Source organism: Leucoraja erinacea, chromosome 3 (assembly GCF_028641065.1).
Source record: "Leucoraja erinacea ecotype New England chromosome 3, Leri_hhj_1, whole genome shotgun sequence".
In the NCBI taxonomy this organism is placed as follows: Eukaryota; Metazoa; Chordata; class Chondrichthyes; order Rajiformes; family Rajidae; genus Leucoraja; species Leucoraja erinaceus.
Window position 1 is genome coordinate 38,730,412 of NC_073379.1, and position 60,948 is coordinate 38,791,359.

The following is a 60,948-nucleotide window of genomic DNA, read 5'->3' on the forward strand; positions in this document are numbered from 1 at the left end:
TTTAGTCCATCTGTCACACCCTGGCTTGTTGACTTAACCTGTCTATTCCTCTGATGCGTCATCCTCATAGACTGCATTGTCATTTTGCTTAGTTGTGGGAGTAGATGTGCATATGTTTCACTTGACCCCCTCATCCAAATCAGTGACCTCGAATGTGAATCGCTGGGACCCCCACCAGCAACCTCCAAAGTACCCATATGTCACATCCTATCCAACACAACAATGAACCATTTATTTCAAATGTTTCTGACCATTAACCAATCCAAATTTTGTTGCATTGTGTGACAGCTTATCAAAGGCCATATGAAATTCCAAAGTAACTGGCTCATTCCTAATCATTTGCAATCTGAAAGAAACAATAGGTTTCTCAACAACACAATTTCCTTTGCCAGTCATTGTTAGTTTTCAAATATTTTCTTATCACTTGCTTAATAATACATTCCAACAAATTTGCTGCCATTGATAACAGGCTATCTGGTTTAAAGTTCACTGTTCACTCTCTCCCTACAATGCAGACCAGTATAGATGTGTTATAATAATAATAATAATAAATTTTATTTATGGGCGCCTTTCAAAAGTCTCAAGGACACCTTACAGAATTTAACAAGAGTAAAAAACATATAATCGGAGTAAAATAAATAATAAAGACATCACCAATACACAAATTAAAGACAGAATTCGATCCAAAGACAAAAAAAATCAAAAACACAATGTGAAGAGAGAGCAGCGGCAGCTAAACCGCGCAAGCGTCCACTCTCCCTTCCGACAGCCATCTTGGACACAAACTAAAATAATCACTTACACACAAAAATCATCCCCCCACAATGGTTACCACTGTGGCCGAAGGCACAATGTCCAGTCCCCATCCCCAGTTCTCCCAGTCAGGCCTATTGAGGCCTCCGCTATAGCCTCTACGGAGGCCCAATGTTCCTGGCCGTTCTCGCCGGGTGCTGTTGTCCCGGTGTCGGGAGAGTCCTCTCAGTGGCTGGGCCACCTGGAACAGCCCATTCCTTACCGGAGACAGCGGCTTCCGAAGCCGACAAGTCCGCGCCGGTTTGGAGCTCCCAGGCTCCCGATGTTGAAGTCGGTGCCGCCCGCTCTGCTCCGCAGACCCGCAGCCTGGAGGTGTTGAACTCGGCAGTCACAGTTCACCGGAGCTCCAGCGCGTCGATCCAGCGCGGCGACCCAGACAATGCATCGCCTGCTCCGCTCCACAATAGCGCTCCAGCGCTGTGCCGCCACCGAAGCCAAGGTGCTGGGCGGTCCCCGCCAGCAAACGGCGCTCCACGTCCGCTGGTAGGCCACAAGGACGGGTCGACGGGGCAGCCGGGAGAAAAAGCTGCCTCACCGACCAGGTAGGGACCTAGAAATATAGTTACCCCCTTCCCCCCACATTAAAAATTCTATTTCTCCCACAAACAAAACACAGGACTCGCTAGAACTACAAAAAAAAAGTGAATTAAACGGACGGCTGCTGGTTAGCAGCCGTTCCCCAAGATGGCTCCTCCTCCTGAGTTGAAGGATGAAGGGCAGCATAAAGTTAGCTATCGGGACCAGAATCAATGGCTTGTCTTTACTGATATTTAACCTCTCCTAGGAATCCTGACACCACAGAGAGTAAAGGCTGAGAAGTAAACCAAACAATCATCGGGTAGATGTGGAACTATAAGCCCATGCCTTTCGATGGTGAAGTAGAGGTAGACAGGTTTAAAAAAATAAGGTAGTCTCGGGGTAATACTTCAGTGATACAGTATATCAAGCAGCCTTCTCTATGGCTTTGATCAGTGGAGAGGGTAAAATTAAGTGTAGGCTGACCCACAAGCACAAAGGCATTGGGCTGCATCCAACTGGAATGATGCATCATCTATCTTATCTTATCTATATTACTAAAAGTCTGTTCTTGACCGGTTTTGGCCATCTGTGCTGCGATTTCCGAGAGAACGCCGCCACCTACGGCTGTCATTTTTAGCCACCTTGCTCAGAGCCCCCCTCCGCCATATGTGTGCCGAGGATTTTTCCTGTCGATGAAAAATGACACAGATATTAATGTTTTTACAAAATTCCCAATTCTCTCTGCTGCCCCCGCTGGAGGCAGGGAAAGGGACTATAAAACCAGGAAGTGGTGTGCCTCAATTAGTCTCTGCAAGCTGGAGCTCTGTCAATTAGTCTCTGTCACTCTGAGCTCTGAATGACACTGAACAAATGTCTACAGCACTGTGAGTACCCTTAATTTGGTTTGAAAATGAAATTATAGTTAGTTTGAAGTAAAAAAAAAGCACTGCCTGCAAATGGTTGTTTGGGTTGAATTTAAAAGGCACTCTCTCTCTCTCTCTCTCTCTCTCTCTCTCTCTCTCTCTCTCCCTCTCCCTATCCCTCTCTCTCTCTCCCCCTCTTTCTCTTTGTTTCCCCTCTCTCCCCTCTCTACACTCTGCCAAACGCTCTCAATCCCCACTACCAGTTAACGCTGCTCTCTGTCTCTTCCCCCTACACCCCTCTCTTCTCCCCCCTCTCTCTCTCCCCTATTTCTCTCTTTCTCTCTCCCCTCTCCCTCCCCCCTCCCCCCTCTCCTCTCCCCCCCCCTCTCCTCTCTCCCCCCCCCCCCTCTCTCTCTCTCCCCTCCACCCCCCCCTCCCCACCCTCCCTCCGTCCCTCCCGTAAACCCCCTCCACATCCCCTACCCTCTTCCCTCCACCCTCCCTCCCCCTCACTGCTCCCCAACTCTCCCCCTCACCCCCCTCTCACCCTCTCTCTCTCTCCCCCTCCCCCCCCCTTTCCCCCCTCACCCAACCTCCCTCTTATCCTCCTCTCCACCCCCCTATCCCTCTTGCCCCTCGCTCTGTGTCTCTGTCTCTCTCTCTGTCTCTGCCCCTTCTCTCTCTGCCCTCACTCTCTACCCCCGCCCCCTCTAGACGTGACTGCAAGTTGGGGGCTATGCGTCAGTAGATAAGGTGGTTATGGGGTAAAAGGAGCAAATTAATAAAATTAATATATCAAGGGGGGTAATTAGCGCGAGTGTGGGGGCGGGGGGGATGGGGGATAATAAGAGTGTGACGCTGCATGCCGCCTCCCCCCCCCCCCCCCACACAACCGCACGTTGGGGGAACCGACCCAACGGGTCTGCACTTGGTCTAGTATTCATTAAAACTGAGTTCATATTGACTTGGGTTGTGCCATTTCAATGCAACAGAAGGTTTGCAGTGGATTGGAACAATTTCAAGGAGTGGCAGGGCAAATTCTGAGATGACGACACCCTAACCTCCGTGTTTCAATAGCACTTAATTTTCTCTGCGCTATGTTTTTAGGCTGTCCGCCCTCTTTCAATGAATGCAACCAACCTGGCATAGACAATCAAATCAGATCAAATAGAACAAGTTGTCCTACACGCCACACGCAAGAAGAAGAAGACTGGTGTGTCCATTTTCATGGTGTCCCGCCCACTTCCGGACAATGAATGCGCTGCTTTCCTAATCGGATGTTTGTTGACACATCAGTCAAAATTCCCTCTCCCTCGCTTCTTCACTCTAATGGATTTTAAATCTAAATAAATCAAAGCATTTGAACCTGTAAAAACTTTGTTTTCATATAAAAGTCCCTGCATTTATTATCTCCTAAGTTTGCCCTGAACATGACCTGGACGTTCGCCTTCGTTTCATGAGCACAGAGATCGGTCACTGCAGAGTGGAACACAGCCAAACATTTCACTGATGGTTATAAATCTTGCAATGCAATATAGTTGTACATCTTGCTTGTACGTCTTACTCGTGTTTTGGATTTTGCAGCTCGCTCTCCTTTCCTCTAAATCTAAATTCGTTCAATTCCACCGTGCCTCACCTTCGTAATAAAGGAAATTAATGCAGAATCATTCGGGTCTTGTTCCACTGCGCATATCTTGTTTGCATTACATGATCAGCGGCCAAGCCACATGCAGGTCAAATTCCAGTCATTGAAAGGGATCGGCAGAATAAATTAATTTGCCTGACAACCAAAGGTCAGTCTCTGAAACTACAGGCAAAACAGTGGCCAGTGCTTTTGAAGCATTAGAGCAAGCAGAAACTTGTTTAAGTGGTTAGCAACCGGACGATCCAGCAGATCTAGGGAAACTGAGTGCATCTTCAGGAAAAATGGCACCTATGCACCTGGTCTGGCCAAGATAAATGAGGCCACATCAGAAGCACCAAATGCAGTAGCTGAGTTTTGACAAGGTGAATGCGAATCTCAGTTTCACCTGGTGGGGCTGCTGGGGTCCCTGGATGGATTTGAGAAAGGGGGTGTAGGACAGGTGTTAAAGTAGCCGGGGAGCGGGTGGTTTGGGTGCAAAGGGATGAGTGAGACAAAGAGTTGTGGAACGAGTGGTCTCCAGGGAGAGTGGAAAGGAGTAAGAATGCGAAGATGTGACTGGTGGTGAGGTCATGTTGAAGGTGGTAGAAATGTTGGGGAATAGAGTGTTAGATACATAGTATAATGGTGTAAATGGTAAGGATCAGGGGACTATCCTTGTTCCTCATGGATGGAGGGGGAGCAACAGCAAAGCTACAGGACCTGGAGGAGTTCATGGGTGAGGGACCCATCTATACAGTGGGGGGAATCTATGTTTACTAAACTAAGAGGACATCTCAGTTGGCCTAAAGTGGAAAGCCTCATCTTAGGAGCAGATGCAGTGGAGACAGAGAAATTAGTAGGGGGTGGCATCTTTGCAAGATGCAGGGGTGGGAGGAGGTGTGAATTTGTAAATAACCTGTCCTTGTGAGGGAAACAGAGAGATCGAGAAAATAGAATAGAATAGTTTCTTTATTGTCATTGTAACATGAACCATGTACAACGAAATTTAAAATGTCAGCCAGTCAGTGCAGCATTCAAACATTTCTAAAAGCTAATGATACATACAAGGTAAAATATTAAAGATAAACAACTAAATAAATATCACGGACAAAGCACGCATACACACCCAACCCTCCATCCTTCTGTCGATTTCAGTTACCACAGTCCCTTAGTCTGTATCGCCCCTGCGTTCCTTGGCGGCTACATTTAGTGTTTTTATAGCAGTGGGGTAAAAACTGTTTTTTAGTCTATTTGTCCTTGTCCTCGTAGATCTGTACCGTCTGCCTGACGGCAACAGTTCAAACAGGGAGTGTCCGGGGTGGGAAATGTCCTTTATGATATTCTGGGATTTTTTGGTGCAGCGGGAACTGTGTAAGTCCTCCAAGGTAAGGAGAGGGCAGCCGACAATCCTCTGGGCGTTGTTAATGGCCCTCTGGAGCGCTTTCCTCTGAGCCGCTGTGCAGCTGGTGTACCACACGCATACACAGTATGTTAGTATGCTCTCAATGGAGCACCGATAAAAGGACAGCAGCAGTCTCTGAGTGATGTTACTCTTCCTGAGCACCCTCAGGAAGTGCAGTCTCTGCTGGACCTTTTTCAGCAGCGCAGTGGTGTTCACGCTCCACGTCAGGTCCTCCTCAATATGGATTCCCAGGAAGCGGAAATCCGCCACCCTCTCTACACAGTCCCCTCTGATAGTCAATGGTACCATGTCCGTTTTGTTCTTCCTGAAGTCTATTATTACTTCCTTTGTCTTTAAGGTGTTGAGGAGCAGGTTATTTTCTTCACACCACACTGTCAGCTGCTCCACCTCATCCCGGTAGGCGTACTCGTCCCCCCCGGAGATGAGTCCCACCACCGTAGTGTCATCTGCAAATTTGACAATGGTGTTGCTGTGGTGGGCGGGGGTGCAGTCATGTGTGTAGATGGTGTAGAGCAGGGGGCTCAGTACGCAGCCCTGTGGAGAGCCGGTACTGAGGCTGAGGGCCGTGGATGTATGATGGCCCACTCTGACTCTCTGGCTGCGACCCGACAGGAAGCTATTTATCCACATACAGGTGGAGTGTGGAAGTCCCAAGTCCCCCAGTTTGTCCACCAGTTTGTGGGGAAGGATGGTATTAAAAGCAGAGCTGTAGTCCACAAAGAGCATCCGCACGTAGCTCCCCCGCTGCTCCAGGTGAGACAGTGCAGCATGGAGAGCTGTGGCTACAGCGTCCTCTGTAGATCTATTTGCTCTGTACGCAAACTGGTGGGGGTCAAAGCTTCGGGGCAGAAGTGATGTGATATGACCCCGGACCAGTTTTTCAAAACACTTCATCACCACTGGTGTGAGTGCGACTGGCCGATAGTCGTTGAGGCTGGAGATGTTGGTTTTTTTGGGCAAGGGGACTATGGTGGAGGACTTCAGACAGGGTGGGACAGTGGACTGGGCCAGAGACTGGTTAAAGAGAGGAACACCGCTTTTTTAAGGTAAACAGTTGCCACAGTGTACAGTACAAAAGGAAGAGAGATGTCAGAGATAAGGAGCTGTCCCACTTGGGCGACCTAATCCGTGAGTCCAGAAGAGTGTCCTCGACCTTCAAGCTCAAGGGCACTCGCCTGGAAAGCCTCGAGCTGGATCGACCGGCCACGTTGAAACTACGAGCTGGATCGACCGAACCGCAAGCTGCATCGACCGACCACACACACACACACACACACGCACACGCACACGCACACGCACACGCACACGCACACGCACACGCACACGCACACGCACACGCACACGCAAACGCAAACGCAAACGCACACGCACACACACACACACACACACACAAACAGGCGGGGCCAGGGAAAGCGGAGGAACACTGCACGATGAAGAGGAAGGTAAACAGTTGCCACAGTGTACAGTACATAGGCTGTTCCACTTGGGTGACCTAATCTGCGAGTTTAGAAGAGTGTCTTCGACCTTCAAACTCGCAGCATGATCGACACGTGGTCCTAGGAGGTCCTATGAGGTTGCTGGAACTCTCCTTCATGCTCGAGGGAAGTTCCCGAATACTCGTGGCCTCAGCTAGGTCGCGGAAAATTTGGTCGGCATGGTTCTTTTTAACTCGTGGTGCAGTGGAGTGAAGTCGCTATTTACTCACAGGCAGTCAAGGGCAGCCGTAGCCAATCTCCTTCGCTGACCGGCTTGATTTTGGATGGCTCATTGGAGTTTCAGGACCCAGGAAAACCGACCGGTAGGTAAAATGCCCGCTAAATCTTTATTATACTTCTTAAAAGTGTCTCCACTCCTGTATAGAAATATAGAAATACCATCGTCAGATGCAATAAGAAGAGAATGGGAATAAGAATTATCTATAAAAATTTCTAAAGACAGATGGGATAAATACCTGCTATATGTACATAAATACTCGATTAATGGAAGACATATCTTAAATCAATTTAAAATTTTACATAGACTATATTACTCGAAAACCAAACTGAATAAAATGTTTCCAAATGTTTCCCCCATCTGTGATAAATGTTTATCTCAAGAAACAACTATAGCACACTCCTTCGTCTCTTGCATCTCGTGGTGCAATAAATAATCGTGGGGAAATAAATTTTTGAAATCTTTACAAAACTATTTAAAATAAAATTCTAACACAGAAATGATTATTTTCGGAACAATGGAAGCCTGCTCTGAGCTAACTTCATTTCAAAATTGTTTCCTTAACTATGGTTTGATAACAGCAAAAAAACTAACACTCAAATTTTGGAAAAATGCACCCACTCCAACGCTTAAAATGTGGACCACAAGCATGTCTGAAATGCTACATCTCGAAGATATGAGATTCGTCCTAGCAGGAAAATCAGAACAATCATTAAAGATATGGTCTCCTTTCATCGATTTATTACAAATATAATATGGTGCAACATAACTCTGGAAATTAACCGTTTCAGAACTGTGTGAGGGGTGTGGAAAGGTAGGAAGTAGGTATATTCCTTTATTTCTGTTCTTTTTTTTCCCTTTTAGTTTTTTTTTCTGTGTTTCCTTTCTTGTTTTCTTTTTCTTTTTACATCTTTATGGGTTATTTCTCTCTATCCTTCCACAAATTAGCAATTGTTAACTCCTGAGGCTCACACATCACTACTTACCTTACTCTTTTCTTTTCTCTTTTTCTTGCTTCTGTTATTTCTCTATTGTTAAATTTAAAACAAGAAGTTGTACACAAAATGTATTATATTATATGCCATGGTTTATACGACTGTACATAGCTTCTAATAAAAATATATATTTTTTTTAATTAAAAAAAGTGTCTCCACTCCTTCTCCCCCCCCCTTCTCTCACCCTCTCTCCCTTTCTCTCCCTTTCTCTCTCCCTCTCTGTCCTTCTCTGTCCGTCTCTCCCCTTCTCTCCCCCTTCTCTCCCCCTTCTCTCCCCCTTCTCTCCCCTTCTCTCCTACCAACTTCTCGCCCTCCTTTCTCCCCTTCTCTCGCGCTTCTCTTCCCCACTCACCGTACTCTGTGGCAGCCGTTTACCTTCCTCTTCATCACGCAGACAGCGCTCCTCCGCTGTCCCTGGCTTTCCCCTTCATTACGGGTGTGTGTGTGTGTGTGTGTGTGTGAGTGTGTGTGTGAGAGTGTGTGTGTGTGTGTTGTGTGTGTGTGTGTGTGTGTGTGTGTGCGCGCGCGCGTGTGTGTGTGCGGTCGGTCGATGCAGCTCGCAGTTTGATCGATCCAGCTTGTGGTTTCGAGATTGTCTACAGCTGCCCTTGACTGCCTGTAAATAAATAGCGACCCCACTCCATTGCACTACGAGTTAAAAAGAACCATACACACCATATTTTACTCGAGAAAATGTTTTCAACGTGCTGAAAATGTTCTGCAACCTAGCTGAGGCCATGAGCATCTGGGAACTTCCATCGAGCATGAAAGAGAGTTCCAACGACCTCATAGGACCTCCTAGGACCACGTGTCGACCATGCTGCGAGTTTGAAGGTCAAAGACACTCTTCTAAACTCGCAGATTAGGTCGCCCAAGTGGCTCAGCCCCTATAGTCCAAGTGAATTTGAGTACACGGCGGAGGTTGGTGGTGAAGTTGATTATTTCAACAAGTTCTGCTCAAATGCAGGAGGTGGTCCAGATTCAGGCATCAATGTAGTGGAGAATGAGACGAGGGTTGGTGCCAGTGTATATAAAGAACATGGACTACTGAATCACTGGTGAGCAAATAGGTGGTAAATGAAATGAGTGAGTGAACAGAATGGAAAATACTTTTAAAGATCTGCCATGCGCATAATTCATATAGGAATGAGACTACAGGTCATTGAAGCTGAAATTAAACTGGATTCATACAGCTTTATGTGTCAGCACCATCTTCCTGCAAACATTAATGGGTGTAATTAACATTGAAATCTATCAGTTTTTAAGAATGTTTGGGTTAAACGCAACTGTGTGAACTGGGTTAAACGTTGGCAGCTAACTGGGTTAAACGTTAACTGCCAACTGTGTGAGCAATTCGTGATATTTTCCGTTTCACATCGTGGCACTTCACTGCTGACGCATGAGAGATTTTTTTAATCTGAAAAATTACTTCCTGAAGTAAACCACGATTTTTACAGCAAACTTTGAGATTGAACTGTATGCCGAAGTTCAATTCATTTTATGTGACCTCGGAAAAAGGAAAGTCTCAAGCATGCTGGGTGACAGAGGGAATGGTGACCTGCCCACACGGACCTGGGATTATTTTCAGTTGCCCCAAAATAGCTGTAACCTTGGCAACAGACAAGATTGAAGCTTTAATTTTTACACATCAATAAATAGTAAACATGTAGAACATTGACTTCTCTAACTTCAAATAGCCCTTGCTTCCCCTCTCTATCCCCTCCCCTTCCCAGTTCTCCCACCAGTCTTACTGTCTCCGACTACATTCTATCTTTGTCCCGCCCACTCCCCGCTGAGTTACTCCAGCATTTTGTGTCCACCATCGAAGTGTACAGCACAGGAACACGCCCTTTGGTCCACAATGTCTGTGCTGGACTTGAATGCCATGACAAACTGTTGTCTTTCTGCACATAATTCATATCCCTCCATTCCCTGCATTTCCATAGGCTCTTAAATCCCACTATTGTACTTGCCTTCACCACCACCCCTGGCAGTGAGTTCTAGGCACCCACCACCCTCTATGTAACTTGCCCTGCACACCTCCGTTAAACCTTGCTTCTTTCACCTTAAAACTATGCCCTCTTCTGTAGAACATTTTCATCCTGGGTAAAATGTTCTGGCGGCCTAGTTTTACAAGACTTTGTGTGCAATGTTCAGGCTTGGTCGCAGTTTAGTTGTTTTTGTTTTAAACTAGTCCAGTGAAGTCTGAATGTCAGTTTCCTACAGTGTGCTATTGGACAAAACGATTTCATAACATCTCAATTGCATTTAGAAAGAGTGGTCTATCTTGCTCGCTATAGGATATTTGATCCTCATCACACTCATCGCGTTTCTTGCCAAGGAGTGAGGGCCTGTTCAGCAATGATAGCTTCAGCACCTATCTCAACACACTTAAGTAGAGTTATGAACATTTTAACATGTAAGATAGATCTTGCTAGCTATTACCAGTACTTCAGCAAGGAACTGCCAGTTTCAAACTTTTTAAAAAGCTGGAGGTCCAAGATGCATGTATTCCCTCCACGGAAATCCTAAACTCAATGACTGATTTGGAATGATGAATGTATAAACACGGAAAAAAGAACAAAGAGCTAGACAGGTCATCCTCAGCATTGTTTCACCCTAAGCAAACATCATCAAAAATTGATTAACTGTTCATCCATCTCATCTCTATGTGTAGTAAGGAACTGCAGATGCTGGTTTTAAATGAAGATAGACACAAAAAGCTGGAGTAACTCAGTGGGTCAGACAGCATCTCTGGAGAAAAGGAATAGGTGACGTTGCGGGTTGTGGCCCTTCTTTTTCTGTTGTAGCAATGCAATCTGTATCTCTTTCATGATGATCATGGAATAGTAGCCAGCAACCCCCTTTATATGCGTAAATGACGTCACGCGCTGTGTGACGCATGTAGATGCGTGAAGGTTGCGTGATGTTCGTGCGACCGCCACTTTCGGCCTGTCATGCCGATCGCACGCAACCGCACGCAAGTGGGACAGGCCCTTTACTAAAATCAACTGTTTGGAATATCATTAAGAAGAAAGAGAGAACTGGTGAGCTTACTTATCGCAAAGGGACTGGCAGGCCAAGGAAGACCTCCACCGCTGATGACAGAAGAATTCTCTCTATAATAAAGAAAAATACAAACACCTGCCTGACAGATCAGAAATACTCTTCAGGAGTCAGGTGTGGATTTGTCAATGACTACTGTCCGCAGAAGACTTCATGAACAGAAATACAGAGGCTAAACTGCAAGATGCAAACCACTAGTTAGCCGCAAAAATAGGATGGCCAGGTGACAATTTCCAAAGAAGAACTTAAAAGAGCAACCACAGTTCTGGAAAAAGGTCTTGTGGACAGATGAGACGAAGATTAACTGAATTTACTGAAGCCACAACTACAAACACACACGACTGGAATATAAAAGTGGAGCATTGGAGAAACTGGAGCTTCCAGAGAAACCCACGTCATCAAAGGGAGAACGTACAAACTCCATACAGACAACACCTGTAGTCAGGATTGAACCCGTGTCACTTGCGCTGTGAGGCAGCAATTATACCGCTGCACCACAATAGACAATAGACAATAGACGATAGACAATAGGTGCAGGAGTAGACCATTTGGCCCTTCAAGCCAGCACCGCCATTCAATGTGATCGTGGCTGATCATCCACAATCAGTACCCCGTTCCTGCCTTCTCCCCATATCCCCTGACTCCGCTATTTTTAAGAGCCCTATCTAGCTCTCTCTTGAAAGCATCCAGAGAACCTGCCTCCACCGCCCTCTGAGGCAGAGAATTCCACAGACTCACCACTCTCTGTGAGAAAAAGTGTTTCCTCGTCTCCGTTCTAAATGGCTTACTCCTTATTCTTAAACTGTGGCCCCTGGTTCTGGACTCCCCCAACATCGGGAACATGTTTCCTGCCTCTAGCGTGACCAAGCCCTTAACAATCTAATATGTCACAACATCTGGAGCCTGGATCGCCTCGGCACAGAGGGAGAACAAAGAGGGAAGAGACAGAGACTTTAAGATTTTGCCTTCCATCACAGTGAGGAGGTGTTTGGTGAACTCACTGTGGTGGATGTTAAATTTGTGTTGATTGTGTGTTTTTGTCATTTTTTATTATATGTATGACTGCAGGGAAACGAAATTTCGTTCAGACCGAAAGGTCTGAATAACAATAAAGGAATCTAATCTAATGTTTCAATGAGACCCCCACCATGCCATCCCTGTGATGGGCCAGGCAGTGCCCGGTCAGTCCTAATATGGAATATGTTGCCTGAGTAAGTGGTGGAGGTGGGCACAAGTACAATGTTTAAAATACAATTTGTTAGATACATGGATAGGAATGATTTAGAGGAATATGGGTCAAAAGCAGGCAAACGGGACTGGTGCAGACAGACAACTTGGTCAGCACGGTTATGTTGAGCTGAAAGGCATGTTTCCACGCTGTATAACTATGATTCTATGACCTTGCACAGCAGCACAAACTATTTTGTGAGACTTCTAAGGTTGACACAGGGAACTGAAAATGCTGGTTTAACACAACGGGGGAGATGCTGCCTGAAATTCTTATGTTGCTTTACCTCATCTCCAGTAGATGGCAGTGCGGAGCTTCAATCCGATCACAGATCAAGTGGAGAACTACGTGGGAAGACACAAAATGCTAGAGTAACTCAGATGTTCAGGCAGCATCACTGGTGAACATGGATAGACAATGTCTTGGCACAGGACCCTTCTTCTGGCTGATTTGCAGGGGCGGAATAAAAGAAGTTAGAAGAGTGGTTTTCATCTCACATCTGCAATCAGTCCGAAGAAGGGTCGCGACCCGAAACGATGCCTCTCCAAGTTCTCCAGAGATACTGTCGACCCACTGAGTTACTCCAGCACTTTGTATCTTTCCGTGGTAAACCAGCCTCTGCGGTTCCTTGTTTCTATTATGTATATTGGACCTGGATGTGTTTCAGAGCTCCTTCAGTATTGCTGGCTTATCCGCAGAGCAGCGGTAACTTCACGTTTTGGTGTTTAAGCCTCGTCGTGTAGGGTCAACAACAGAGGCACTGCATTGATACTTTTGCTGTGTTTGTGTAAAAGTTGACACGTGCTCCATTATCTGCTACCAGAGTGGTTGTCCTTGTTGGTGATAAATGAGCTCAGCCTCAGCACATAGCCGCAGCGGTTCCACAGGGCAGTGTCGCGGGACCTAACCATCCTCAGCTGCTTCATCCATGACCTTCCTTCATCACACAGTCGAAGTGGGAGATGTTCGCTGAGAGTTGCACTATGTTCAATTCCAATTACAAGCGGCTTCTTCTGCTTGACAATGAAGCATTAACCAAAGGAACAGTTAGATCTCAAGCCAGGTGTTGAGCAGCCAGGTTGTTATCTCTGCATCAATGTCTGCCAGGCTCCAATCTCCATTTGGTGGGTGGTAGAGCCTAGAGCGGAACTCGCTATCAAAACATGGAGGGGACGGGGGACACAATTTTTGGGCGGTCACGCGCGCATGCGTACGCTCACACACACGCGCGAGGCTTCGGAGGCCCAATCCAGCGCTAAAACGGCGATTTTAAAATCGGGATCACAAAGACTTGGGGGGATGTCCCCACCTCTCAAAACATGGGGGGGGACGTGTCCCCTCTGCCCCCTCCCCCCGGGTTTTCCGCCCCTGGGTAGAGCGGACACCCAGAGATGACATGGTTTGGATGTCTGTTGTTCTGCACCGCTTTCACAGGCTGGGCTCTGGCGGAGCCCCCATCTCCACATGCTGGCATTAAAACGCCCAACTCCAGTACCAAGTCTGTTGAGCTTCACCTCTCCAAGACCTGGACAGCTTTCAGGCAAGGAATATTCATTCCACACATGTGCCAGTTCATGACCATCTACCTCACCATCTCCCTATGCTTGGGATTCAGTTGTGTTACTATTGCCAAGTCCCCCAGCACCCACATCTAACAAGTTAACATTGAGAAGAAACTTACGTCAACCACCTATATAAGTTATGTGCTGACAAAGTTAAGTTAGAGGCAAGGTATGCTGTAGTGAGCAACTCACATGTTGATCCACCAAGGGGGGGGGAGGGGGGGGGGGGGGGCAGAAGATTAAAGAAAAGATGTGCAGTAGAAAGTAAAACTCAAGTGAGTAAAAAGTAGTATTAGTAACAAGATGGATAACAATACGAAGAGTAATATATGTTACTAGTTACGTGTCCATGTCACTTCAACTGCACCTCCCAAACCCACACCTCTACCACCAAGAAGGAAACCTTTAGCAGGTGCATGACAATAGCATGACTTAGAAGTTCTCTCCACATCACTCGGCTTCCTAACTTGGAAATATCTCCCTGTCCCTTTGTTTGCGCTGGGACTAAATCCTGGAGTGCTCCCATTTGAAGGGCGGCAGCGGTTGAATAATTCGGCTCACTGCCATTTTCTCCAGGGTAATGAAGGATAGGCAATAAACATTGGTTTTGCCATTAATGATTAGATCCCAATAACAAGTTGAAATATGATTAAGGGGAGGGGGGTCCTACTATCCTGCTCCTGAGAGGAGCTGTGATTTGGTATATTATTATCCAGCCCACGATGACTGTAGAAAATGGTTTGGAAGTCCAACCAAACTCTCCCAACATTTTCCCCAATCCACGTGGTTTTGGTGAGAAACCTGTATAGTCCAGTGAAGCCCGTATCTGCCATGATCTGTGCTTAGTGGACACCCATCTCCCCTCTCTGGCTGAATTTTAAACGAACTTCACATCTGATGAACCGCACACTAACAGACTTTGGGTTGCCTCTTCGAAGGAGAGTGTGGGAGAAATGGTTGGATCTCGTGATCCAAGTGCCGGGGTGCAGAGGAACTGAAAAGGCAATTATCGATTGATCTACAATGTTCCGTGGATCTACACTGGTCCATGGATCTACCATGGTACACTGCCTATCTCTCTATCTCTCTCTCTCTCTCGCCCCCTTCCCAATCTCTGTTCCCGACTTCGACGCATGCTCCTCCGAGCCGGGCTGAGCTGCATCGCACGGTCAAAGCAATCGCAGGTTTATATGTTGTTTTATTTTTAAATGCAAACTGTCCATCACCGATAACTGGATTCAAGTGGCTTTACACAGCGCTGCGGAGAGTTATGCCAGCATCGAAGTCGGATAGATTGTCTTATTTCGTTATTTCCTATCTGCTGGTAGGTATTCATTCATTAAAGCAAAATTCAACGTTATATGCCCTCTGCAGAATTCCAAGGCTCTGCATCAAAATATGTTTTTTTTTCAATAAATGAACCCAGTGTGTGTAAATTAAATGTACCCGTGTATATAGACTGCCATTAAAAAGTTAGGAAATACATGTATTTCGTTTGCAAAAGTAATCGAAATATCATACGATTATAAAACTTTCAGCTGAGCAACAACTAGAATAGATTTCAGACAGAGGTTAGTAAAGTACGGAGTTTAGTGCCGTTCCCTTTCGCCGGGGACTGCCATTGGAAGAAGAGACATTTATAACCAGATTGTTTCAGCTTCCCTTTTCTCTCTCTCTTTCGCGATCTCCCTCAAGGCCATCGGAACGACAAGTACCCGAGGATGGCATGATTTGGACAACACCGACTACGACTGCTGGCCTTTGGAAAACCCGCATGAGTACAACATGATAAATTGCCAGGGTGAGTTTCCATTTTATTTTCATCACTGTCGGCAATTCAACAGAATGGTACAGCGTTAAAAGAGGCCATTCGCCCCATTGCTCACCTGTTGGTTCTTCTGTTAAACCCGGCCCGTTTGCCCCCGCTGCCCACTCCCCAAAGCCCTTCAAAAGTTCCTCAATGAACCTGCTGCCGACTCTGCCGTTCAACTTGTAGCCTTCAAGGGCAATGTTTCCGGAACGGCCACTGATCGACGTTTCTTTTAATTCCCTCCTCATTATATTCAGAAAATGGCTTAAAAACGAGACCGGCCGAAAAATGATAATATTAGATGTATCTCTAGGATATGCATAGAAGGTCATTCGGCCCATCAGATCTCTGCTGGCTCCTGGTATGTATATATATATATATGTATACCAGGAGCCATATCTATATATAGATATAGATATATATAGATCTATATATAGATTATATATATATATATATATATATATATATATATACATGTATATAGATAGACCAACTATCTATATATATATATATATATATATATATATATATATATATAGATAGATATCCACATGCACACATACGTACACACAAAAATAGTTCAGAGCTTATTTGAGGTTGTAGTGTTTAATAGCCCGATGGCTGTAGGGAAGAAGCTGTTCCTAAACCTGAATGTTACAGTTTTCAGGCTCTTGTATTTTCTCGTTGGCAGTGGTGAAATGAGTGTGTGGCCAAGTTGGTGTGGGCCTCTGATGATGCTGGCTGCCTTTTTGAGGCAGCGACTCCTATAAATCCCTTAGACGGTGAGGAGGTCAGAGCCAGTGATGGACTGGGCAGTGTTCACAACCTTTTGCTATCGTCTTCGCTCCTTGGCATTCAAGCTGCCGAACCAAGCCATGATGTAACCAGTTAATATATTCACTACTGTACAACTGTAGCAGTTCAAGAGAATCCTCTCTGCCATACCAAATCCCCGTAATCTTCTCAGGAAGTAGAGGCGTTGATGTGCTTTCTTCATAATTGCATCAGCATGCTGGGTCCAGGAAAGATCTTCGGAAATTTGCATGCCCAGGAATTTGAAGTTTTTGACTCTCTCCACCTCGTTGATATAAACAGGATTGTGGGTCCTCATCCATCCTCTTCCAATGTCCACAATCAGTTCCTTGGTCTTACTGATATTGTGAGCCAGGTTATTGTGTTGGCACCATTTGGTCAGTCGATCGATCTCACTTCTATACTCTGACTCTGTAATTCGTCCAACAATGATGGTGTCATTGGCGAACTTCCATGTTCCCACTGCTCCTTTCTAAGTTTTTCTCTTTCCACCTCCCTGACAAGCAGATTGAAACTATTCTTCACATTAAAAGCATTTCTACTTATCCTCTGTGTATCACTTGTCCAACATTTTACAACCTGTCCCTGGCAGATGAATATGCGCTAATAGAGAAATATTTCATCTATTTACCCTGCCCGAACCCATCATGCTCTTGCACAACTCTCTCAAATCTCTCATTCTTTTCCCCTTTGGCGAAAACAGCCTCAACTCCCCCAGACTAACCTTGAAGTTGAAACCCCCCCATCATTCTTTGGAATATTTCCTGCATCCTTTCCAGGATGGTCACATCCTCCCTAAACCCCCTTTAGTGGAATTAGACAGAATATCCAAGTAGTGCCCTAACTGGAGTTTTATAAAGATTTTCAGCATAATCTCCCTGGTTTTGTTGCTCATCACCTTCCCCTTTGTCATGTACCTGTACACTGTGTATGGCTCGGTTGTAATCATGGACAGTCTTCCCACTGACTGATTAGAACATGACAAAAAGCATTCCACTGTACCTCGGTACACGTGACAATAATCTCAAACTAAACCAAAAAAAAATTGTGATTCCTAAGATTTGTTTGTTCAGTTTTACTCCCAACCACATAATGCCCCCTGCGCCTTTCAAGGTTCCTAAGCCCTACACTGTTGCCTGCTCTTTGTTTACTGCACTGTAACCTGTTGATTTATTATTCATTGGTGCATTGATAAGTGAAAAAATCAGGGATGTTTTGAATGTGGGTTGTTGCTACCTGACAAACAGTCTGTTGCAGGGAGCTTTTGTGTGCCTTCTGAATGCTCAGTATTTTAGCTTTAGTGCAATTTTTTAAATATTATTTACATGGAATGATTCTGCATTGGTGATAAAAATTGAGATTTTCAATTCAAATTAAACAATATATTTTACAAGTAAAATATTATAATAATTAGACAGAACATTAAATTACACCTTGATGTTGATTCTCTTGGTGAAAGGTTTATGTTATCCCTGGCATTGTTGATGCACATGAGTTAAATAATAGACTGTTTATGATGGTTTTACACATTAAGAGTCAGTGAGGCAATTACATATTTTTAGGAACAGTGCTAATTATTTAATATTCTGTCCATCGAATGATTCTGATGACGAATTTTGATGCAAATTTTAGCATTTCATTTCGAGGCAAATCAAATATTTTACCAAATGTAATATTCAGATTGTAATAACAATTAGGCTGTACAACTACTCACAATAAAAACACAAAATGAATTAATTGTAATTTAAACCCCAGATCTTGTTTCTTTTGGTTAAAGGTTGATGACTCTGATGAGTTATTCTTGGCATTGTTGTTACACATGGGTTAAATAATGGTCTGTGGAGAGTATACAAGATTGAGGGACAACAAACCAAAGACAAAGAGATGAGTGTAGATCAGTGACGCTTGTACTCACCTTCCACACCATCGGCTGCTTGTCTGTTAGCCTCTATATAGAACATGAGTTCCCAACCTGGGGTAGGTTTACCCCCAGGGGGTAAATGTCACCTACTCAGAGGATAAATTTGTTGATTCTGGACGTACATATTTTTTTTCATTGACTGACTGTGTTTGGTTCTGGTATACCGGTATCTGTTCATCATTAGTTGTTCATAAATGAGTGAAACAGCATTGTTATGTGCTATTAAAGTTGCCACGGGTAAACGGGACGAAAACGTTTGGGAACCCCTGATATAGAACATTGAAACTACAGCATAGGAGCAGGTCCTTCGACCCACAATGGTTGTGCCAAACATGATGCCAAGATAAACTCATCTCAAATGCCTGCACATGATCCATGTCCTGCCATTCCCTGCATATTCATGCATCTATTACACTTATTATTATTTATTCAAGTCATTTGCTATGTCGCTCTTCCAGGGAGATGCTAAATACATTTCGTTGTCTTTGTACTGTACACTGACAATGACAATTAAAATTGAATCTGAATCTGAATCTGATCTATCCATAGCCACTTAATTGCAACTATCGTATATGCCTCCACCAATACCCCTGGCAACACGTTCCAGGCACTCACTACCTTTTGTGTAAAAATAAATGGTCACACATATTTCCTTTAAACTTTGCTTCTCTGGAACAGTCTCTGGATTAAGCTTTGTGTCAAAATGTGGGCTGGAGGGGAGAGGGTTTAATGATCATTCTCTTTCTTGGTAATGCTCAAATAAATGTTGCAGTGTAAAATCTTTTGTTTCTCATCTATTCGTGGGCATTTTGTTTTTCTCCAGCAACTGTGGATTCTTCTTCTTGCATCTGTTTTCAAGGTAACATCTGCCTTGGTTGATAATACACTTGGCAATTCCTGTGTGTAGGTAATAATCAATGAGTTACAATCCCCAGGGGCTCAGACCCACAGGTAACGTACAAGGTGCTGCAATCCTTTGTGTAAAACCCAAGGATACCAATCCGAAGTTTGAATCCTCCTTTTGCCAGGGTTACAGATCTCATTTGGCAGTCTATTGGTTATAAACCACAGAAATTAAAAGTGGCACTTTTAATCAGCTACAGGGAAAGTGAAAGGGAAAAAAATGGGATGGAATGAGAAGTTTTGGTGGTGACGATGAGGGAAGAATAAACTGGTGGAAGAAATAAAATGAATAAGAGGAGAGAAAACGTTGCATTCGAATTAACTCCCAGAGTATAAACCCACTCCTCCTCACATGGCCAGGACAGAATGTACTAAATTTCCTCCAATTAATCTGTTCTCTTTGAGACTAGTCAACTGGGCTGTGAACAAGCTGAGATAGACACTAATCCAGAACAATTCAAAGAACAGATGCGGGACTGCCAAAACTGAAAATAATCTGGTGAAGAAAGAAACAAAAAGCTGGAGTAACTCTGCGGGACTAGCAGAAACACCACCCATTCCTTCTCTCCATTTGTTGATTCTGGACGTACATATTTTTTTTATTGACTGACTGACTGTGTTTGGTTCTGGTATACTGTTCATCATTGCAGTTCATAAATGAAAACAGCATTGTTATGTGCTATGAAAGTTGCCACTAAACGGGACTCACGATTTGGAACCCCTGATCTCAAACACTAATTTACATCAGAAGTAGGTCCTTCGACCCACAATGGTTGTGCCAAACATGATGCAAATAAATCTCATCTTCCCACGCCTGAGGCGTTCCACACCAGGCCATCCCTGCATATTCATGCCTATCCATAGCCACTTAATTGGAACGGGGGTATCTGCCTCCTCACCCATAAATGAGGCAACACCAGGCACTCTACCTTACCCGCAACAATGCTCTGTCACACATATTCCCTTTAAACTTCGCTCCTCTGGAACAGTCTCTGGATTAAGCTTTGTGTCAAAATGTGGGCTGGACAAAAAGTAATCCTCAGTTTCGCCACAAGAGGGTTTAATGATCATTCTCTTTCTTGGTAATGCTCAAATAAATGTTGCCTCCAAAATCTTTTGTTTCTCATCTATTTGTGGGCATTTTGTTTTTCTCCAGCAACTGTGGATTCTTCGCTCTTGCCTGTTTTCAAGGTAACATCTGCCTTGGTGATAATACACTTGGCCCTTCCCTCTGTGTAGGTACCCCTTCAATGGGCACTTTCCCTTGAGGCTCAGACCCACAGGCAACGTACTTGTGCTGCACCTCCTTTGTCGACTCCGTTCAAGGATACCCAATCCAAGTTTGAATCCTCCAGGTGCAACGGTTACAGATTTCATTTGGCAGTCTCTCTTTATAAACCTCATCTAAAATTGCACTTTTAATCAGCTCTAGATGTCAAAGGGAAAAAAATCGGTGAGACCAAGTTTTGGGGTGGGCGATGAGTTTCGAGAATAACCTCCGTGGAAGAAATAAAATGAATGAGAGGAGAGAAAACGTTGCATTCAAATTAACTCCCAGAGTATAAACCCACTCCTCCTCACATGGCCAGGACAGAATGTACTAAATTTCCTCCAATTAATCTGTTCTCTTTGAGACTAGTCAACTGGGCTGTGAACAAGCTGAGATAGACACTAATCCAGAACAATTCAAAGAACAGATGCGGGACTGCCAAAACTGAAAATAATCTGGTGAAGAAAGAAACAAAAAGCTGGAGTAACTCTGCGGGACTAGCAGAAACACCCCCCTGCTGTATTCTCTCCAGATTACCCCAGCTTTTTGCTCCTCCTCCTTTTTCCCTTTTTGTCCCAGCATCTGCACCCCCTCCCCCATCACAATAAAGAAGGTGTTTCGGCCACTATTATCTCACGATCTGCCTTCGCTCAATCACTAATTGCTGGATCAGAAGTGAGTTTCTCCAGCCTTTTTTGTGCAAAACATCAATCTTCCTGCTCAGCACAAAGTTCCCTGCATTGACTGCATCAACCTTGAATCTTGTAATAATGTCAAGAACGGGTTCCATATTTGAGAATTCCTAAAGTTCATTGACCAGAGTTTGAAGACATGTCTCGGTATCTCCATCCTAAATGGCCTTTCCCTCATTCTGTGACCCCCTGATCCTGAAGCCCTCAGGCACGGGGGATCTCCCTTCCTACACCCAACCTGTCATGGCTTTGAGAACTTTGGAAGTTTTGATAAAATCTCCTCTTATTCGTCTAACCTACAAACTTCAAAACGATCGGCTGAGAATTGATTTGGGCCATTCTGAAGAGCCCGTCCCACTTGGGCGTCATTAATGCGTCACGCAGATGGTGCGCAAAGATTTTGTACATCTCAAAATCCTGGGGCGCCGCACGCGACCACGCGTCACTGTCTACGTCACCACACACCATGCGCGCATCACGTGCACGTCACGACGTGAATTATGTCGCGTAAATGACACGCCAAGTGGGACAGGCCCTTAAGGCTTAAGACTTGAGACTTAATACTTCAGAGATACAGCCCGGAAACAGGCCCTTCAGCCAAGCCGAGTCCACGCCAACCTCACACTAACCTCCACAATAGGAACAATTTACAACTTTACCAAAGCCAATTTGCTTTGTATGTCAATGTACGTCTTTGGAGTGTGGGAGGAAACCTGAGCACCCGGAGAAAACCCATGTAGTCACAGGGAGAGTGTACATACAGGCATCACCCGTTGTCAGGATCAAACCCGGCTCTCTAGTGAAGAAGGCAGTAACTCTACCGTTGCACCACTGCACTGCCTAAATGCTCTGTAAGGCTTTTTCGAACTGCAGGATGTCCTTCAGTGAATTTTGAAGTTGTTTATTTAACATGTATCAACCCTTGACATCATTAGCTAGTTCTCGTCTTTCTGCCGTAGGTCTGGAGATGGCTTGGGTACAGAGACCTTCAGAGAGGGTGCTGAGTGGTGAAGAATTCAGCGTGACCTACGCGGTGACAGTGAATGATCGTTTTTACCGCTGGGCGGTGGAGAGTGGTATTCTCTCATACGGGTGGGTGACACATTCCTGACGCTTCTATGTGTGTCGACATTGATTGATGTGTTTGCGGGATCCCACAGCTCAAGTTGCGAGCCAGGCAGGAAAGAGAATGTGAATGGGCCGGACTATCAAACCAGCTGGCTTTCATCTGTTGCCCTCTGGGATTACAGGAGGAACAACTCACCACTTTCTGTCAAGCTGGTTGTGGCGCGCTAATGTCATGTCTGAGAGTCAGGGTGTACAGTGGTTCATGTATTGACTGCATGGGCTCTATGTTTGAGAGTCGGGTTGGTGGAGAAAAACCATTGCCTTAGGATAACCATTGCCTTCGCTGAGGTTGACAAACATAGAAAAATAGATGCAGGAGCAGACCATTCGGCCTTTCGAGCCAGCACCGCCATTCAATGTGATCATGGCAGATCATCTAAAATCAGTACCCCATTCCTGCTTTTTCCCCATATCTCTTGATTCCTTTAGCACTAAGAGCTAAATCTAACTCTCTCTTGAAAACATCCAGTGCCTTCTGTGGCAGAGAATTACACAGATTCACAACTCTCTGGGTGAAAAGATTTCCCCTCATCTCAATCCAAATGGCATACCCCTTATCCTTAAACTGTGACCTCTGGTTCTGAACTCTCACATCGGGAACATGTTTCCAGCATCTAACCTGTCTAATCCTTTAAGAATTTTCTATATTTCTTTAAGATTCCCTCTCATCCTACTAAATTTCAGTGAATACAAGCCCAGTTGACCCATTCTTTCATCATATGTCAGTCCCGCCATCCTGGAATTAACCAGGAGAACCTACGCTGCACTCCCTCAAAAGCAATAATGCCCTTCCTCAAATTAAGAGACCAAAATTGCACACAATACTCCAGGTGCTTTCTCACCAGGGCCCTGTACAATTGCAGTACGACCTCCTTGCTCCAAAATCAAATCCTCTCGCAATGAAGGCCAACATGCATTAGCTTTCTTCACTGCCTGCTGTACCTGCATGCTTACATTCAGTGACTAATGTACAAGCACACCCAGGTCTTATTGTACCTCTCCTTTTTCAAATCTGACACCTTTCAGATAATAATATGCCTTCCTGTTCTTGCCACCAAAGTGGATAACCTCACATTTATCCACATTATACTGCATCTGCCATGCATCTGCCCACTCTATCCAAGTCACCCTGCAGCCTCATAGCATCCTCCTCACAGCTCACATTGCCACCCAACTTTGTGTGATCCACAAACTTGCAGATGTTACAATTAATTCCCTCGTCTAAATTGTTAATGCATATTGTAAATAACTGGGGTCCCAGCACTGAGCCTTGCGGCACCCCACTAGTCACTGCCTGCCATTCTGAAAAGGACCCGTTAATTCCTACTCTTCGCATCCTGTCTAACAACCAGTTCTCAATCCATGTCAATACCTTACCCCCAATACCATGTGCTCTAATTTTGCACACTAATCTCTTGTGTGGGTGCTTGTCAAAGGCTTTTTGAAAGTCCAGATACACCATATCCACTGGGTTCTCCCTTATCCATTCTACTTGTTACATCCTCAGAAAATTCCAGAGATTAGTCAAGCATGATTTCCCCTTCATAAATCCATGCTGTGGGGAATGTGAGAGGAGCTGATTGTTTTAACATGGCATACGTGTCTATAAGTGCTTAACTGAGTATTTAAGAGTGTGAGGGGAGCTGATTGCATGCTTTACCATTGGATACACATCTATAAGTGCTTAACACAATATTAGAAAGTGTGTGGGAAGTTGACCGTATGCTTTACTGAGATACATGCCTGCGTGCTGGACACTGATCCTTGGAAACTTAGGACTTCCACAACTAGGCATTAAAACGCCTTACTAGAAATCATTTGAAAATGTGACTGTATGGGGCTAACAGCATTCAGTTGAAAGTCCACTTTTCCATATTGCAAGCTTTTAATCAAGATTTTAAATTTAATTGTCAAAATGAAATTTTGGAAAAATAACTTCCTGTCTTCTGTGATTAACTGGAGCTTTTCATTTTGCCTCACACAGAGATGCTGGCGAAGCAAAGATATTTTGTGAGGAGAAGGAGTGCCCACTGAATTGGAAGGATGCAAATGAAGACAACTGCTGTGTGCATCATGCTAACATACATTCCTGCCCTCTGGCATTCATGGTTAGTGCCTAGTTTCCCACCGAGTGTGAGATTCTTTGGGTGGGGATATACTGTGTGCATGTTATTAATCCTTGCCTTGCACTGAAAAGGTGCAATGTGCCATCAGTCGATTATTGATTAATCTGTTGCACCTCAGTAAATAACCGCCATTATATTATTATGATATTATTATATTATTATGCTGATGAAATGCACAGTAGTTAATCCTGTATCCCATTGTTCTGAGAGTCTAATGGCTCGGCATCAGACTCACCAAGGCACTCACATCCTGTGCTCCCTTTAAAAATATTGGGGACCTACGTTAAACACACTGGCTTCATAGAAAATTTGTTATTCTGCTATGTATAACAAATTCTGTTTACGTATTCTGATGTGTTGCGGCGAGTTTCTGGGACATAAGACAATAAAACAGTCTTGACTTTTGACTCTTGATGTAACATCTTAAAAAAAAGAAACTTAGAATTGGACCGTTGTATATTCACAATGATATTCAATAGTCTGAAAATTCTGCCAGGCCAGAACACCTACGTCCATTGTGCAAGAGTACCAGAGTTTTACTGTCATGTTTATTCATTGACTTGATGAGATCAGGAGAGTAGTCATTTTCCTCTTGTGGCCATTGGTGTGAATATAAACATCACTCAAAAGAACAAAGATTGGCATTTACTTAGTACCTTACACAATCTTGGGACATCCAAAAGTATCCTATCATCAATGGAATGTTTTCTCACCATTGTATGAATCATACACTATTGGTTATCTCATCGATATTTGTGAGAGCTCGCCAGGTATATTTGACCCCCTGGACCTGGCACTAAATGTTAGTAGACAAAAGTGCTGGAGAAACTCAGCGGGTGCGGCAGCATCTCTGGAGTGAAGGAAATAGGCAACGTTTCGGGCCGACACCCTTCTTCAGACTGTTTCTCCGGTACTTTTGTCTACCTTCGATTTTCCAGCATCTGCAGTTCCTTCTTGAACACTAATTGTTAGTAGCAGCTGATTGCTGTACACCACTTACAAAATACGGTTCTGTTGGGAACTTAAATTGAAGGGCCTTTTCCAAAAAAAAGACCAATTCGTAACAAGACCTTTGGCAAAATGAGTTTATATATTTGAAATATTTCTAAGTATCCCAAAGTACTGAAACAACTTATTATTCTTTTACTATCCATTCTCTTTTCATGACTGAAGGTGAAAGAGGGCATTTGTGGTCCTTGGATCCCAGATGATGGTCAGATAGTAACTCATACGGTGTCGACAGCAGGGAAAATGAGTCAAATTAACTGGACCGCCAAGGTAAGTTATGAGTGTTAAATAGAATGGGCACTGAAGTGAAGGGAAGGATCCCTCGGACCATGAGACCTTTTGCAGGAAGTTCTCAGAATGATATCAAGGCAGTGGCCCTTCAGTTAGAGAGGGTCTGAGTTTAAACTCCTTTGTAGAGGTGGGCAAGGGTAAAGGGTATGATTTAGAAGAATGTAGAGTCGTACAAGCCCTTCTGCCCAACTTGTCCTTGCCAACCAAAGTGGCATATTGGGCTAGTCTCATTTTCCTGCATTTGACCCATAGTCCTCTGAACCCTCCATATCCAAATGTCCTTTAGTTTAGTTTAGAGATATAGCCTGGAAACAGGCCCTTTGGCCCACTGAGTCCACAATGACCACTGATCACCCATTCAAATTAGTTCTATATTATCCCGCTTTCTCACTGACTCCCTACACAGTAGGGTCAATTTTACCAAGGCCACTTAACCTACAAATGTGCATGTGTCTTTGGAATGTTGGAGGATATCAGAGTACCCGGTGGAAATCCATGTGGTCATGGGGAGAACATGAAACATCAGCACAGCCAGAACCCAAGGTTAGGATCGAACCCGTGCCTCTGGCGCTTTGAGGTAGCACCACAACCAGCTGTGCTCTCAAAAGCATGAATTTTATTTGCTTCTGTAGCTTCTTCTGGCAACTCATTCCAGATGCAGACTATCCTCTGAGTGAAAATGTTGCTTCTGAGGTCATTCTTAAATCTCCCCTCTCACTTTAACCCTCCAGTTTTAGAATCTTCTGCAGTGGGAAAGACTGTGAGCATTCACTTTATCCATGCCCTTCATGTGCACCTCAATAAAGTCAATTCTCAGCTTCTTACGCTTCAAAGAAAGAAATCCCAATCAACCCAATCTCTCCCTATAACTCACGCCCACCAGCTCAGGGAGCATCCTGGTAAATCTCTTCTGCACCCTTTCCGACTTAATGACATCCTTCCTGCAGCCGGGCGACCAAGATCCAAGAACTATCCCCAGCATCCTGGATCCAAGATTTGGTCTTCGTTCAGCATTACTAAGACTGATTATCAAATAGCTGTTCACAGAAACCTGCTGCACAAATTGCAAATTAACTACTGAATTCCTTACTTTACAAGAGTGACAAGAATATAAAAAGAACATTTGTAACTGTGAGGTGTCTGGAATAATAAATTCATAAGTTCATAAGTCATAGGAGCAGAATTAGGCCATTCAGCCCATCAAGTCTATTCTGGCTGATCTATCTTTCCCTCTCAACCCCATTCTCTTGCCTTTTTTCCATAATCCTTGACATCCTTACTAAACAAGAATCTGTCAATTTCCACCTTAAAAATACCCAATGACTTGGCCTCCATAGCTGTATGTTGCAATGAATTTCACAGATTCACCACCCTAAATTTGTTTGGGGTAGAAATGTAGTAATCCAAATGTAGTGAGACAAAACATACACGTTGGAGATTAACTGTACACTACGAGCCAATAATTTATTTTATCAGTTTCTATTGTGAGTTTTAAAGGATTGTATTTTACAAAAGAGAGTTTTGTTTAGTATTTGCTTGCTAATTCGGAAGGAATTCATTTCCATTGGAATTAGAGAAAGAGAATGCACTGATTCTGGCTCCTTGTGTCCTCTGTACATAGGTGGTCCTTTTCCATCTTGGTGTAACCTCCCTAATAGCTCACATCAAGGTTGGACAAATGCAAGCAGCATTGGAGGCAAAGACCTTGGTGCTACCCGCAAAAGGTAACTCAGAGGGAAATGGACTGTGCAAAACCATCATCAGAGTTCAAATAAAGCAGGGCCCAATAAATTGGAAAAAGCATTAGAGGAATAATGTCATATTGACAGAACCATCTTCCCTGCAAATACAATGTGGCTGCAGGTGTAAGGTCACTTTAATCTGGTTTACACTGCCCAAGATCCCACCGACATTCACCGGCAGTGAAGCTTGAGGCCCACCTGCCTTCTCAGTGGCCGTACTCCTGCTTTAAGTGACAGTGTTTAACCCTCAGCTAATACCAGCAGCCTAATGCATAAGGCTAATACCTCGGCTAATACTATCTGATCATTCTCGCATTGGTATTTGTGGGGGCTTGCTTTGCACATATTGGCCTCCACCTTGGTATTTCTTTAAAAAATAACATGCAAGAATAACTCACGGTGTCAGGCAGCATCCCTGGAGAGAATAGATAGACAATGCTTAGCATCGGGACCCTTCTTCAGACTCTCCATCCTCCCATAGATGCCGCTTGACCCATTGAGTTAAAGCAACACTTTGTGTTCTGCTCAAGGTTCCAGCAACTGCCTCCACATTGGTATTGATATTGCTTTATTATTGTCACATGTACCAAGATATAGTGACAATCTATTTGTATAGTATCCTGGCAGATCATACCAAAGATGAACACAACATATCTTGCAACTTCAAAAGCACCATATGACTTCCTGAATTGATGATAAATGCTGTATCTTTGTGAATATAGCTCTTCAATGTGCCCTTTGAGACCAGACGTTTACAGTATAAACAAGGGAATCGCCATTAACAAATTGCTTTTCTCCTGTAAATCTATGCATAATTCTCATCCTCAGTTACTTTGATAGACATTTGATGAGCCTTGGTTGTTTCTGATAGGAATTATAAGAGAGCCGCTGAAAGATCCAGTGGGAAAACAAAACTACCCTGAGGCAGAGCGTGGTGGGAAAGTAGAGCTCACTCCCATGGGTATTGGTTGAAGCAGAAAGCAGAGATACTGTAGATTTCAAGGAGGAACATTTGTGAAAAAGAAAATAAAGATCCTGCCAGTGGGACGAGGTGAAGAAGGATGGGAGGAGACCATGGATCAGATGGTCTGAGTGTCCTGTTACTGCTGTAAATTCTATGTAATGCCTGATGCTATTGCCCAGGATTGAGCCGTGTATGAATAAGTTTCTCTTTCTGTGTTGAGTCTGCGGAGATGATAACTGCGATGAAGATGAAACGTGTTCCACCTGTCCTGCAGACTGCGGTGATTGCACTGCCACCATCAAAATTGCCATAGGTTTCCCCATCTCACTGGTCTGCACCGGCCTGCTCCTCACCATCGCGGTAGGTTTTACTCCGATGTTCCACACAACCTTCTGCTCGTTTTCATAAAGAAAAATGTGACATTGATGAATGCTCATCTGGTATCAGTCAATGAACTGGCTGGGAAATCATCAAGCAGCTGCTTCTTCAGGCCTGGGTGTTGAATACTGGCAGAGTGTAGGGGTGGGGATTGGTTTTAGGATGAGGAGTCAGACATAGAGGAGATTTGTTTTAATCAGCATGTTGTGGCCCTTTGGAATTCCTTCCCTTGTAGGTGGATGTTCAGTCATTGACTGTATTCAAGGCTGAGATCAGAAGATTTGGGGGGGGGAGGGGGGGGGGAGGGGGGGGGGGGGGGGGGGGGGGGGGGGAGGGGGGGGGGGGGGGGGGGGGGGCGGGGGGGGGGGGGGGGGGAGGGGGGGGAGGAGGGGGGGGGAGGGGGGGGACACCAAGGAAATGAAAGGATATGTGGACCAGGCAGAAAGGTGGGAGATAGCAGATCAGCATGTTCTAATTGAATGGCAAAGCAGGCATAAGAGGCTGAATGGCCCACTCCTGTTTGTATTTCTTGTGTTCTCTCATTGCAGTGGGTTCAGTACCAGAAGCAGAAGATGTTGTGGGATGAAAGCTGGATCATTGACTTCAATCAAGTTAAGCAAGGTCTGTAGCACGTCACAAAGCTGGAGGAGTAGAGCTGGTGTTATTGACTGGGTGTTTTGTCACCAGTGATAGTATATGCATGAAATAGTCCATGTAATTTGCATAGAATGCAAGCTGAGTATAAAAGATATAAAAATTGACAGACATTGTGTGCAGTGCGAGGTGACAGTCAATTGGTTGCCATGCAACCTTGCAATGATGGTCCAGAAAAAAGGCTGGTCTTGGTTTACAGGAACTAAATGTGCAAGCATGTGGGCCCTGACTTCCTGTTGAAAACACAGGGTTGAGCATGACTGCCGATTATTCAGCGCTGTCGATAACGTCAAAGTCTTTAGACTTTAGACTTTGCAGATACAGTGTGGAAACAGGCCCTTCGACTCACCTAGTCCACGACAACCAGTGATCACCACTAGCACTGTCCCACACACTCGGGACAATTTACAATTTACAGATCCCAATTAATCTACAAAGCTGTACATTTTTGGAGTGTGGGAGCACCCAAAAAAACTCCATGCACTCGCAGGAGAATGTACAAAATCTGTAGTCAAGATCGAACTGGGTCTCTGGCGCTGTAAGGCAATAATTCTACCAGTATGCCACTGTGCCACCCCAGTCATCCCCTTATATCTCTTCATTACAAGTCCAGTTCAGGTGGATCCTGAGTCTCCGCCTGTGAAGTCATCAATCAAGCATGCATTGGGCACATTCCCAACATAATGTCTGCAATGGAGTTTCTAAACCAAAACTGACAGTTACAGTTAATGTCAACGTTTTAGATTGATTCTCAGAGAATGGGCATCTCTGGGAGGGTTGGCCAAAGATGAATAGGTATGTATGGTAATTGGCTTCTGTAAATTGCCCAAAGTGTGCAGAACATAGAACCAGTATACTGGTGACCGATGAGGGGTGTAGACTCGATGGGCTGAAGCACCTGTTTCCATGCTGTATCTCTAAGCTCTAAGTTCCAATAAGTCAGCCCTTCATTATATCTCCATTATGCTGTCGTAACGTTCTTGACTTCAGTTAACGGTTTCAATCAGATTAATCTGTAGGTGCTTGTTGTGATTTGTTTTGTAGACCATGCCATGCTAGGCAGTGCCATTAGCATTCCTAATGGGGCGAGTGATTCCAACACCAGCTGCATCACCACTGCCAGCTCATGCACAGGAGCTCTCAATGCGTCAAGGAGACAGCACTTCACCCAGACAGGCATTTTGTAAGTGGAGCACAACTAGGAATTTATCCATGACAGTAAAGGTAGCCATGTTTGTCTTTGGTTTCCATCGTGACCCTTCATCCACTGACCAGTTGTTTTTGCCTCTCGTTTTATTTCAAGAAAATAGTAGGTGTTGTCTGTATTTGGAGTACTGGAAGTTAGAGATGACATCTTCAAGGTGAGATTTTAAACTAAAGCCCCACCTCTCCTCAGACTAATGTTAAAGGTCACTTGGCACAGTTTTAGGAAGTTGCCCACCGGCCAACCATTGGCAGTGCAGATACGTTGCTTATTAACATGCTGTTGTTTACAAATAGGCTGCTGTATCTCCCATCTTATAACTGTGACCACAGCTCAACAAGTCGCTTTAAGGTTTTGCACGAATTCTGCGATTATAACGGAAAAAATATTGCAAGTTGAATGTACTTATATTTCAAGTTGTTTTACAGCATCAATGCTGTTAGTTGACTTATTACTATCCCTCTGACTGATCCTGTTTCAATTAGTTAAAAGGTAAAGCACAGAAACAGGCTGTTCAGCCCATCTGGTTTGTACAGGTGTCTATGACATAAAGTTCTTTCCACTCAACTTAATTTTGCCCTCTCAGCAGATTTGTCCCTCACCTCATTGACCCTGAGGTACCTGGTTTAATTACAGCCCCATAAGTGGGTCCTTCTCCCCAGTTAATGCCTGGTACCAGTGATCAATGTTTTCCAGGTCTAACTGCCACATAGCGTCATCTCGGGGCTACTGAGGAGCAACCACCTCTTGTGTTTGTGGGGAAAAGCTGCTGAATGGCCAAAATCATAAGGATTGTCACCTAATAATGAAAACCAAACATGCCAGAAATATTCAGGAGATCAGGCAGCAGGTATGAAGGGAGACAAATACGCATCCACACACACACATACATATTGTATGCATAAGCATGCACACATGCACAGATACATGCATGGGTGCACAGACACACTTGCACGCAATAATTGTTGAAGGGAGGCACATACGCATGCACATACATGCATGTGCACAAGCATGCATACATGCACAGATACAAGCATGTATGCATAGACAGTGATACATGCACACAATTATTGTTTCAAGCCAATGACCTCTCATCAGAATTGATAAATGATTAATGATATCGGTTTTAACAGATAGAGAGGGAGAGAAAAGAGAACAGGGAGGAAAGAAGTTCTTTGCTAAGATGGAGAGATTAGTTGACAGAACCAATTGATTAAAAGATGGATGGAAGGCGAAGGGGCTGATAGTGGACAAGTAAAGCAACAAAGGATGGATCTGAGGAGCTGGAAATGGCAGAACCAGAATCACCATGGTCGGGACAGTGTGAACAAAACAATTGGGAACATGGTTTGATCTGAAATTGTTGTATACCTCATCTGGGGGGGCTGCATAGACTCGTAAGAGAAGTGTGTCGGAGTGAGGTGAGAGTGGACAACCTGTGGGACATCACGTAATCCACACGGAGACATGAACACTATACCTTGTTCATTTGGAAAGAATGAGTGCACTCACAGGAGCAGTTCTCCACTGAGACAAGTTTAGCCAGGTGTGGACAGTGCTGCTGGACCTGAACTGCATGAGGCTCAGTTCAGGGAGACCAGGCAGACCCTAGGATCAAGTTATGTAATTTCTCCCTGCACCAAGTTCATCGTAACTTTTCACTGTTTCAATATTCATTCACTGGTGGGTGATGCATGGATCATTTCTCTTAGACTAATTAATAAGCCTTAGTCTAAATATATAGGAAGGAAATGTAGATGCTGGTTAAAACTGAAGATAGACACAAAAAGCTGGAGTAACTCAGCGGGTCAGACAGTATCGCTGGACAAAAGAAAAAGGTGTCGTTTCGGGTCGAGCCCTTTCTTCAGTAAGAGTCATGGGACAGGGAAACGAGAGATATAAATAGTGATATAGAGAAACAGAATAAATGAATGAAAGATATGCAAAAAAGTAACAATGATAAAGAGGCCACTGTTAGCTGTGGACTTGGTGAAAACAGGTTACAGACAATGAGACTCAACAAGACGACTTTGATGCTAGTACAACTTGGGTGGGGGAGGGATGGAGAGGGAGGAGATGTAAGGGTTACTTGAAGTTAGAGAAATCAATATTCATACTGCTGGGAAGGGGGATTAAAGTGTCCAGCAACCGGGAGATCAGTAGGTTCAGGTAGCTGGGGAGGGGGTGGTTTGGATGAGAAGAGTTGATTTAACCCGGGACTGACAGCCTTAGTCTAATGTTTAGCTGAAGCAGGAGATGACCAACAAATACTAGCACTGTCGAAGACACCCAAGTGGAATAAATCAGTGAAATATCAGTTATTCCCCACCCCCTTCTTACTCTGAATTTGCAAATGCTTTGCCTTTCATCTGAAGTCTGTGACAAGCCTCACTGTCGGCCCCATTGATATGTACCAGTGACCTCACAAACTTAACAGTAATCTTCCATGAAGCAGCAGTCCATCACCGTTACTCTTTCTGTCTTTACAGTGATGGTCGAACCGTTGCCATCAAGAAGATAAAGAAGAGAACATTCACCCTTTCAAAGTCTATTCGCAAAGAGGTGAAGCATATCCGGTGGGTTGCAAACAATGCATTTCTGTTTCAATTGACAGGGATTGGTCACCTGGCAAATCCACACATTAAGGTGCTTTTGGGTAGTCTACACATTCCTGTCTATGCACTCACCAACCTACATTGGGTCCCATTTAATCCCCACATTCATTTACTCCACGATCAGCTGCTAAGCCTTCAGCTCGTCACCCTGAGCCTCTGGAATTCCCAGTCATTCCCAGTCATTATCTCCATTCCCCTAAAAAAAGGCACAAAATGCTGGAGTAACTCAGTGTTCCATGTTCCATTTTCCAGAACATGGAACACGCCTGCCCCATGTTCTCAGGCAGCAAACCTGGAGAACATGGATAGGTAATGTTATGGGTCGTAGAGTCATACAGCTAGAAACAGGCCATTCATCCCAACTTGCTGACCAATAATTTTCATCTACAGTAGTCCCACCTGCCTGTGTTTAGCCCATATCCTTCTAAACCTATCTTATCCATATCCTTCTAAACGTATCCAGTCCATGTACCTGTCCAAATGTTTTTAAATGTTATGATGGATAACTACCATCAACTACCTCCTCCACCAGCTCATTCCACATACCTACCACCTATTGTGTAAAAAGAAATGTCCTTCAGCTTCGTATTAAATCTATTCCCCCACACCTTAAGCCCCTATGTTGTCTGGTTCTTCATTCCCCTACTCTGGGTAAAATACTTTGTGCGTTTACCCTTTCTATTCTCCTCATTTTATTATACACCTCTATAAGTTCCTCCTGTGCTCCAAAGAATAAAGTCCTAGCCTGCTCAACCTCTCCCTATAGCTCAGGCCCTTGAGTCTTGGCAACATCCTCATAGGTAACTCTTCTCTGCATCCTTTCCAACTTAACATCTTTCCTATAACAGGGTGACCGAAACTGAACCCACTACTCTAAATGTGGCCCCACCTATGTCTTGTACAGGATAAAGGAAGCTCCCAACTTGAAACGGGACGCTGTTTGAGTTGAGTTACTACAGAACTTTGCGTCCTTTTTTTTGGTAAACCAGCTATTTTGTTGCTTGTTTCTACATCTCCATACCTCTTTTTAATTCTTTAAGACTCCTTGGCTCCTTCCTGGTTGACCAAGGTTTTGGTCAGCTGACCAAATATTTCCACATCTGCTTTGGTGGACAATGTTTGATGACACTCATCTTCTCGGCTTTGGGATTCTTCTCCAAATGAACGGTGCCTTATAACTGGAAGCAGCAGCAGTTTTTGCAGATGCTCTTGCCATTCTGCTCTACTGCTGGTGTTGAAAGAAGGCCACTTCACTTGCCCCCTTTATTCTGAGGTGTTTGGAAGAACCCAGGGCAGTGGCGGAAAGACCCTTGATGGATTTGAGTTCGCAAGAGCTTCAAAAGATGAATGGTTGCTATTCAATTAGTGGTTAAGACAAAGTTTTTAATGTGTCATGTGCATTCAAAAACAAGCTCCAATTGACAGCCGAAGGAAGTTGGAGATTGGGATATCTTCCTTGAACATCATTTTAACTGTGATGGTGGCTTCTTATTCACTCCAACAGCAGAGAATTCCAGTATCTAAGAAAATTGATGCAGTAGAAATATTTATATGAATTTTAGTAATGGGTTGACAAATTAAGCTAATCTATGTACTTAAAGCAAGTCATGTGGACAAACTGAGTACAAAACAAGCTTTGTGCTAGGAAGCATAGGGTAGCGGTGGATGATGTTTCTCAGACTAGAAGCATGAAACAAGTGGTGTACCGCTGCGATAGGTGCCGGGACCTTTGTTATTCAGAATATGCATAAAGGACCTGGAAGAGAATGCCAAGGATATGATTAGAATGTTTGAAGATGACACGATAACTGATAGAATTGTAGACAGCAAAGAAGATTGTTTAAGGATACACCGGTATCCTTATAGATACGGATAGAGATCCACTGGAATTTTGAGCAGAGCAGTGGCAGATTAAACTTAATCTAGACAAGTGTGAGGTAATACACTTTGCTAGGACATGTGGAGTAAATGGCAGGGATGTACAGGGAGAAATTGGGGTACAATTCCATAGATCCGTGGAAATGGTGAAGGGGATAGGATGGTGAAAAGGTGAGGAGTGACTTTATTATAAAATTATTAGGTACATTGATAGGATAGTCAGAGTGTTTCACCCATGGCAAAGGAGTCTGCAGCTAGAGGGCACGGGTTTAAACTGAGATTAGGTATGTTGCTAAACCTACCTGAATCGTCGCTGAGAATCTGCCCCAGCCCGTGTGCGCGATTTTGGCGCTGTTTAGAGGGGGCGGGTTTAAAACGCGATTTTTACTAGGCTGTTCCAATCGAAGATGTTTAGCCTAGTAAATCATTAACGAAAAATCGCTGAAAGACCCCGTCGCAAAAGATATTATTAGTTTTATAGGCCTCGAATAATAGTTATAATAGTTTTAAAATCACTCTCTCAACCCGCGACCTCTCGCAGCCCCAGGGTTTTATAAAGCAAACAATTAAAGGTATGTACCTTATTTTTACATTAAATGGGGCATGTATATAACCCTGTGTATAAAGTTTTCTATAGTGAGTAGTTCATTTTGGGCTCTTTATATCGCGCAGTATTTTTCTGGGCATTTGAGGGCACAAATCTACCGCAATGTGAACGTTCTAAACCAGCGCGTTCACAGGATCCCACTAGAAAGCTGATTTTAAATGGACTTTAATTTACAGCAATTGAACACTAAATTCCTTCCATTTGGCCTATAAATTAATGTAAATGAGATTTTAAAATCATGTTTTATTGTGAATTATTTGTGAATATTATTTGGACATTTAGGCTATTTAAAAATGTTAATCATTTATTAAGAAATGGATAGATGTTTAGATCTAGTAATTGAAGTTTGAAATTAGCTACAATTGGGTAACTAACTAATTATATGCTTTAATTTCAGGTCATCCAAGTAAGATTATTTTATATTTGTTTCAGAATGGTTCAATCTACGATAACTGAAAATTCCATTCACTTCTCTTAATTTTTAAGAAAGTTATGGGCTTTTGTCTGTCCATGATCACAGCTTTTTTGTTATGTCCATAGAAAATCAATAGGGAACAAGATGCTAATTTCCGAGTATGAAAATGGCCATAACATTTTTATTACTTGAGATATGAAAGTGAATTAGGTGTCAAATTAAACTTCTTTTTATGCTTTATCTGATGGGATAAATTGCAGACTTGATGTTTTAAATCTCAAAATTTTGTAACATTGAAGAATTTCAAGGAGATCTGAAAGTGAGTTTTTTTCAAAAGAGGGTGGTGAATATCTGGAACAAGCTACAAGACGGAAGTGGAGGAAATTACAATGACATCATTTGAAAGGCATTTGGATGTAGGGATGGGAAAGGCCTATAGGAATATCGGCGTAATTTGGGCAAATGGAATCAGCTTAGATAGGCATCACTGTTAGACAATAGACAATAGGTACAGGAAGTAGGCCATTCGGCCCTTTGAGCCAGCACCGCCATTCATTGTGATCATGGCTGATCATCCACAATCAGTACCCCGTTCCTGCCTTCTCCCCATATCCCTTGACTCTGCTACCTGTGTTTGGATTTGACAGGGAACTTGATCATCCAAACCTCTGCAAGTTTATTGGTGGCTGCACTGAACTTCCAAACGTGGCAATAATAACGGAATACTGCCCGAAAGGCAGCTTGAACGATGTGTTGCTCAATGAGGACATCCCATTGAATTGGGGCTTCAGGTATGGATCGAACACATTTCTGATCTCTGATCATTTCTCCCCATTTCCCTTCTCCTTGTGTCTTTAAGTTAATGTGTTTGATCAGCCTGCAGTGTCTCTTCTGAGTGACAGATGTGGACCATGACAGGTTGAATTCTGCATTTATCATAACTAAACCCATTTCTGTTTAAACCCAGTGTCAACACACACATCAGGCACACCAGTCTCACGGGTGTATAATAATCTCTCTTTCACACACACCAGTGTTTCACACACACCTACACACCCCTGACTCTTTCTCTCTTTTTCCCTCCCTCTCTCTCACCCCTCCCCTCACTTCTCATTCACATGAACACACACATACACACGCACACACATGGACACATTGAGCCATGCACACAAGACACACTCACTCACTCTCACTCACTCTCACTCACTCTCACCAGTCACAACTCGAATGCAGGACTGAAGGAAGGACAAATTATTGGAAGTGCTTCCCCAGGAATTTACAACCAGGCATTTTCGGTAATCTTTTTTCTGTAGTAACATTTCAGTGTATTATGCTTTGCCTTGTATATTTAATGCTTTTTCCTCTTATGTGCTGCCCTGCCCTGCCTCCAAATAACATTTGGAGACAGGGCAGCACACAATGACGTGAGTATGTAATGCTTCCATTACTTCCAACTGAGAGTGAATTTCAAAGCAAGAGTACTTCAGGTGAGACATTAATCAGAGTCTGAGAATGATCCCTGAGAAGAAAAGAACGGAGTCCGAGCCAATGTTTATCCTTCAGCAACTATATTTAACATAAATTATCCAGTATTCAACACAACGCTGTTTGTGCAAACTTGCTGCCATAAACCTGCTGTTGCTGCCTTTATTTCAAATGTGACTACACTTCAAGAAATGCTTTATTGATGTGCTTCACGGTACGGTCAAAAATGGGAAGGTTCACTGGTAATTGTAGAATGTAGCCCCAGCATCTGCAGGTTGCTTTGTGCAGCAATTAAGTTTATGCAAAATTAGCCTTAGTTCCTGTCCCACTTAGGAAACCTGAACGGAAACCTCTGGAGACTTTGCGACCCACCCAAGGTTTCCGTGCGGTTTCCGGAGGTTGCAGGTGGTTGCCGGAGGTTGCAGGTAGTGGAAGCAGGTAGGGAGACTGACAAAAACCTCTGATAACCTCCGGGAACCACATGGAAACCTTGGGTTGGGCGCAAAGTCTCCAGAGGTTTCCGTTCGGATTTCCTAAGTGGGACAGGGGCATTACACAACAAAAGCTGCCCTGGTGCATACTTTGTAAAAACAAGCACAGTGATATGTTCATGAAGCACAGCGATATGTTCATGAAGACATTGGACTGAGTCTGAAGAGTCTTGTCATTCCTTCAGGCAGTGTGGCATTTATTGCCCATGCTAACGGCCCCTGCACTGCTGTCCTTCCAGGCCATTTTGGAGAACATATAAAGAGTGACCACAGGACTGGGATCCTGGAGGTACGTACTGGCTTGGTGAGAAATGGACAAAACATACACTTCCCTAAAGGACAGTGAATGAGATGGGTTTTGCAGCAGTCCAGAGGTTTTCCAATCACCTTTACTACTACTAATTTCTTATTGCACATTTTTTAAATTAACTGTGTTTTCATTCCCCCACTGCTTCGATGGGTTTTGATGGGTCTCTAGATTATTAATCCAGGCTGTTGGTTAACTAGCCCATAACCCCACCACCAGCAGGATAATGAAACAGCTTGGAAAATTGATAGAATTGTGTTAGAAACCTTTCTCAGTTTCTGAACAAATGTTGGGTAACAGAGTGTGTTCTTGCCCCAGATTCTCTTTTGCGACTGACATTGCCAGAGGGATGGCCTATCTTCACCAACGTAGGATTTACCACGGCCGGCTAAAGTCCACCAACGCAGTGATCGATGATCGGTGGGTTTGCAAACTTGCAGGTAAGCATTGGCCATTCATTGAGTGAGAAATAGATGGACAATGAGTTACCAAATGCATGTCAGCCCTGCTTTTATGGAGTTACACAGGACAGAAAAATCCCACTCCATACATCACAGCAGGGTCTGCACTTTGAAAGACCCATTGATTTTGTCCAATTCCACAACTCTTCTCCATTGGCACTGTAAATATTATTATTTCATTAATAAGTCCAGTCCACATCCCTCAAAAAAATGTAATATTGAATCAGCTTTACTGCATTTTCAGGCAGCACATCCCAGATTATTTAATCATGTTGCAGCTGTATAAAACTTGTTAGGCCGTAATTGGGGAAATGTGTGCAGTTCTGGTTGCCCGATTACACGATCGATGTGGAGGCTTTGGAGAGGGTGCAGAAGAAGTTTACCAGAACGCCACCTGGATTGGAGGGTGTTGGTGTTAAGGAGAGATTGGACAATTTGGACTGCTTTCTCGAGAGCATCTTGATAGTTTAGCAGTGTATCCAATTTTGAGAGGCGTAGATAGGGTAGACAGGACTTTTCTCCCATGGTGGAAATGTCAAAGATTAGAGGGTACAGTTTGAAAGTCAGAGGGGACCATTTAAAGGGGATGTGCAAGGCAAGCTGTTTATACAGAGCAGTGGATGCCTGGAATGCATTGCCCAGGGTGTAGCTGGAAGCAGAGAGGGTAGTGGCATTTTGGAGACTTTTAGATAGGCACATGGATATGCAGTGAATGGAATGATATGGATCACATCCAGGCAAAGGAGATTAGTTGAACTTGGTATCATCTTTGACACAGACATTGTGGGCCAAAGGGCTTATTCCTGTGCTATACCGTTCTATGTTCTATCACCACAATTCCTACTTCACGAAAACTTCTCATATGTTATCCTTTAGATCTGTGTCATTTGATGGTGTTTCCTGTTTTTTCCACCAGACTTCTGCTTGCCAATTTACAGGAAAGAGGACATTTTTGATCCCCCTACTACCTACTGTCAGCGGTTGAATCAAGTATACTTACCCCCTGAGGCCCAGATGGCGTCAAACTTTGACCCCACCCCCGCTGCAGACGTATACAGGTAAACAGCAGAATAATTTCAGTGGGCGTCAAGTCACGTCTCAGTGACTGGCACTCCTTTACGTTAGACGGTTCAAGCCGTGCCCGAACTTTAATTAATTTTATTTTTTTAGTTTTATAATGCCAAGCTGACTCCAATGCCACCTATTGATCATCATCCCATGATGTAGAGAAATCTACCTGGATACTGCGTGTACATACTGTCGGTGGAGGCAATGGCCTTCAAATGAGAAGACAGTTTTAGTCAGTTAGCTCCCAAGACACCATTCAAAGAAAAGATGATGACTTTTATAATGGCCAAAATTACTGAATGTTTTGTTGCTCAGGGGGTCTACCCTTTAGTGAGACGTCAGATGGGCGTAGACAACATATGCTTCATACCAGCAGGCAACAACCTTTCTCCTTCAGCTTGTTGGTCTATTGGTCAATGATGAGAGTGAAGAAGTCCAACTGTGGAGGGGAACAGGACAATTACTATGAGGCGAGTTCCTCTCCAATTTTTCCTTCTAACACCGCGTCCAAAAGTTGTTCCTGTTTCCAGGCCCCTGTGTGTGAGTCTGATGTGTGTACCACCTGAATGGAGACTGCAGTCCCAGTAATTGATCTTCAGTGCCCAGTTTGTGCACTGGGAGAAGGGAAGTTTGGACCCTACCTGAGCTGGGACAGATCATTACCACTTGGAGGTGCTTCAAACTAAACCAAATGTACCAAAGATTGTGATAGAATACAAAAGGACTCTCAACTTAATGAGCTCAGCGACAGTGTTTAACCTCACTGATCATAATTGTTAAAGGAATATATGTTTTTTTCATTTTTACAGCTACGCTATAATTCTACTGCAAATTGCAACCAGAAGTGACCCTGTGCCGGTAAGTATTTTTATAAAAAAGTCAGGCAAAGGTACTCTTCAATCAGAATCGTGCAATGACCTGTTTGATACTCATATATCTGTAAGCAGCATAGGACCAGAGGAGGCCAGGCAACAATGTCTGATCTAGAACACAGAATAAGGAAGTGTACAACACAGGACCGGGCCTTTCAGCCCACAATGATATGATTCTTTTTATATCATCGTGGACTCATTTTTCCACCTTGGTTCTATGGCGCTCAACATATTAACTGAACTAACATCTGAGTTTTTACATTTTCTGTTGTCTCCTGGCTTCAGCTGCTATTTGAGTTTGGTAATCGGATGGAGGGGGTGGGAGAGAGGTGAGTTCCACATTACCGCTTCCACATCTGTGAGGAATTGCTCCCCTTTGCCCATTATGACTGAGAGCCCTTTTTTTAAGTGAGAATTTGATGGATTTTTTTATGTGAGTATTTGCTGTATTATTTTGAACATCCCAGAAGAGGAAATAGAATTTTCCACCTACCTGGTCAGGTATTTTAATCACCTCCCTTAATCTCAATACCTGATGGATACAACACTGGTTTGTCCAATCCCTTCTCATTACTTAAACCATTCAGCTCCAATATCATCTGCGTATAAGTAGTCGTTGATATCTTGAACAAATCTATTCCAAAATATTCTTTGGAGAAGGATAAATGCAGATAAATTTGACCGTGGTGTTATTTTCTAAGCTATCCGCTTAGCTATTTGCTAAATTTGATCCTCCACATGAGTTGAAAGATCAGCACTAATAAAGCTGAACACATAATTCAGGAATTAAACCATGGCTACTGGAAGAATGGTCACTGAAGCATCTGTTGTCAGAAAACAAGAGAAGATTTTATTGTTTGGTTTAAGTAAGATGGAGGTAATTACTCTCTGGGGATATTTCATTTAAAGGGCAGAAAATCCAGCAAATCTGCACATAAAAATAGAAACAGGAGTCGACAATTCGGCGCGTTGAGCCTGTGTCACCATTCAATGACCATTGCTGTTCCTCTAACATCACTAGATTCCTGCCTGATCTCATATCCCGTAATTCCCTCAGTATCAAAAGTCCATTAGTTTCATTCCTGAACATATCCAATGACAAAATATCTACAACCGGGAAATGAATTCACACCCTTCTGAGTCAGGAAATTACTCTGTATATCAGACTTAAATAACCCACCTTCAATCATGTGGCCTAGAGCTATGAACTTTCAAAGGATGACGGACCATACCTCTCATCTTGAGGCCCACATCTGCTTCAAATTTCCCACCATTTGTATTATTACCTTCCAGTAAATTTGTAATCCCTCAGGATTCCTCTTGGGATTTTTTCTTTTGCTGTTATTGATAACTCAGGCCATATTTGGCTTAATTCCTTTGCATAATACACTTTCACTGTTTGTTGGTTCACCCCGTGCTCCTAGACACAAAACGCCTCAGTAGCACCGACTGCTTCTCCACGTACCAACAGTGGAGCAATGGCCGAATCTTTTATGTGAGAATTTGCTGGATTTCCTGCCTGTTAATTGAAGGATCCCCAAGAGGATAATTACCTCCACCTCACTTAGCCAACCAAGAAAATCTTGAAGAAACAGACAAGTCTGATGAAGGGTCCTGACCCATAACATCAATCTGAAGAGGGGTCCCGACCCGAAATGTCACCTACCATGTTCTCCAGAGATGCTGCCTGACCCGCTGAGTTACTCCAGCTCTTTGTGTGTTTTTTGTTTTGTAAACTAGCGTCTGCCGTTCTTGTTTCTTGGGAAATCTTCTCTTTTGATTTCTGGCAACTGATGTCCAGTCACCATTTTTGAGGTAACCATGATATAATTCATGATTAAACTTATTCAACTTTACTTGTGCTAATCTGTCATATCATAAGGAGGGTCAAGTCTAATGCATAATGTAGTTTAATGCAGAGCCAGCTGTACTTTTTAAGAAGGCTCCATTGCTTCAACCTCCGCAGTAATCGGTGGTAGCCAGTGCCATCTTCTTTGCTGCCATGTGCTGGGACAGCAGGGCAAAGGCTGCGGAAACCAATTGAATGAACAAACTCATCAGGAAGGCTGGCTACGTCTTGGGGGCGGAATTGGATTCAAAGGAGGTGGTCTTGGAGGTGAGGATGCTCCTCAAACTGCGGAGCATCCTGGACAATCCAGCTCACTCCCTCCATGACACACTGGTCAACCTGAGGAGCACCTTCAGCAACAGACTGGTTCTACCAAGATGCAGGACAGAACGCCATAGGAGACCCTTCACCCCTGTGGCAATCAAACCGTACAACTCCTCCCCCTTCTGTCGTGGGGTGGACTGACACTGACTTCCCCCCAACTGCCCCCAATCTTTGCACATCCCCAATCATTTCCACTTTAATTTCATGTTTCAAGTATTTTGTGTTTTTGTGTTTTTATGACTGTTGGCAGATTAATTTCCCTCCTGAGATACATAAAGTTCTATCGTATCGTATAGTATAATGCAGACTGGCCTCCTCATTGCCCACAGTTCATCAGAATAGACACTGGATGTTGGGCTTATCGTAGCACTTCCCTGCATACTTTGTTATTTTTATCTTGCCATGGTAGTTGTCCCTGGATCTCTCTATCCTTTTGGTCTTCATATCCTTGGTCTATTTTTTTTTTAATTACGTCGTTAAACTGGAAAGAATGCAGAGAAGATTTCTGTGGAGAGAAGGTTATGCAACTTTGAGGGGAGGTGAGTGGCTCTTCATCGCAACCTCTTCATCAGTGGTTTTTCAATCAGGGGGTTACGCCGATTTCAAAGTGGACATCAAGGAAACTCTGACGTCTTTTAAACAAAATGATTGTGTTTAAATTAATATTCTTGAATTATACTCCAGAGAGAAGATGGAAATTTGGCTGAATTTGGGAGGTGTCCACCTTTGCCAGAATTAATAAGTGGCAAATCAGAAAATGCTTGTCCTTGTCCCTCTGAATATGTCATGGTAAGTGAGCCGGTACATCAGGAACAGCCACGTGTGCAGCATACCTGGGAATTAGTAAATGGCCTTGCAGGTAAAGTGATGTTTTGTTTACAGACATATTTTCTGTTTCTTGCTCCACAGCTGATCAGAAAATGCCGAGCACAGACTCCAACTCACCGACCCTCCTTTGAACAAGTCAACAAGTACCTGCACAAGATCAATCCCAACAAAGTCAGCCCTGTGGACATGATGATGACTCTGGTACAAATGGAAATAATTGCAAACACCATTATCCTTTATAACGGGAGCAGCAAAACTCCAAAGATATATATTTGCTTGTATTTTAGTTTATATTATATCAACAGAGTATTCCATCCAGCTGCTCTGTGCTGGTCTTTAAACTCCATACAGGTCAACTCACACCCCTCCTCATCTCATCCTCGCAACTTATCCTTCTATTTCTGACCCCATTCTCCAGTGAAACCCCTGTCCATTCGTCTTTTACTGATAACTCAGCTCTTCAGACCCCCTCCTTGCTGCTCTCCCTCATTCTACTCTCAATAAATGTCAGGTCATTCAAAACTCTATTGCCCATCTCACACCAGTCCCCATGTATTAAATACCCTGTGTTGGCTGATGTAGGTTGGCTCCCTGCTTGACTCCATCTGGATTCTAACTTTCTCATTTGTTTTCAAATGCCTGTAAACTTTACAATATTCTGGCATCACTGAGCTTCTCTGCTTCAGGCTTCCTGCTCATCTGGATTGAATTGTTCCATCATTGGCAGCTGTGCCTTCAGCTACTAGGGGCAGAAGTTCCATAATTTCCTCTCTAAACCTCTCCACCTCTCTCCTACATTGAGCTGTTCCAGATAATCCTTAATTATCAAGTACAGCAGAGGAACAAGGCCTTCGGGCCACAATGGCCACACCGACCATAATGACAGTCCAGCTAATCCTACCCCCCTCCATAACGTCTCTATCCCCTGTCTGTTCATATGCCTTCTAAATACCTCTTAAACCTTGCTATAGTATCTGCTTTCATTGTTTCCACCACCTTCCCTGGTAGTGTGTTCCAGGCACTTACCACTCTCTGTGTGGAAAAAAAACACCTTACAGATAATCTGTAAACTTTCCCCTCTCATCTTAAACCCATGACCTCCAGTATTCCACCTTGGGAAGGGGGAGGGGGAACAATATCTATCCTATCTGTGGCACACATAATGTTATATCTACAGATCATCCCTCAGTCACTGACACTCCTGAGACAACAGCCTAAGTTTGCCCAACCGATCCTTTTAGCTAATACTCTCCAATCAAGGTGAACCTCTTCTGCACCCTCTCCAAAGCCTCCACATACTTCTTATAGTGTGCCGATGAGAACTGCACATAATACTCCAACTGAGGCCTGACCAAAGTGTTACACTGCTGCAGTATGACTTCCCAACTTTTATACTCACTGCCCCAACTTACGCCTTCATTAACACTCCATCCATTTGTGTTACGACTTTTAGACGAACCATGAAATAACTCATTTATATGTTTGTGCTCTAGATGGAGAAGTACAGCAAACATCTGGAAACATTGGTGGCTGAGAGGACTCAGGACTTGGTCCATGAGAAACAAAAAACTGACCGTTTGCTTTACAGTAAGTCCTTGAGAAAACCCATTCACATTCCTGCACAAATGGAATCAAGATTATTAAATGTGGTTTTAAAGGAAGTTCTCCTCAATATACATCATTCTGACTAAAACAGATTATAGACCAGATTAAAATTAGTAATTATCGATAACAGTTTTATGAGCTCAAATGATGCCCAATGATACCAATGTGTTCTCTATTCTATAAAAAAAAAATTAACTTATGGATGTTAATATGGTTAGGACACTGGCTTATGTCTCATATGAGTGTCACATTACATTACATGCCTAGAAAGTAAAATAGTCATCTTGAGTACTCTTATTTTTGTCCTATGTACCTATAATCTAATAAACTCTATCTTCATTTATTTACTCAGTACAATAATTCAGTCCACACTGCTTGATTAAGATTTGAAGTAACAATTCTAAACCACTCAGAATGTAGTGGGGAGTAGATTGGGTAGATGTGGGGAAATAGCGTAAATGCGCAGTCTTTTATCCAGCGTAGATGAATCAAGAACTAGGGGACATAGGTTGAAAGTGCGAGGGGAATGATTTAATAAGAACCTGAGGGGCAATGTTTTCCATACAAAGGGTGGTGGGTATGGAATGACCAGCCACAGGAGACAGATACTATAATTGCATTTACAATGCATTTGGGCAGGTACATCGATAGAAAAGATTTAAATGGATATGGGCCAAACAGAGGGAGGTGGGACTAGCACAGATGAGGCATCTTGGTTGGCATGGGCAAGTTGGGCCGAAGGGCCTGTTTCCATGCTGTATCCAATCCAATCCAACCCAACTTTATTTGTTAAGCACTTTAGAACAGCCAATGTTGACCAAAGTGTTGTACAGAAGAATAAACAAGACATCATAAACAGACGCCATAACAGCTCACATGAGGCGCATAAATTACATATGAAATACAACAATAAATTAAAAGACATAAAACATGAGTAAAAATAATAGCCACGGAATAAAAGCAATCAAAAAATAAGAAATTAAATCAAGTAAATAAATAAAGTCGACATCTTACTGGGTATCAAAGGCCACGGAGAAGAGATGGGTTTTAAGAAGTGATTTAAAAACAGACAGAGAAGAGGCCTGTTTAATGTGGAGAGGCAGATCGTTCCATAATTTGGGTGCCGACACAGCAAAGGCACGGTCCCCTCTGAGCTTCAGCTTAGTTTTAGGCCCACTCAGGAGCAGCTGATTATCTGACCTGAGAGAGCGGGCGGGTGTATAAGGGTGTAGAAGCTCAGATAGGTAGGGCGGGGCAAGACCATTCAGGGATTTAAAAGCAAATAAAATAATTTTAAAATGGATCCTAAACTGAATAGGCAACCAGTGGAGTGAGGCTAAAATGTGCGAAATGTGCTCATGTTTACGTGTGCCAGTTAAAAGACGTACAGCTGCATTCTGTACCATCTGGAGACGGGTGATGGAGGACCCACTAACCCCCACATACAGTGCATTGCAGTAATCCAGCCGAGTGGTAACAAAGGCTTGGATTACCGTCTCAAAGTGCTGCCTTGACAGAATTGGCTTTATTTTTTTTAACACTATGGCTCTTAAGTTTTGGTTGTTGCTAATCAATCTTTCGAGAATAGCAGAAGAAGAGGACATCATTGACAAATTGGAGTGTGTTTTGCATGTAGTTTATGAATGTATCTAAAATATTGTCCATTCCAGGTATGTTGCCAAAGCAGATAGCTGATGATCTAAGGCAAGGAATCATGACTCAAGCCCAGAACTACTCAAGTGCCACTATATTCTTCAGGTAATAAGTGTGATAAGTGTGGCAAATGCAGAAATTGAGGGAGGTGGTCAGAAATGAACTTAGTCTTCCAGATGGCCACAGCTTGTAAACTAATCTGTGGGGATATTTACCCTACACTGACAGAGCTTTGTTAAAATTAGAAGGAATCTATAAAAAGAACTAATGTATCCCACGTGAACTGGAATAGCAAAGAGTCAGCAAGCTGCCACAGAGGGACTTACTTCAGTCTGGGAGATGGGAAGCGTCATTGTACATTTATATACTTGCTGCCGTCATCAGCATCTCTTTCTGTTTGGCAAGTAAGCAATCCTGACAATGTCACTGATGTATTAAAGGGATGTGCAGAGGGTGTGGAGGAGATTGATTGGAATATTTATCTCTTGGAGTTGGACAGGAGGGACTGGAGCTGCTCTATGGAAAAGATTTAGCAGAGAGATTTAAGATCATGAAGGATCTGGATTTGAAGGAACGAAACTGTTCCAATTGGGACACCTCTCAGGTGGCAGAGCTCAGCGGGTCGGTGGAGCCTGCCTAGGTCTACCTGAAAGCTTCCCACAGAGCCGTGCGGCAGAAGGCTGCAGCTGCTGACCGGGAACCCGGCCAGAGGCCTTTATTGAGGTGCCACGATCTCGATGCCACCCCTTAAAGATAGCGAAGTCAAATGATATGGGGAGAAGGCGGGAATGGGGTACTGATTGTGGATGATCAGCCATGATCACAGTGATTGGCCGTGCTGGCTTGAAGGGCCGAATGGCCTACTCCTGCATCTATTGTCTATTGTCTATTGAAAGTCTCTTAGGCTTGACGAACGGCCGAATCCACCCGCCAAGAGAACCAGAAACAACGTCTCTAGTGAGTTTAAAATAAGATATGGGAACCTGGGCTCCAGCCGGTGAAAGGGAGCAGTGGAACAAGGGTCCTGTGAGTGCCCCGGGCCACCGTGTCAGAAGGAGCACACGGATTAGCACTCATTGAGCCTGGTGCTGAACTATCAGGATTTACGATTGGTTGAAAAATAATGGTTTGTTTTTCAATCGAATTTTGATTCTTGAGGCCATTTCATTTGGACTTTGGGGCAGGCAATTCTGCACTAACTGTTGGTTGTACTTTAAACAGAGCAAATAAAGCACGTGGGAGGAATTCTAATCCAGTGTGGTTTTAACAATGCATTTTACCTTGTTGCATTTTCATCCTCCATGCAGAGAAAACTCCTTTAATTGTGCTGAACTGAACGTTCAAGAATTTTGCAGAACTGTATTTACTGCATTTGCAATGAATACATTATATTTAAAAAAAGCTTTTACTTAATAAAGTCAGTGAGAAGGTCATTACAATAGTATGGATGGTTCTGGTAGTAAGAAGGAGGGGAAAAAGGGAAATACTATCATTTTCACAGCACCGTTCACAACCAGAGGATGAGCAGAAGCACCTTGTGATGTAGAAATGTCTCAAATCATTTTGCACACACATTCCAACAGCTATGTAGTGGTGAGCATTCCTTCTACTTCCTTGGTGTTAGTTATGGAATAAATATTGTCCCAGGACTCTGGGGAAACTCCCCTGATTATCTTCAAATGGTGTCACTCATGATTGCCCATGGTGTCCATCTATTTGCAGATTTGAAAGTTTCCAGGTATTGACAGAATTATAACTAAATATAGTCTTATGTTCTGTCTTAATGTACTTGGAGTAAAGTCAGGATCAGATGGCAAGTAATCCATGTGACAAGTGTGGACATGTGACGTAGTGCAAGATTAGTGTAATTGTTTGCAGTGTGATGCACAGATGATCTATCAAAGATTACCAAATGAAAGATTAATACAGTTGCATTCAATTTCTTCCTACAGTATTTAAACTGGTGACACTAATTTTGTGTAAGATAAATGGGTTAACACAGCAGCAACCTGGTAGCTTTAACATTGAGGAATGTCCCATAGGAGCAACATCAAACAGAATGTGAAACTGAGCTGAATGCAGAGATATGGGAACGAGTGAGCAGAAGCTAAGAAATGGGTTGGAAGAAATGCTTCAAGGGAACAAAGAGAAGTAGGGAGGCAGTGGAGAGGGTGGGGGAGGTGTGGAGCATTCCAGACCTCAGATCCTCAAAGCCAAACATCTCACCAATACCATTGTGTAGTGGTTCCCTACGTTCATATCATTACATAAAGAGGTTTATGTCACTTTTATGTATTTCCTTTTCTTTTCCATAGTGACATTGAAGGCTTCACACAGCTGTCAAGCATGAGTACACCATATCAAGTTGTAGAATTGTTAAATAAATTATACACAACCTTTGATGAAATCATAGACAATTATGATGTCTACAAGGTAGAAACGATAGGAGATGCGTGTAAGTATAGCACAAAGATATTTGTTAATCAAAGTACTTGACTGCTTAATCTAAAGCAACTGTTGGGACAAAACTTGTTTTCGGTGATATGCCTGGGTTGTGGAATTTTGTTGTGCATGGTCCTTGTACAGAAATTTCCAAAATTAAGTTCCACAGAGTCAATGGTAGTGAGCTTTGGAAGTAGATTACAACACACACTTCTGCCACTTAGTTTTGGTGACCTGTGGACTGCACCTGGCTTTAAAGAGGACCGTTAATTGAGTAAAATGGATCATAGCGCTCCACAGACGTGTCCTGAAATTCAACGTGACAGTTCACCACACAGTGCGGTAATGGGTCAGATGGTATCAATGACCAGCGGTATTCCATAGAAAGGCATTAGTGAGCTGCGTTAGTCTGGGTGCTGTGGTCCTTCTCCCCTGCACTCTTAAGCATGGAGTCACCGTGCGCCTAACTTCCTGTTAAGCTGCTGAGTCTAGCCGTAAGGTCATAAGGAGTTGGAGTAGAATTAGGCCATTCGGCCTATCAAGTCTACTCCGCCATTCAATCATGGCTGATCTATCTCTCCCTTCTAACCCCATTCTCCCGCCTTCTCCCCATAACCTCTGACACCTGTACTAATCACGATTCTATCTATCCCTGCCTTAAAAATATCCAATGACTTGGCCTCTACAGCCTTCTGTGGCAAATAATTCCACAGATTCACCACCTTCTGACTAAAGAAATTTCTCCTCTTCTCCTTCCTAAAAGAACGTCCTTTAATTTTGAGGCGAAGGTTCTAGGCTCTCCACTAAAGGAAACATCCTCTCCACATCCACTCTATCCGAGCCTTTCACTATTTTGTATGTTTCAATGAGGTCCCCCCTCTTTCTTCTAAACTCCAGCGAGTACAGGCCTAGTGCCGACAAACGCTCATCATAGGTTAACCTACTCATCCCTGGGATCATTCTTGTAAACCTCCTCTGGACCCTCTCCAGAGCCTGCACATTCTTCCTCAGATATGGTGCCCAAAATTGCTCACAATATTCCAAATACGGTCTGATAGAGCCTCAACATTACATCCCTGTTTTTGTATAGAAGCCCTTTTGAAATAAATGCTAGCATTGAGTTTGCTTTCTTTACTACCAATTTGGCTTGCAGATTAACTTTTTGGGAATCGTACACCAGCACTCCTTAGTTCCTTTGCACCTCTGATTTCTGGATTCTTACTCCATTTAGAAAATAGTCTGCGCTTTTATTCCTACTACCAAAATGCATGACTCCACACTTTGCTACACTATATTCCATTTGCCACTTCTCTGCACACTCTCCCAACCTGTCCAAGTCCTTCAGCAGAGTCCCTGCTTTCTCTACACTACCCCTCCACCTATTCTCGTGTCATCCACAAACTTGGCCAAAAAGCATTCAATCCCCTCGTCCAAGTCTGTTCCTGACCTAAGGAACTAGATATGGAAAATTCTGACAGGGGTTAAATGGCTGGATGCAGGAATGATGTTACCCATAGCTGAAGGAACCAGGGTTTTAGTTTCAAAATAAGATATAGGTCATTTAGGAACAAAATAAGGAGGAATTGCTTTACTCGGAGGGTGGCAAACCTTTGGAATTACATGGCCTGGAGAGCTGTGGAGGCTTTGCCACTGAGTGCCATCAAAACAGATTAATAGAACTATACTGTTGAAAAACAGACCTGATAAAGCACCTGCTTAAATACTGACAACCTTCTTCGCTGTCTATGTCACCTCTTATTTAGTGTAATCTTCAAACTTACTAGCCATGCTTGTACATTCTCATCCAAAATGACAAACAACAACGCACCTAACTCTGATTTCTGTGTCACCATCAGTCAATAGACAATAGACTATGTCAGGAGTAGGCCATTCGGTCCTTTGAGCCAGCACCGCCATTCACTGTGATCATGGCCGATCATCCACATTCAGTACCCCGTTCCTCACCATATCCCCTGACTCTGCTATCTTTAAGAGCTCTATCTAACTCTCTCTTGAAAGCATCCAGAGAATTGGCCTCCACTGCCTTCTGAGGCAGAGAATTCCACAGATTCACAACTCTCAGGGTGAAAACGTTTTTCTACATCTCCGTTCTAAATGGCCTACCCCTTATTCTTAAAATGTGGCCCCTTGTCATGTTTGGTCATTGTTGTTTTCCCAGTGGATCGGATCGGAATTGCAATTGGAATAGAACCTATGCTTGTGTTGGTTCTCACAGAAAAACATTACTTAACCAACATCCCTGAACAGTAGAGAGAACGGTGGGATGGTGTAGCGGGGCTAGCTGAGGAAGTGCGAAAGACTGCAACTTGCATTCCTGTCACTGTTCCTTTGTCCAAACTTTCAGAGGAGCAGCGATTCCATTGCATAAATTTGACCTCAGTCGCTCACATTCAACGTGTAATATCACAGCAGCTATGCTCACTTCCAAAATTCTGCTCCATATAATGTGTCCTTTCTGTTAATGTGGCAGATATGGTGGTTTCCGGAGTACCAAAGGAAAACGGCATTGTTCATGCAAGTCAGATCGCAAGTATGGCCCTGGATTTGGTAGCCGTGTGTAACACTTTCAAAATTCCACACAAGCCACAGACTAAACTCAAAATCCGGGCTGGAATTCATTCAGGTAATGTATCCCAGACACCAATGGACTGGGAAGATACAAGAGTGTGTAGAGGGGCGTTAAAACATTGGGCAATCATGAGCAGGGGATGCTTAATGTGGCAAAATGTGAGGTTCTTCACTTTAGTTGGATGAACAAAAAAAAAAATGGTAAGAATTAGTAGTACAGGTAGTTTTCTCCATAATTATGAAACCATGGAAACGGTGCTGACAATTGCTTCCTGGGATGAGAACGTTGACATTGAGCAATGAGTAGAACAGGCCTGCTCCCATTGGATTTTAAATGAACAAAATGATCTCATTGACATGCAAGATTTTGCCAAGTATGGGAGGTGGATGCTGAGAGGCCCATTTCCCCAGCTTGGAGAACAAAACCACAGGCTGTGGTCAAAGGATAAGGAGCTGACCATTTGGAACTGGGGTGAGTTCTTTAGAACGTTAGAAATTCAGGCCACAACTAGAGCCCATTCAGTCTAGATGTGGATTTTAAATTATTCCCACCTTCTAGCTCTTGGTCAATAGGTCGGCAAGTTCTAACTCTTCAAGTGAACATATGGATGCTTTCTCTCACTACTCCCCCTATCAGTGGGGGTTCCAAGTCTCCACTGAGTGAAAATATTCTTCATTAACCCCTCCAATAATCCTTCCCACCAATTAACAAATCAATGACCCCTGGTTTTCTTTGAAGATTATAATTCTCTAATCCAGAGTGATGGATCCTCAGTCATTGAGTTCATCCAAAGCTGAGATGGAAGTTTCTTTCAATGTGCAGGGAATCAAGAAATGTGGGGATCAAATGGATCATTGATAACAATATCAAAAGTATTCATAACAGTGGGGAAATGGGATAGGATAGTGAAATGAACTAGACTGGCAGAGTCAGCTCTGTGGACTATAATTGCTTCTCCTCTTCATATGGTGTAATAAGAGTTTTGCCTGAACAGTCTGTGGTTGATAGCGCTGTGTTTAAAGCCTCATAGTGCTGTGGCCGGCAGTGCTATGTTCAATAGCCGACAGTGCTTTGTTTAAAACTATGCGCGCATTGTTTCCACGTGGGGGGGGGGGGGGGGGGGACTCACTCAGATTCAGGCCCCTTCCATTGGTTGCAGTTTGAATTTGGAAGTGGCACTATTAACCAGGACTTAACGGTGGTTATTTCCACAGCTGACTTCTTCTGGTATAAAGGCAGGTGCAGGTAAGCCATGAGTTAGTTCTTGTACGAGAGGGGTTCACCGATGGGCAGAGAGAGACAGGGAGGTGTGCTCCTGTAAAACCGGCTCCATGCATACCGAGACAAGTATCGTTTTTATTCTCTCTCTCTTGCCAATAAATCTGATTTGTAACTAAACAGATGAGTGAGCCTTTTTTTGTTCTACCAGTCTGATCCTTGAACCTGTTCCCTTGTAACATATGGTCTTGAGATAAGTAGTTGCAGTGTTTCAAAAAAATCCATTATGAATACTTTGGGCATTGTTTTCAGTGGCCCATTGACTTATTGGATTGTATCATTGAGACTATGGCTTCCAAGATGTTGGAATGTCACTAAAATCTGCTCTTGTTATGGTAACGTTGGTAACTGTAGGACCCGTGGTTGCCGGTGTAGTTGGGACAAAGATGCCTCGGTATTGCCTGTTTGGTGACACAGTAAACACAGCTTCAAGGATGGAATCAACAAGTGAAGGTAAATTGCATTCTTTGTATGTTTATTTACTAGTTTGTTTCGACATAATTTTTCCGTTATTGATTGTCTCCCCTGGAGCATTGCTTGCAGCTCCATGCAGATCCGCAACCACATAATGAGTGATATAAAATAGAAGCTCTGGTGTTCTGCATCACCACAGATTCAATGCACAAAGAGAGAATTGTTAGTACATTGTAACATGTCTCAATCCTGGGTAATAGAAAATCAGGTATGGTATAGAATTTGTAGAGTGCTAACAGGACATTTGGCCTAAATGGGCTATGTGATACTCTACATACCTCACTTTCTCTTGACCTATCACTGTATGCTTCGATTCCTTCATGTGTTTACCAACTTGTCCTCAACTCCATCGTTCCTGTTTATCTCAAGCACACCTTAAGGAAGTGAGTTCACATTCTACACTTGCTGGGTAAAGACATTTGTTTTTGAATTACAGGTCAGACTGCTAGATCTTGATCAACCCTAGTTTGTGATCCCCCCCCCCATCCCCTTCCACTCTTAGTGTAATATCCTACATACACCTCAGCACATTGTGTGCGGATGCTGTGATAGTATTTCCAGGGACTAACTGCAGAGGAATAATTTCATTCAATTACCACCACATAAGTGTGAAAAGTGAAGTAAAGAATGGTAGAAGTTATGGGTGGCTTTGAGACGAGGGACAATGAGATATGTGGCAGTTTGGTGAGTGGGACTGACCTAATAACACTTTCAAATGAGTTGAATGGCTTCCTCTGTCCTGCACTAAAGCTGGTTGTTAATATTTCAGCAATGAAGATACAGTGCAGTTCCAGCACGTACAGTCTACTGGAGCAGTTTGGAGGATATGTCTTAATATGTCGTGGCACATTTCAAATAAAGGTATGTTCATTTTATGTTATGAAATGAAGTTTCCGTGAACAAATTAAATATATATATATTGTGATAAGAAAAAACATTTTTATGAATATTGAGCACTGGTCCAACTACAATTAATCATACTTGTAAGGCAAGAATTGACGCAGACTAATAGCTCTGTGCGTCAGTGTTAACTTTAAACTGGATGATAGAAAAACTCAGAAACAGTGAATGTTAAGAGCACGTTTAATAATTGTACTTGCCTGTAAAACTCTGAGAATCCAGCATGCAAGGGACTTTGGTGGCTGAACGAGCCGATTTTCTGGACTAATAGATGTTATTTCTATTAATACACCAACACTCTAATTCACCTTTGTTGCATATTACAGGGTATTATAATACATTTCCTGGAAAACCAGCTTCTTTCAAAGCCACTGTGGGAAATCGGGACCCTGATAAATGTAATGGGAGCATGGGTAGGGGACTGGCAGTGAAACGAATGGGAGCACAGAACCCACTGTCCCAGCAATTCAAAGGGAGCATGGAAATGGGGCCATGACAAGTTGGAGGGGAATGCAGGAACCAAAACCACATTGAGCGTGAGGGTGCACAGAAATGGTTACCTGATGAGCCAGACACTGAACCTTCAGAATTTTCAAACTGTCAGAGAGTGGATTATCAGAGTTTTACGGTACTTCAGTGGAAAGGACTGTGTCGCCACCAAGATGACCCCTTAAACTAGGGGTCACCAATAAAAGATAATCTGCAGAAAATTCAATAGGGTATTCAGGAGAAAGTCCTTCACCCAGAGGCTGGTGAGAATGAGGAACTGAATGCTTGAGGTGAGCAGCAAAGACTCACCTCTGGGGAAGCTAGATCAGCACACGAGGGAAACATTGATGGAAGGATATGGTGATGGGATGAGAGGAAGAAGGACATGGAGAAGGCTCATGTGGAGCCTAAATACCAGCATGGACCAGTCGGGTTGAATAGTACTGCTTGTTTTAAGTCATTTTATGCCTTGGACCTTCTTGCATTTTGCAGGGGAAGGGCAACATGATGACCTACTGGCTTGAAGCAAAGCAAAGTTCCTCATCAAACACCTCAGCAAGTACACCAACCAAGGCGCCGCTGAACAAAGCATGACCTGAAAACATCTCCCCCATCCCAGAGTCAGAGAGGGAGAGAGAGAGAGATGTACAGTGCCATTCCTGGATTGCTGACCAATAATTTTCAATACGCTTCTTGGTAGCCAAACATCTAGAGCTTGAGACCACGAAGTAGACATCGTTTAATGTTTTCAGTAATTCTGAACCAGCAAAGACTCATTCTGAGGGGCAAGGTAAAGGGCCTGTCCCACTTACGCGACTTTTCAGCGACCGTCTTCGACCTTCAAGCTCGAGGGCATTCGCCTGAAAAACCTCGAGCTGGATCGACCGTCAGTGATGAAACCGCTAGCCAGATCGACTGTCTGCACACACACACACACACACACACACACACACACACACACACACACACACACACACACACACACACACACACACACACACACACACACACACACACACACACACACACACACACACATCGCAAAGGCGGGGGCCAGGGAAAGTGGGGGAGCGCTGTCTGAAATTCACACCCACGATGAACAGGAAGGTAAAAGACGGCTGGCACAGTTACGGTAAGTCCTTTAGAGAGCGCGGGGGGGAGAGATGGGGAGAGAAGAGGAGAGAAGGGGGTAGCAGGAGTGGAGACATTTTTAAGAAGCCAGCCAACTTTTAATAAAGTTTAGCAGGCATTTAACATTACCGGTCGGTTTTCCTTGGTTCTGAAAACTCCAATGAGCCAATTAAAATGCCCAGTCAGCAAAGGAGATTGCATACGGATACCTCGACTGCCTAGCGACCCACTCCACTGCTCTACGAGTTCAAAAGAACCATGCCGACCAATTTTTACTCGCGGAAAATATTTCAACGTGCTGAAAACTTTTCCTCGACCAAACTGAGGCCTCGAGTATGCGGGAACTTCCCTCGAGCATGAAGGAGAGTTCCAGTGACCTTCTAGGACCATGTGTCGACCATGCTGCGAGGTTGAGTCAAGAGCAAACTCTTCTAAATTTGTAAATTAGATCGCCACAGTGGGACAGGCCCTTTATGGCTTCAAACCCCACTGCACAACTGTGTGGAGTGAACATTGACTAAATCATTATCTAAAGTACACTACAATGGAAGCCACTTTATTAGGAGCCACTTTACAAAAAAAGAATTGTGTTTAGACTGTTGTTTTCCTGGCTTTATGGCATCCAAAGTGCTTTACTGCTCATGAAATACTTTTAAAGTATGTTTACTGTTATAATCTGTTATTATCTGAATGGTGGCCGATTAGGAAAAGGGGAGATGCAACGAGACCTGGGTTTCATGGTACTCCAGTCATTGAAAGTAGGCATGCAGGTGCAGCAGGCAGTGAAGAAAGCGAATCGTATATTAGCATTCATAGCAAAAGGATTTGAGTATAGGAGCAGGGTGGTTCTACTGCAGTTGTACAGGGTCTTGGTGAGACCACACCTGGCGTATTGTGTACAGTTTTGGTCTCCTAATCTGGGGAAAGATATTCTTGCCATAGAGGGAGTACAGAGAAGGTTCACCAGACTGATTCCTGGGATGGCAGGACTTTCATATGAAGAAAGACTGGATAGACTCGACTTGTACTTGCTAGAATTTAGAAGATTGAGGGGGGATCTTATAGAAACTTACAAAATTCTTAAGGGATTGGACAGGCTAGATGCAGGAAGATTGTTCCCGATGTTGGGGAAGTCCAGAACAAGGGGTCACAGTTTAAGGATAAGGGGGAAGTCTTTTAGGACCGAGACGAGAAAAACATTTTTCACACAGAGAGTGGTGAATCTCTGGAACTCTCTGCCACAGAAGGTAGTTGAGGCCAGTTCATTGGCTATATTTAAGAGGGAGTTAGATGTGGCTAAGGGGATCAGGGGGTATGGAGAGAAGGCAGGTACGGGATACTGAGTTGGATGATCAGCCATGATCATATTGAATGGCGGTGCAGGCTCGAAGGGCCGAATGGCCTACTCCTGCAGCTAATTTCTATGTTTCTATAATGTAAAAAATATAGCAGCCAGTTTGCGAACAACAATGCTCCCAGATTCAGCAATATCCTATTTGCCAGATGATCACTTTCAGTAATGTTGAGAAGGGGATAAATATTGGCCACGGTATCAGGGAGACTTTGCTTTAGACTTTAGAGATGCATCACAGAAACAGGCCCTTCGGCCCACTGAGTCCATGCCGACCACCGATCATCCCGTACACTAGCACCAACCTACACACTAGGGACAATTTATAGAAGCCAATTAACTTTCAAACCTGCACGGAGGGTAGCAGGTAACCAGACCACCCAGAGAAAACCCACGCGGTCACAGAAAGAACTACAAATTCTGTGCAGACAGCACCCATAGTCAGAATCAAACCCGGGTCACTGGTGCTGTAAAGCAGCTACTCTACTGCTGCGCCACCGTGCCACCCCCATCAACTGCCCTGAGTTTCCATGGGATAGTGTGACTGGATCTTTCAGCATCATCCGGGAGTGCAGATTGAGGTTCTGTTTAATATCTCTTTCAAATGATGATCCCTCTGGCAGTCCTGTGCTCCCTCCGACAGTAACGTGCTCTCTCAGTACTACATACCACATGTCCGCCTAAATGTTATGTGTAGGTCTCTGGAATAGAATGTGAACTCCACACCCTTCTGACAATGCCAAGGGCTCAACACACAACTATTCCCTGCTACTCTTGGGTGAGGTATGTTTCCCGATATCACACTCCTAATGGAAGGCTTGACATAGATTATTTTGTGTACGCGAAGTCTGTTTAAAAATTGGATCTGATTTAAAGCAGTCACGGTGGCGCAACAGTAGAGTTGCTGCCTTACAGCGAATGCAGCGCTGGAGACCCGGGTTCGATCCCGACTACGGGTGCTGTCTCTACGGTGTATGTACGTTCTCCCCATGCCCCTTGTGGGTTTTATCCAAGATCTTCGGTTTCCTCCCACACTCCAAAGACATACAGGTTTGTAGGTTAATTGGCTTGGTAAATGCACAAAATGCTAGTGGGTGTAGGATAGTGTTAATGTGCGGGGATCTCTGGTCGGCGCAGACCCGGTGGGTCGAAGGGCCTGGTTCCGCGCTGTATCTCTAAACTAAACTAAAAACAAGAACCTGAAGTTTCAGAAATTGAACATAAACACTTCTGGTCAATTATATCATTTGAATCATTTTAGTTGTGATGTAATTATCTTGTAGTGTATATTAATATGTTTATTGACCAAGTATTCACATACAAGGAATTTGCCTTGGTGCTCCGCCTGCAAGTAACAACATGACATACAGTGACAGTAGGAATAACACATAAAACATAAAACATTAATAATAATATTTAATAATAATAATAATAGTCACACATACAGTTAATAACTGTGTTTCATATACTGAAGAACTATTTAATAGTTCAGGGTGGAGGTAACATATTCTGTGTACCTAAGGACATGAGGACACACTCAGCAAGAGTAGGCCATTCAGCTCTGAGCCTGCTCGGCTCCTAAGACCAATAATATAGTAACTGTCCTTAAACTGCATCTCCATTTTGTAGCAATGTTACAAAATTTTGAGATTTAAAAAATCAAGTCTGCAATTTATCCCATCAGATAAAGCATAACAATACGTTTAATTTGACACCTAATTCACTTTCATATCTCAAGTAATAAAAAAGCTATGGCCATTTTCATACTCGGAAATTAGCATCTTGTTCCCTATTGATTTTCTATGGACATAACAAAAAAGCTGTGATCGTGGACAGTCAAAAGCCCATAACCTTCTAAAAATTAAGAGAACTGAATGAAATTTTCAGTTATCATAGATTGAAGCATTCTGAAACAAATATAAAATAATCTTACTTGGATGACCTGAAATTAAAGCATATAATTAGTTAGTTACCCAATTGTAGTTAATTTCAAACTTCAATTACTAGATCTAAACATCTATCCATTTCTTAATAAATGATTAACATTTTTAAATAGCCCAAGTGTCCAAATAATATTCACAAATAATTCACAATAAAACATGATTTTTAAATCTCATTTACATCAATTTATAGGCCAAATGGATGGAATTTTGTGTTCAATTGCTGTAAATTAAAGTCAATTTAAATCGGCTTTCTAGTGGGTTCGTGTGAACGCGCTGGTTTAGAACGTTCACATTGCAGTGGATTTGTGCCCTCAAATGCCCAGAAAAATACTGCGGGATATAAAGAGCCCAAAATGAACTACTCGCTATAGAAAACTTTATAAACAGGGTTATATACAAGCCCCATTTAATGTAAAAATAAGGTACATACCTTTAATTGTTTGCTTTATAAAACCCTGGGGCTGCGAGAGGTTGCGAGTTTAGAGAGTGGTTTTTAAACTACTATAACTATTATACAAGGCCATAAAAACTAATAATACCTTTTGCGACGGGGTCTTTCAGCGATTTTCCGTTAATGATTTACTAGGCTGAACATTTTCGATTGCAACAGCCTAGTAAAAATCGCGTTTTAAACCCGCCCCCTCTAAACAGCGCCAAAATCGCGCACACGGGGTAGGGCAGATGCTCAGCCACGATTCAGGTAGGTTTTGTAACATACCTACATTTTGCCTCCCGGCCTACAAACTTCTTGATTCCCACCAATTAAATGTATTGCTCCCTCTTGACTGTGCATTGCTGCTGAGCTTCCATTGTCCATTGGGGTTGAGAACTTCCACGGTTTACAATACTAAGAGTAAATACAATTCTCCATCTCACACTTCCAAACGGCCGCTCTCCTACACTGACACCATCAACCCTGGTCCCTGGCCTTTTACACTTCAAAACTCTGGCTAACTAGGCCTTCATTTAGTTAACTAAACCCCTCAGCCTAGAACTAGGCCTATTGGGAGAGAATTCATATGAGGAAAATAATCCATCAAAGCATGTTTAGGTGCTGTGACATCCTCTGTGAAATTGTAAGGGACCTGATGTATTTAGAAATTGAAGCATATCAAAAAAGACATACCAACACAATTCTATTTGATTTTCTCATTGCACATTGTTCTGAAAAATATTTGTGAA

The 60,948-nt window shown here is 43.4% G+C and overlaps 1 protein-coding gene across 1 annotated transcript; it reads left to right on the forward strand.

Moving 5' to 3' along the window:
* Positions 1-14,706: 14,706 nt before the first annotated feature.
* Positions 14,707-56,231, forward strand: LOC129695485 (atrial natriuretic peptide receptor 1). The gene is made up of 23 exons (XM_055632461.1): positions 14,707-15,130; positions 15,502-15,607; positions 22,175-22,307; positions 24,328-24,451; positions 25,643-25,747; positions 27,390-27,492; positions 28,695-28,834; positions 29,401-29,473; positions 30,551-30,689; positions 33,200-33,286; positions 36,873-37,016; positions 38,827-38,948; positions 39,886-40,027; positions 40,847-40,895; positions 43,767-43,871; positions 43,992-44,111; positions 45,404-45,497; positions 47,186-47,273; positions 49,484-49,623; positions 52,102-52,254; positions 53,833-53,931; positions 54,722-54,813; positions 55,834-56,231. The coding sequence occupies exons 1-23, from the start codon at positions 14,855-14,857 to the stop codon at positions 55,933-55,935; spliced, it is 2,736 nt and encodes a 911-aa protein (XP_055488436.1). The 5' UTR covers positions 14,707-14,854; the 3' UTR covers positions 55,936-56,231.
* Positions 56,232-60,948: the final 4,717 nt, after the last annotated feature.

Excerpts from the sequence above, each read along its gene's own strand:
- LOC129695485 (XM_055632461.1), top strand. The coding sequence starts at position 14,855 with ATGGATCTACCATGGTACACTGCCTATCTCTCTATCTCTCTCTCTCTC. Across the intron at positions 27,493-28,694 it reads CTTGGTGCTACCCGCAAAAG|TCTGCGGAGATGATAACTGC; the intron begins GTAACTCAGAGG and ends TTCTGTGTTGAG. Across the intron at positions 30,690-33,199 it reads TTCACCCAGACAGGCATTTT|TGATGGTCGAACCGTTGCCA; the intron begins GTAAGTGGAGCA and ends CTGTCTTTACAG.